This window comes from Hordeum vulgare, chromosome 4H (genome assembly GCF_904849725.1).
Source record: "Hordeum vulgare subsp. vulgare chromosome 4H, MorexV3_pseudomolecules_assembly, whole genome shotgun sequence".
NCBI lineage: Eukaryota > Viridiplantae > Streptophyta > Magnoliopsida > Poales > Poaceae > Hordeum > Hordeum vulgare.
The window spans coordinates 551,160,618-551,232,706 of record NC_058521.1 but is presented as its reverse complement, the minus strand read 5'-3'; positions in this window follow the sequence as shown (position 1 = coordinate 551,232,706).

Sequence of the window (72,089 nt, the reverse complement as noted above, 5' to 3'; positions counted from 1 at the left end):
CACAAGAGCTGAGGTGGTCCGTCGTTGCACGGACGAGCATGGTACTGGGATCGAAGACATGGTGCAAGACTTTGATGATGCTCGGGATTCGGAAGATGAGATGGAGGAATCTGCAAAGGCCTTTTATGAAATGTTGGAGTCTTCAAAACGTCCTCTCCATGAGCACACTGAGCTCTGTTAGCTGGATGCAATTGCACAAGTAATGGCTCTGAAGGCTCAGTTCAACTTGGGAAGAGAATGCTACGACGCGATGATGACACTATTTGGACGCTTCCTACCCAAAGGCCATGTCATGCCTGCAAACCTGTACCAGTTGGACAAAATACTTCGTGTACTTAAGATGCCCTATGAGAAGATAGATGCATGTGAGAAAGGATGTGTCTTGTTTAGGAAGAAGTATGCACACTTGGACTATCGTCTCAATTGCGAGTCTTGCAGGTATCTTGTGGTAGACAACGGTATGGGTGAGAAGGGGCAGACCAAAATCGCAGTTAATGTTCTTCGGTATATGCCAATCGTACCAAGACTTCAACGTCTTTTCATGGTCGAAGAGACAGCCAGACAGATGACAAGGCACAAATTGGGCAAAAGAACCGAACTAGATGCGGATGGGAATAAGAAGATGGTACACACATCGGATGGGGAAGCGTGGAAACATTTCGATGGATTGCATCAGGATAAAGCGGCAGATCCAAGGAATCCTCGAGTCTGCGCCGCCACGGATGATTTTAATCCCTTCGGCATGACGCAGTTGTTGGCCTGTATTTGTCATTCCACTCAATCTCCCCCCCGGGCAGATTATGCAAAGAAAGAACATATTTCTGACGTTGATAATTCCAGGGCCCAATTATCCGGGGAAGAATATAAATGTGTACCTGCAACTGCTTAAGGATGAATTGGAAGAAGCTTGGGATAATGGGGTCAAGACATACGATGCCGCTAGAAAAGAAAACTTCAAAATGCATGTGTGGTACATGTACTCTATGCATGACTTGCCAGCGTATGCGCTATTCTCTGGATGGTGTGTGCATGGAAGGTTCCCGTGCCCCCAATGCAAGGCAGCACTTCAGTTTCATTGGTTGCACGAGGTCGGAAGTATTCTTGCTTTGACTTGCATAGACAGTTCCTGGATCCTGACCATCAGTTCAGAAAAGACAAGAAGAACTTTACCAAAGGTAAAGTTGTCAAAAACTTGGCACCACCTGCGTTCACACGACAACAGATCCTGGATCAGTTAAACGCCCTCGAGCCTGATCCAGGGCGTCCAGGGTATTTCAAGGGGTATAATTCAAAACACGCCTGGACTCACAAGCCATGCTTCTGGGATCTGCCTTACTTCAAAGACCTCCTTTTTCCACACAATATCAACATGATGCACACTGAAAAGAATATCGAAGAGGCTATTTTTGGTACATTGTTCGACATAGATGGGAAGACAAAGGATAATATTAAGGCTAGAGTCGATCAAGAGACACTATGTCATAGACCGTTACAAAACATGCGAGAAGGCAAAGGAAAGCAGAAGTGGTCGAAGCCAAAGGCCTGGTTCAATCTTGGAAGGCCAGCTATGAGGGAAATTATCTTGTGGGTCAAAATGCACTTGATGTTCCCCGATGGGTATGCAACGAATCTAAAGAGGGGAGCAAGTCTTGAAAAATTAAAAATCTTTGGTCTCAAGAGTCATGATTGGCACATATGGCTAGAGCCGGTAATGCCGATGATGTTACGTGGCTTTATTCCTGAGGATGAATGGCTAGTACTGGCGGAGCTGAGCTATTTATTCCGTGTTCTTTGTGCGAAAGAATTGTCGCCTGGCGTGGTAGAAGACATGGAGGAGTTTGCACCGGAGTTGTTGTGCAAGTTAGAGAAGATCTTTCCACTGGGCTTCTTTAATCCAATGTAGCATTTGATTTTACATCTGTCGACCGAGGAAAGATTGGGTGGGCCCGTGCATGATCGTTGGTGCTATGCAACTGAGAGGATGCAGAAGACCCTTCGAGCTAAATGTAAAAATAAGCGTAGAATTGAAGCATCGATGTCCGAGGCATTCATTACTGAGGAGGTGGCAAACTTTGTGACAGCACACTACGAAGCCAAAAATCATCATTTGCATAATCCGAAGCCTCGACACAATGATGCAGACCCTAAAAAAGGTGGGTCCAACCTCAGTCTATTCAAAGGGAAGCTCGCACCAGCCGGTGCTTCGAAACCAATAACGTTGGATGTCGAAGAATGGCGGAACATTTCGTTGTATATCTTCAACAACCTAACAGAAGTGCGGCTGTACATCAAGTGAGTTCTCGGCACATTTTCCCGTAACTTCTAATTCATTTGAACTGCTCTTATTCCCGGATATTTCAAACAGCCGTTACGTCGCCAAATTCTCGGATGGAGCGGTGACCAAAAATGATTCCGTCGAAGAGTATGAGCTTCTGTCAAAGACAGGAGGCGGCTATCCCGGTTTCATCTCTTGGTTCAAACAAACGGTAATTATCAATACTGGACCATTTCATTCTTGGTCTAACTTGCGGCTAATGCAACAACCGTTTCGTATTAAACTTGTAGGCTAATTCAGAGTCTATGGACGCCGAATTGAGACAAGTCGCTAATGGTTTTGACTATAAGCTCCATTCATTTGAGAAATACAACATCAACGGGTGTCTCTTTCGTACCTTTGGAAAAGAGCTATCTATGCCCGACCGGAAATCTACAAATTGTGGTGTCTCTGCTATCGGCGAAGGTGCTATCGAGTATTATGGAAGAGTTGAGGAAATTTATGAACTTCAATTCTATGGTGAAAACCCACCGAATGTCGTAGTCTTCAAATGTTATTGGTTCCAGCCGAAAAAGACTAGAAGGACTCATGAACATATAGGACTAGTCGAAATCAATCCAAACACCCATTTACATGTTCCCGATGTCTATATTACAGCTCAACAGGCGACCCAAGTTTTCTATCTACCGTGGGCATGCCAAACGGATAAGAATCTGGAAGGTTGGTATGTTGTTTATGAAGTGTCGCCACAATGTCAGACCACCTCTCCCAAATGAACATGATTATGAACCTCACATTAACCCAGACACATATGATGGAGAATTCTTCCAAGAAACACGTCTTCCAAGAAACGTTTCAAGAACCACCGTGCTTCACCCAAGAACATGGAAGTAGACAGCGATAATGAATCCGACTCCAACCCTGAGCAGGAACCAGAAGACCTGGAACTCGTAGAGGTTACTGATGCGGATGACCTGTCAATGCTTCAACGATTAAAGGAAGGCCTTTCACAACTTCACGCCGTTGAACCCGACGAGCACGTCATTCATGAAGACATGCGTGATAGTGATGATGATGATGCATTTATTGATGATGATTATTAGTTTGTAAGATTCACAACTTAAATTATATATATTTTAATCTTTATTGTTCATGTACATATTATTATTCATGTCAGTTATTCAATTTTTTTTATGTTGTACTAATTTATTTTAATCTTTATCATGGCAGGTCACGAGGTGTGGAAAGATGGTGGGCGCTGGTCCAGATCACTCGACGGGTTCTTCCCAGGTGCCCCGCACGAGGGGTGGTACTTCCCTTCCACCCCTATCTCTCCGTAGAGCCTTGGCAGACAGTCTATTGACACCACCCGTGGGTTCTTCTTCGTCAGTGGCATTGCCCACTGGGAGAGGTGCTGGTCGGGTAGGGAAGAAGGGGAAGGATACAGGGAGAGGTGGTGGCCGCAGAAGATCCAGGAGGACTGTTGAGCCGTCCTCGCCACCACCACCAGCTCATTCACCCGAGCATAGGACTACTATGGTCGACCCGTTTGCGGAGGAGGCTACGGGGACTCTATTCCAGGAGCCTGTTGTTGACGGGCATTCGTCCCATGAGACTCCGGTCTAGGAGCAGCCTCGGGTCGAGGTGCATTCGACCCAGGAGCAGCCGGAGGAGACTACGGTTCCGGAGGCTTCACCCGACATGGAGAGGCCCGGATGGGAGACCTGGCCGGATCGTACCGAGTTGCCGGATTGGCCCGAGGGTCCGGGTGGCTCAGGGGGCGGGGATGGCGGGGATGAGCTTACGGATAGTGAGGGCGATGTGTAGGTGGACGGGGACATCGTGTACAAGCGTGGTAGTACACGTCTCCCGGTCGCGCCGGCTACCCGCGAGCAGAGGCCGGTGATTAAACCTGAAGGAGATAGGTAAGTACATTTACTCTTTTTTTTAGCTTTTGCCTTCAAGTTTGTTCAAATATCTAATGCGTTGACCTTATCATACTGCAGGGGATGGGTACACCCTCTTGGAGTCCGCAGGCCGAACTCCGTCCTTGGTGTGCTTTGCCGGACAAATTTCCCGGGGTTTGTCACGTTGCCTGGTGAGGGTCAGGTTCCTACACTAGGATTTTCCTGGGAGCACTACCAGGCTGCACAGGCCCCGCCGGAGGAGATTATAGATGGTGTCTTGTGCCACACGAGGGACGAGATGGTGATCAAGATCTTTTGGGTAAATTATCCTTTTACAGAATCTAAAATTAACAATATAGCTAATTATTGTACTAATCGGTGTTTTCACGTTTGATTGCAGACCTTCTATAGGTGTGAGGATGGATATGAGGAGGAGGCGGCCAGGGTTCTCGAGGCCGAGTGTAGGCGGTTACTACAGAACTTGCGCCACGAGGCTCGGCCGCAGGCTATTCGAGATTACTACGCCACGCGTGGTATTAAGAAGCAGAAGAAGGATTGCCGCGGAAAGTTTCTGAAGAAGGAGCAATACATGAAGGTAATTACCTATTCTTAAGTCCTTCTACGTATTTTTCTTGATTTCATTCATAGGTGTAGCGCTGAAAATTCTTTCTAATAACTTACAAGTGCCCCCGAGATGGTGTGCGGATAAGATGGATTGTTGGGAGGCGTTGGTTGATGAGTGGTGCACAGGCAGCTGGCGAGCCATCCACGAGAATGCGAAGGATCGGCGTAGCCAAATGGTTGGTGTGCCACACCATCAAGGCAACGCCAACTTACTTCAGTCTGGACGAAACTGGGTATGTGATTTTCTTCATGATTCATGCAATTCATTCTTGATGCTAATATTTTGTTTCTCTCTTTTAGGCGCATCATAATAAGACGGAGATGCCACACTTGTACGACCTTTATGGCATGGCCCATACTGCCTCGTACAAGAAGGCGAAGGCATTCTCTGAGTATGACCTGGATGATCCCAATAACTTCACCAACATATCATCCCACCAGAAGCTCGTGGCATACAGGGACGTGGGGAAGGCTACGAAAGGGGATCACTTTAACCCTAGCCACGAACCTTTGGATCCAGAGCTGGTGATGATATCTGGTGGCGGGAGGCCCCATGGCTCGATAGCCATTGGAGATGGGATAATACGTTGTTCATTCACTCTTCCGGAGATCAAGGCGCGCCAGTTGAGCAGCTGTCCTCAGATAATGCGTCGTCCACGACCAGTCGAACTTGCCATCGAGGTTAGTTGTACGGACTAAGAACACTTTCATCCATTTCATTATGTGTGTCACCCTAGATCATTACTGTGGTAACGAGGAATGGTGTTTCAGGCTGCTCTTCAGAAAGAGAGATTGGCAAACCAGGCTGCTCTTGAGAAAGAGAGATTAGCAAGCCAGGCTGCTCTTGAGGCTGCTCTTGAGAAAGAGAGATTGGAAAGTCAGGCTGCTCATGATGAGAGGGACCAGACCACGGCACGATTGATTGAGGAGGAGAGGTCTCGGAATAAGGCGGGTCAACGGGCCCTGTACGAGCTTTTTGTGGTAAGTTTTTTTCACATTAGCCAAATCATGTGTGTAATGTCTGTTTCATTACTAACTAATACGATCCACTCTTCAGGGTCTGTGCGAGAAGAGCGGTCAAGTCCCTCCGCCGATGCTCGTCTTCTCTTCGATTGGCACGGTGAGTTTCATTATAAACTAGTATTAATAATTGAGTGTCATCATGCTAACTGAGACATTGCAAAATATCTATTCTACAGAATAACTCCCAAGCGGCATCGCACGACCCTTCTCCAAGTGTTTCTCCTCCTTGATGACCACTACGATAAGTTTCTCTTCTCCTCTTTCATATTCTCCTTGCCTTAATTTCCCCAACAATGACATAGTTAGCCCATTTAGCTCCAAAAAGACATAATTAGCCCATTTAGCTCCAAAATGCTATAATAACCTCAAAATGGCATAAGAACCTTGGTTAGCTCATTAATATTATATACTTAGCTTGTTTTCCTCTAAAATGAGATAATTAGCCCATTTAGCTCCGAAAAGACATAGTTAGCTAATTTAGCTCCAAGAAGAGGAGAAGAAATAGGAAAAATGAAAAGAAAGAAGAAGAAGAAGAAGAGAAGAAGGAGAAGGAGGAGGAGGAGGAGAAGGCCAAGGACCTTCTAGTCCTTCTCCTCCTCCTTCTCCTCCTTCTTCTTGATTTCTTCTTCTTCTCCTCCCCTCCTCTTTATTCTCCTCTTTCATATTATACTTGCTTTAATTTCCCCAACAATGACATAATTATCCCATTTAGCTCCAAAATGCCATAATAACCTCAAAATGGCATAAGAACCTTGGTTAGCTCATGAATATTATATAATTAGCTTGTTTTCCTCTAAAATGGGATAATTAGCCCATTTAGCTCCAAAAAGACATAATTAGGTAATTTAGCTCCAACAAAAGGAGAAGAGGAGAAGAAATAGGAAAAATGAAAAGAAAGAAGAAGAAGAAGGAGAAGAAGAAGAGAAGGAGAAGGAGGAGGAGGAGGAGAAGGCCAAGGACCTTCTAGTCCTTCTCCTCCTCCTCCTTCTCCTCCTTCTCCTCCTTCTTCTTGATTTCTTCTTCAGCTCCTCCTCCTCTTTCTTCTCCTCTTTCATATTATCCTTGCTTTAATTTCCCCAACAATGACATAATTAGCCCATTTAGCTCCAAAATGCCTTAATAAGCTCAAAATGGCATAAGAACCTTGGTTAGCTCATGAATATTATATACTTAGCTTGTTTTCCTCTAAAATGGGATAATTAGCCCATTTAGCTCCAAAAAGACATAATTAGGTAATTTAGCTCCAACAAGAGGAGAATAGGAGAAGAAATAGGAAAAATGAAAAGAAAGAAGAAGAAGAAGAAGAAGAAGAGAAGAAGGAGAAGGAGGAGGAGGAGAAGGCCAAGGACCTTCTAGTCCTTCTCCTCCTCCTCCTTCTCCTCCTTCTCCTCCTTCTTCTTGAATTATTCTTCTTCTCCTCCTCCTCCTCTTTCTTCTCCTCTTTCATATTATCCTTGCTTTAATTTCCCCAACAATGACATAATTAGCCCATTTAGCTCCAAAATACCATAATAAGCTCAAAATGGCATAAGAACCTTGGTTAGCTCATGAATATTATATTCTTAGCTTGTTTTCCGCTAAAAATGACATAATTAGCTCAAAACATCATATTTTGTTCTTCTTCTGACTTTCTTATTCACATTTTTGCAGATTGGATATACTACATGCATGGAAGGTCGCATTCATGGAGTTGAACAATGTCGATGGATGAACTTTATATGTATATCATCTAGTTTTCATTTGAGTTGATGAACAATGTTGAACTATATGTATATGTATATATGGATAAACAGTGCAATACTTTGTATGTTGGTTCTTTCGATATATGGGGATGTACGTTGATTTATATGTATATCATATATGTGTGGTGAATTATATATATGTGTTGGCAAGTATATGTGTGGTGAACTATATATCATATATGTGTGGTGAATTATATAAATGTGATGTATATATATATATATATATATATATATATATATATATGTGTGTGTGTGTGTGTGTGTGTGTGTGTGTGTTGTGTGTTGTGAAATAATATAAAACAAAAAAAACAGGTAGTATATGGGATCTTTGCCGTCTGCCAGCTGATGGCAAAGACCTATGCCATCAGCTGGCAGATAGCAAAGGTGTCACATGGCACCGATGTGTGCATCCTGGGGTGTCTATATAGGCTCTTTGCCGTCTGCCTCCTGGGTTGGCAGACGGCAAAGAAGAGGGCACAGAGGAGGGGGGAGGAGGAGGCAGACGGCAAAGAGTGGAGGGGGGAGGAGGAGGAAGCAGACGACAAACAATAAGTGGGAGGCAGACGACAAAGAATAAGGGGGAGGCAGACGGCAAAGAATAAGGGGGAGGCAGACGGCAAAGCCTGCGTTAACCCTAACGGAGGCAACGCATGTCGGCTGCCGTCTCGAGCACTTTGCCGACTGCTCCTATGGAAAGCTGACGGCAAAGAGCTTTGACGCCCGCTTTGTGGGGACAGACGGCAAAGAAGGTACGATGCCGTCGTAGGCTGACGCAGAAATTTTGCCGACCGTGAGATTCTTTACCGTCTGTGGTATTCTCTTTGCCGTCCGGGATTTAGTCTTTTCCGTCTATGATGGCAGACGGCAAAGAAGTTGATTCCTGTAGTGGTGATTGCATCCACTAAAGTGTGTCTTATCAACTTTCAGGAGAAGGTTGTACCTCGAGTCGAGAAGAGAGAACCAGCCTGTGATATCTGACTATGGGGATATGATACATGCCCAACATCACAATATCCAACCACGATTATACCTTGATTTTTCTCATAGAAAAAACAAAGATATTTGGTGTCTAGAAAGTTATATAAAATGTACTCCACACCAACTGAATGCCTTCTATTGGTGATGCATTATATCTAGCCAAGCAATTCACTACACATAATATACCAGGCCTGCTGGTGCAATTTTCTATCTATATTAGTGCTCAACTTGCGCAACATATGGAAACTGATATCCCGATATCTTTTCATCGCCACCGTTAGGTATAATTGAGTCTTATCTTTATTATAAGAGATCTCACAAGTATAGTTCTTTGATGGATATTATTTATCCATGTTAAGAATTTCAATAATCTTTTGAATAAATGTAGACACTGGTGAGAACATATTCTCGAAGGAATATGCTTAAGTCTTAACTCAAGCAACATTTGGTCTTAACTAAATATTTCATCTCACACTCCGTCTTAAGATGATATGTTTATCTCGTGTATTTTTTTGTAGTCCTTGTGATATTCAAATCATCAAGAAACATACAATTTGTACAAATCTTTTTTTGGGTATTTTGATGAACATACATGGACAATCATCATTGTTTGAGTAATCCTTTTAACAAAGAAACTCACTTAGTCGGTTATATCACATCGATCCCAATTGTTTTAAGCCATATAATGACCTTGATAGCTTTATGCAACACATCACGATTAGTTTTCTAATTCAATATCTTCTGTCCCTTGGGAATTATCATACAAATATTTGAATCAAGTTACGCGTACAACTACGTAGTCATAACATTCATCGATTGGATATAAAAATTCATTATTCACTATAAGTATGAGAACATTAGTCCACTCATAACAGAAGAATATGTTTCATCATAAACAATGACAGGTCTCTACGTGAACCCTTGTGCTACAAGCCTTGCTCCATGTCTCACCACCTCTTGATTTTTTATTCCTCTCAAGAACAAAAACCAATTATGACCCCATGGAGCACATTCAGATGAATGGGTGTTACTGATCAGGTCAATGCCCCCTCTTCTTGAGAGCGAGGGCCTCCTCAATTGTTGCCTTCCTTTGCATGCCGCCTTCCAACACCGCACGTTTGTCCAGAACGCTGTCGACCATGTGCCTTCGCTGGTTATGTCATGGGAGGCCATACAAGAATGCATGGCAACTGTTGGGCATTTCCTTGACCGGATGTGCGTGGTCTCAAGTTGAGACTGGGTCAATTCCATTAAACACCGAGCAACCGAGCCACAAGGACGCCACGCTAAGGAACACCGCCGCCGCGTTGTGGCTTGTGCACCAGATAGCGTTATTGCTGTTGGGGTTTGTGGGTGTGGCCCAACATGTGATTTCCTCACGAGGTGCGCCATGGGGCACGTTGCGGCGAAGAGCCATGGCTTTCAGCGCCGCCAATTCCTATGTTTTGGAAGGCATCATTGTCGTAGGGAAGGGATGTCAGCACATCCGTCGGGTGGAGCGTCGCACCATCGATCTTCTTATTCTCTTTTTGGCGCTGCACTTAACCACCATCTCGTCATTTCTTTCTCTTGCGGTAGAGATTATGTGCTGATAACATGACACGAGCAAGAAAGAGAGACAATCAACAAAGATGTAAATGAATCCAATAACTGTCAATTGCATTGATGATCAATACTTATATACAACAGCAACACAGGTGCAGTCTCACAAAAAAGGATTATCTCATTAGTTACAGTATTAATTAATAAAATGCACGTGGGTTGTTACGGGCTAAGAAAAAATATATGTGGAATTAGTATCGGCCAAATAAACTGGAATTGAACATGTGGACGTTGGATGCTACTTATAATTGTATTGATGATATGAATATGAGTCCTCCTAATACTACCTCGTTTTCGATTTATTAGGCCCATGTGTATCCCAAGATCGATGATTTGATCAACATGATGCAAGATATATTTTTACAAAAAATATACTATTATAAACTTCAGATGTCAAGATTAATATTGTAATTAAACCTTCACAATTCCTTTTCATTTGCGTCATCTTTATAACCAAGAGAGCATGGTCAAGTGCATTAAAAATTGAATCTGTCTAGGGCATATTTAGATGTGTCTTGGTTATTGCAAATCTAACTGATTCAATCAAACAAATAAACAAAAACCACATGAATATCCGTGTAAGTTTAATTACATAGGACTGTAGATGTGCAATCCTTATGATTAAGACCTGTTCGGTTAACCACCAACTTCACAAAATTACAGAATGTGAGGAGCAACGATTTTTCAACTCTACTATTTTAGTCAGCAACTGTGCCAGCTCCGCATAGATGATCCGGAGCAGAGAGACTCCAAACACTTTCCTAAGGCCGCGTTTGGCTTATCGGTGAAATTTTACAAATGTAAATAATTACAACTGTATATTACTAGTGTCTAGTAATATACAACCGATAATATTTTTCGCTTGTAATCTGATCAAATCCATCTCCATCCATCTTCCCTTCCCTACCATCAGGCGTCACTCTCCCGCAGGCAGGAAGCCCCATGTGCTCCCTCTAGGTCACATGCCTGCTCGCCGGTTCTCCTGCCTCCGGTTGCTTGCCTAGCAAGCGGCGGCCACACACCCACACCAGCACACGCACCGCCGCGCAGTTGAGGTCCGAGTGAGCAGCTCCCGCCACCTCGCGCGCGCATGGACCATGGACAAGCCCACGCCCAACGCGACGATGGCGGTGACCAGGAGCACAAGCGCCAACGGGATCCGCCTCCGCGTACCAGATCCGCGGCGCCAACGGGCTCGCCGATGCCGACGCGTCACCCGATGCCGGCTAGCTGCTCGTCGTCTTCGCGGGGCTCGCCTCTGCGTACCAGATCCGCAGCGCCAACGGGCTCGCCGACGCTGACACCAACGCGCCGCCCGATGTCGGCCAGCTACTCGTCGTCTTCGCGGGGCTCGCATCCGCTGACTAGATCCGCAGCACCAACGGCCTCGCCGACGCCGACGCCGACGCGTCGCCCGATGCCGGCCAGCTGCTCGTCGTCTTCGCGGGGCTCGCCTCCGCTGACGAGATCGGCGGCGGCAACGTGCTCGCCGACGCCGATGCGCCGCCCGATGCCGGCCAGCCGCTCGCCGTCTTCGCGGGACTTGCCTCTGCTGACCATATCCACGGCGCCAACTTGATCCAGGTCTCGAGCGAGAGGGAGGTGGGGAAAATGACGAGCAGTGGTCTGTAACGGATACATGCCTGTTACAGGTGTAAATAATAAAATTGATGTAAAATTTACAGTCTAAAAACTACGTACCAGCGTCAATGCGAGGCCCATCCGTTTTTATTTTACAGGTGTATATTTTACATACGGGTTTGCTGAAACTCAGCTAGCTGAGTTTCTGCTGTGGTCATAGTCACGTCTGAGCCGTCAGATCGGTTTTGCATCGCGATTCGTTCTTTTTCTGGCCAGCCAATAGTTTTATGCGGCCTGTTTATTTATCTGCTTGCGGCTCCATTTAGTTTTTCGCGTGTCCTGTGTACAGCCCAGCTCGTCTTTCTTTTTTGTTTATTTTTTCCTTTAGGTTTTCCTGTGTGTGTGGTTGTTGAGTTTGTTTTTCAGTTTCTAGGTTTTGTTTTTGTTCAGAGCTCCTTCCGTGAGTAATGAGAGGATTTTTTTTCCAGTTTATAGTGTTGCTTTTAGAAATCTCTGTGTATATAATGGAATGTAGTGAATTAGTTGTTGGAGAGAGACTGGAATTAGTTGTTTAAGGATGTTTAGATAATGATGAATGTACTTCTTTGAATGGCTGTGTTCTATTTTTTTAATTCTGTAAATAACAGCATAACACTCTATTGCTTTTTTTGGTTGCCAATGTTGGAGGGAGACTGGAATATGTTGGTTGTAGTGGGTTCCATTTTGTGATGGAGGGTCAAAATTTCAGTAGTGTACTTTATTTTTTTTACATAAAGGTTTTTGTTTGCATCATCGGTTGTTTACATAAAGGTTTTTGTTCCAAAATAGTTCCTGATGTTGTAGTTTTAATTTTTTGTCGATTAGTTTATAATGCATAGTGGAATCCCTAAAACCTAGAATATTTTAGGACCAGAGGGATTAGTAAAAATGGTTTTTGAGCATTGTGCCTTTCTTAAGTCCTGGGTCTCCATGTTTTGTACATGTGTTGGTGCAAATGCATGCCTTCCATGTTTTGTGGCAATTGCATGCCTTCCAAGGGTTTGCCGCAATTGCGCGACTTTCAAGGGTTTTTTCCGTAATTACATGCCTACAACGTAGTCACCGCAACTGCATGCCTTTGATGGGGGTTGTCGCAACACCATGCGTTACACAGATTTTGTTGCAACTGCATGCCTTCTGCGGTTTTGGTGTAATTGCATGCCTTTAACAGGGTCGCCGCAACTACACGCCTTCAATTGTGTAACCGCAACTACATGTCTTCGATCGGTTTTGTACGTGTGTTGGTGCAAATGCATGTCTTCCATGTTTTGTGGCAATTGCATATCTTCCAAGGGTTTGCCACAACTGCGCGTCTTCCAAGGTTTTTTGCCGCAATTGCATGCCCCGCAATTGCATGCCTTCGATGGGGTTGTCGCAACACCATGCTTTCCACGGGTTTTGTTGCAACTGCATGCCTACTACGGGTTGGTGTAACTGCATGCCTTCAACAGGGTCGCTGCAAATGCACGCCTTCAATTGTGTTGCCGCAACTACATGTCTTCGATCGGTTTCGTACGTGTGTTGGTGCAAATGCATGCCTTCCATGTGTTTGTTGCAATTGCATGTCTTCCAAGGGTTTGCCGCAATTGCACGCCTTCCAAGGGTTTTGTCATAATTGCATGACTACGACGGAGTCACCGCAACTGCATGCCTTCGATGGGGGGTTGTCGCAACTGCATGTTTTCCACGGGTTTTGTTGCAACTGCATGCCTTCTACGGGTTTGGTGTAATTGCATGCCTTCAACAGGGTTGCTGCAACTGCACGCCTTCAATTGTGTAACCGCAACTACATGCCTTCGATCGTTTTTGTACGTATGTTGGTGCAAATGCATGCCTTCCATGTTTTGTGGCAATTGCATGTCTTCCAAAGGTTTGCTGCAATTGCGCGTCTTGCAAGGGTTTTTGCCGCAATTGCATGCCTACGACGTAGTGACTGCAACTGCATGTCTTCGATGGGGGTTGTCGCAACTGCATGTGTTCCACGGCTTTTGTTGCAATTGCATGCCTACTACGGGTTTGGTGTAATTGCATGCCTTCAACAGGGTCATCACAACTGCACGCCTTCAATTGTGTTGCGCAACTACATGTATTCGATCGGTTTTGTACGTGTGTTGGTGCAAATGCATGCCTTCCATGTTTTGTTGCAATTGCATGCCTTCCAAGGATTTGCCGCAATTGCACGTCTTCCAAGGGTTTTGCCGTAATTGCATGCCTACGACGGAGTCACCGCAACTGCATACATTCGATAGGGGTTGTAGCAACTGCATACGATCCACGGGTTCTGTTGCAATTGCATGCCTTCCATGGGTTTGGTGTAATTGCATGCCTTCAACAGGGCTGCCACAACTGCACGCCTACAATTGTGTTACCGCAACTACATGTCTTTGATCGGTTTTGTACGTGTGTTGGTGCAAATGCATGCCTTCCATGTTTTGTTGCAATTGCATGCCTTCCAAGGGTTTTCCGCAATTGCACGCCTTCCAAGGGTTTTGCCGTAATTGCATGCCTACGACAGAGTCACCGCGACTGCATGCCTTCAATAGGGGTTGTCACAACTGCATGCAATCCACGGGTTTTGTTGCAACTGCATGCCTTCCATAGGTTTGGTGTAATTGCATGCCTTCAAGAGAGTCGCCAATTGAAAGACTTCCAAAGAGGTTTCCTACAACTATAAACATTTTTCCAGGGGAATTTTTTCCCCACCAATTACAAGCCTTCTATGGGTTCATCACAATTACATGCCTCCCAACGAGATTGTTGCAATTGCTTGCCCACAAGAGTTTTTGCTGCAATTAAATGCGTTATATGGGGTTTGTTGCAACCGCATGCGTTCCATGGTTTTTGCTAATACGTTTTTTGAAGTTAATGTTTTCCAAAATTATTTTTTCCCTATGGTATTATATTACCTCAAAACAAGTTCAAATTTCCATTTTTAATTTATTTTATTCCAGTTTTATGTTTTTATTTTTAGAGGAATAGTCATTGTTCCCTGATTTGTTTTTTCTGTTTTGTTAATAAGCATGTGATTAAACATTTTTTGGATTTTTTTGCTTTTCCCTTTTTATATAATTTTTTGCTTCAATAACAAGAAGAACTTTTAGTAATAGACGAGAGAGAGTGTGTGAGAAAGGGACAGAAAGTAGGAGACGTTTTTGGTTTTCCTTGTTGTGTGAAGCATTTTTTTCACCTGGGAGTTTATTATGTACAGCTAGCAGCTATTTCACTGTTTGAAATTGAGATTACCAGAGAATGACATCATGCCACATCAGGTGACTAAGACCATAGACCAAACTTAGCTAGGTGAGCTCCAGGCGCTCCCTTTTACATATGTAATGAGCCTCAAAGCGAGGAACCAAGCGGGGCCTAAACTGTTAAACATTACGAAATGGTTTTGCGCAGACAAGAAAAATTACGAAATGATTTTCGACGAGTGCCCAAAAGTTACTGAACCCCATATGATTGACCATGCGTTGAACGTGCCAGACTGTCAGTGAATGCCATAATTACTCGATACGATCGGATCTTAACGAATTTCAGTTGGTAACTAGGGTGCCGTGCGAACCCTCCCTTCCCCGTATAACTCGGACGGGTGTCGCCCTCCTCCCCCGCCGCCGCCTCTCTTCCACTATATAAAGACGCGGTGCAAGCTCTCTCGTCCAATTCATTCAATCTCCGCTTCGCATTTCCCCAAATCCCAGTAATCCGAAACCCCAGAGCTACCAACCGAAGCTACCCATGGATCCCGGCGGGCCGCGGCCGCCCCGCCCCACGCCCTTCTACGCCGGCGGCCCCTCTGCCCACGGCGGGGAGGCTCCCTCGTCGTCGTCCCCTCGGCCGCCGCCGCCGCCGCAGCAGCAGCAGGGGCACGCGATTCAGCCCGTGCCGCTGCGGCAGGCGAGCCCGCCTTGGGCTTGGGATCTTGGTGCGGGCGCGCTTCCCACCGGATTCCGGCCTCCGGTGCCGATCCCGCCGCTGCACCCGCAGTTTGGGTGGCAGCAGCAGCAGGGACAAGCGATTCAGCCCGTGTGGCTACCGCAGCCGAGCTTGCTTCCCGTCGGCTTCTGGTCACCGGTGCCGGGGCCGAGCCCGCCGCTGCACCCGCAGTTTGGGTGGCAGCAGCACCAGGGACATGCGATTCAGCCCGTGTGGCTGCAGCAGCCGAGCGAATTTCCCGTCGGCTTCGGGCCACAGATGCCGGGGCCGAGCCCGCCGCTGCACCCGCAGTTTGGGTCGCAGCAGCACCCCTACGGACCGTGGAATTACCTCTCCATGGTCGACGCCCGCAAGTTCGAGGTAAACTCCAGACCCATCCCGTCCTACCCCTACCACTCGCCGCTGGGCCCAACGGTGTGGGGGGCGACCTCCAACACCAGCCATTACCGGGACGCCATGGTTGCGCAGCAGATGTCCGCGGCGTCTTCCGGGTCGCAGCAGCCGCAGATCGGGCCGCGGTTCGTGCCGCAGCCATTGCAGGCGCCACCAATTCGCCAAGACTGCAGGCTTGTGGAGGTCAGATCGGAGTTCCTCCGTTCCCCGATAACTAGGCTTAAGCAGCTGGTGATGTCCCCGGACCCGGACTACTTAATCCTGCTCAACCAGCTCAACGTGGGCGACGTAGAGATGCGCAGGACGGTGCTCTACGGGTTCAAGCACTGCGCGCACGAGATCATGGGGAACAGGCAAGGGCATGCGGTGTTCGGAGCGCTCCTGCGCAGCGTCCGGGCCGTCTTAGGCAAGAAGCAGCACGAGGAGCTCAAGATCATCGTGGAAGCCGCCGTCAAGCCAAAGCTCGTCTCGAGGTCCAACGGCGGGTACGCTCACAGATCAACGACTCCCCTCTCCCCCACTTCTACTATTTCAGTACTGCTTTACTAAATTAACATACCCTGCTAGCTGCTGAATCTGTGTTGCATGCCTTCATCTGTATGATGCAGGGTGACTTCTTTGAAGTTGCTCATCACGGCGGTGGCGTCACACCCCGACCTGTCCACCAGGCTCGTCAACTGCTTCTTGCGTGACCACGTGATGGACGGCCTCGGAGGGGAAGAAGTGATTGCCCACTGTTTCATCAAGATGGATTACGAGGTGACCAAGGTAATATATATAGCAGCAATCACTGGGAATTGTATGCATGGATGCATCGTATACAGTATATGTTTGGCCCTACATAGATGCGCGTGTACTGATCTGTTTAGATTCCTTTCAGTCCCTGATCAGGCACGCCATGGTGACCATCGATCGCAAGCTAAACTCCCCGTTCGGGTCGGCGTGCTTGGGTACATGCTTCCGGTACGCGATAGGCGACGAACTCCGTGTTTTCCAGGATACCATCGTTCGACATGCCGTAGCAATTGCCATGGGACGACACAGGTAATTAAGTGGTCGATTGCTACACAATTTCTCGCGTCAACTAGCTTGTTTGTGCTGCTTCTCGGTGATTTTACTTACCCAATTTGCGTCGCCACCACAGCACCATCTTGGTGCCGCACCTCCTGGAACAGTGCGGCAGCATTGAGTTCAGGCGGCGTCTCCTGTCCAGGCTGATGGAGCACGTCGTTGACCTGTCCGGCGACACGTTCGGGAGGTTCGTCCTGCGGCGCTGCTTCGTGACAGAGGAGAACGAGCTACAACCCGTCATGCTCGCGGCTTGCGCTGAGCTGACCCCAGGAGACATCCAAAAGCTGGTGATGCAGTTCCTGCCCCTCCACTGGGTGCTCCAGAGAGGCAACACTGTGAGTAGCTACCCTGCTTTCATTAACGTTTCCCATCTCGATCGACCTCTTATCTTGTTCAAATCTTGTTTAAGTACACAACACATACGTCTCTCCGTTCTGTTTAATATTGACATGCTGTGAGGACGTACGTGCCTCCAGGACTTCCCGGCGACGGCGAGGATGTTGGCGCTGAAGATTCAAGCACTGCCTCTACATATCCGGGAACACGATGAGTTGAAGCTGTTGATGTCGGCCGTTGAGAGCGTCCTCGCCGATAAACGACTGGCCAAGTTGGAGGACGACTAGCTTCTATTGATCAATTGACCTCTACGCATGTCATATGTGTTGTCGTTGCGCCATGCTTGGGAGTTGTTTTCGATCGATTGGATAGATGCATGTTCATGCATGATAACTTGACTTGCATATATGGTTGTGGATGTTGAGCTGGCTAGCTGTCTCGGATGGTTGCATTCTTAGATCACCATGCATGCCTGTAACTGATATTGATATGGCATTTTTGCTCAAACTTTTGCGATCTTATCTGGATTCATCGAGAAACGTTCTCTTCTCGTTTGTGTAGTGTGTATGTGTACCGGATAAAGTCGGTTCATGATCAATATTTGCAGCATGTCAAAGCTAACTCCCTTTTCACCCGCACAAAAAAAAAACTCCCTTTCCATGAATGGTTATCTGATTGCTGAAATGTTGTGTTAACATGTTAAACATTCATAGCTAGTTGTTGGTCCATATTTTGGAAATCCGATCAAACTTTTTTTGAGCCCAGCAAACAACCTTTTTTCATTACAAAGAATGAAAAAATAGCAGTTCCAGAAACATTTAGAAAGGAAAAAAGGAAAGCAGGTTCAAGTATTGTTAGAGGGTCCATGAAACATTCGCTCGCCGCCGAACCGAATGTCGTGGCACCACTCTGTCAACACACAGTTACCACCATAGAGCCTATTACCGAAAAAGGGTTCCCCCGCTTTGTATTACAAAGCAACCAACATCGATACATAGATTGCTGGGGTGAGCAGCACAACAAACCCAAAAGAGAAAAAAGAAGAAACAAATGCCAACAGCGGCATCACGGCAAAGCTTGGATGATCCGCCGCCACTGCGCCCACTAGAAAATAACCACCAAACGAGGCTCCAATCCTCCGCGTACGTACCAAGCAGGACCTCCAAGAAGTAATGCAACACCGACGACGCTGCTGCCCGAACGGGTCCTAGGATTTCCCCCCAGACGAGGAGTGAGGATGGGATGGGTACCACCGACAACCTTAAGGAAGGAACGGTGGCACATGTAGGCGTCACCGCATCGGAGCCGAAGACTGACAAGGATTTCTTTCGTACTCCAAACCCCGCCGCCCAACCGAACCAAACCTGACGAGTCAAACCTCCGCCCACCATCATGCACCATCTCGGTTACGCCACCACCCACGCCGCCGAAGAGGGAACACCACCACGAGGCCAAAAGGATCGACGAGAGGCGCCAAACGATGGAAACAACGACACCGATACCGAGCAAGAGGGAACCACATCCTTCGTCGACGAGCAGGAGGTCCGAGCCCCCGGCATCGCCGCGGTCTCCGTTCGCACGCGGCAGCGGGGCACACCAGGCGAGTGCCCAAAAGTTACTGAACCCCATCCGATTGACCATGCATTGAACGTGCCAGACTGTCAGTGAATGCCATAATTACCCGACCCGATCGGATCTTAACGAACTTCAGTTGGTAACTAGGTTGCCGTGCGAACCCCTCCCTTCCCCGTATAACTCGGACGGGTGTCGCCCTCCTCCCACTCCCACCCCGCCGCCGCCTCTCTTCCACTATATAAACACGCAGTGCAAGCTCTCTCGTCCAATTCATTCAATCTCCGCTTCGCATTTCCCCAAATCCCAGCAATCCGAAACCCCAGAGCTACCAACCGAAGCTTCCAACCCATGGATCCCGGCGGGCCGCCCCGCCCCGCGCCCTTCCACGCCGGCGCCCGCGCTTTCTACCCCGGGGAGCCCTCCTCGTCCTCGTCCCCGCCGCCGCCGCCGCCGCCGCAGCAGGGGTCCGCGATCCAGCCCGTGCCGCAGGCGAGCCTGCCTGCGGATCACGGGGCGGACGCGCTCCCCTTGGACCACGAGTCGCTGGCGCGATGGTTGGGGGATATGCACTTGACGGAGCCGTCACCGCCACCGCAGCAACATCAGCAGCAGCAGGGGCACGCGATTCAGAATCTTGGTGCGGGCACGCGTCCCTTCGTCCCCGGGCTACCGGTGCCGGGGCTGATCCCGCCGCTGCGCCCGCAGTTTGAGTTGCAGCAGCAGCCCTACTGGTCGAGCGGCGGTTACCTCCCCACGGTCGACGCGGGCACGGCCGCCGGCAACTACCCCTACCACTCGCTGGGCCCGGATTTGGGCCCAACGGAGTGGGAGGCGCAGCCGTCACTGCCGCCACATTACCAAGCCTCGAAGCTGGTGGACATCCGATGGTCGCTGTTCCATTTCCCGTTTGCCCTGTTGCACCTGGTGATGTCCCCGGACCCGGAGTACTCGGCAATCATGGTCCACCGGCTCCAGGACGGTGACAAGAAGATGCGCGACCTCGTGCTCGCCGGGTTCATGCTCGACCCGCACCCGATCTTGGGGAACTGGCAGGGGCATGATGTGTTCAAAGCGCTGCTGGACAGCTTCTATAGGCGGCACGAGCAGCTCCGGATCATCGTGGAAGCCGCCGTCATGCCGCCGACCCTCGTCTTGAGGTCCAGGGACGGGTACGTTCGCAGATCAATTACTCCCTGCTAGCTATTTCAGTACGGCCATTGTGATTCGCATGTCCAGATTAACATCTCGATAGCACAAACAGCTAGCTGATCAAACAAACAGTTTGGAACGCAGCACCTGCTGTGATTCTGTATGATCTGTCGTGAGATTGTTATCGTGGGTATACAAGTACAACGAAGTACCGTAGTATGGTACTAGTGCAGAACCCTGTGTGTGGTGAACCCCTGCTAGCTTCTGAATTTATGTTGCCTTCTGTATGATGCAGGTTGACTTCTTTGAAGTTGCTCATCACGGCGGTGGCGTGGCACCCCGGCCTGTCCACCAGGCTGGTCGGCTACGTCTTGAGTGATCGCGTGATGGACGGCCTCGGAGGGAACGAAGTGATTGCCCACTGTTTCATCGAGATGGATTACGAGGTGACCAAGGTAATATATATAGCAGCAACCACTGGGAATTGTATACATGCATGGATGCATCATATACTCCCTCCGTTCCTAAATATAAGACCTTTTAAACATTGCACTATGAACTATGTACATAGACATATTTTAGAGTATAGATTCACTCATTTTACTCCGTATGTAGTCTTCTAATGAAATATCTAAAAGGTCTTATATTTTAGAACGGAGGAGTATATGTTTGGCTCCGTAATTGTACAGTACATGGATGCGCGTGTACTTATCGGTTTAGATTCCTTTCATCAGCCCCTGATCACGCACGCCTTGGAGACCATCGATGACAAGCTGCAATTCTTGTTCGGCTCGGCGTTCTTTAGTACATGCTTAAGGTTTGCGGCACACGAGGAGCTCCTGCTTTTGCAGACTGCCGTCCTTGACAGAGCCGTAGCCATTGCCAGGGGAAAATACGGGTAAGTGGTGGATCGTTACACAATTCTCGCGTCAACTAGCTTGTTTGGCGATTCTCAGTTACTGGAGTAGCTACGTACGTAACTAGTGCTTATCGCGGATTTTACTTACCCAATTTGCATGGATGGGAACAGCTCGCGCTTCTTGCAGCACGTCCTCGACCACGGCAACATTGAGTTCAGGCGGCAGCTCGTGGCCAGGATCATGGAAAACGTCCTTGGCCTGTGCGAAGACCGGTACGGGAAGTTCGTCGTGCAGCACTGCTTCCTGAACAAGAAGATGGAGCTGCTGACTACCGTACTCAGGGGTTGTCTTGACCTGCCCCAACCATACTTCCACCAGCTGGTAACGAAGGCCGTAGTCTCGCGCAACTCCCACATCCTGCCCTTCAACAGGCTGCTCCAGGCAGCCAACGCTGTAAGTCTAAGTACCCTGCTTTCATTAACATCACACATCTCTACCTCGTACCTTAGTTGAAGTACACACCACATACGTCTCGCCGTTGCAGCTTCAGTTGCAACATATACGTACTGTTTGTTAGTACTAACATGTTGTGAGGGCGTACGTACTTACCCTGCAGCCCTTCCCGGCGGAGGCGAGGGAGTTGGCGGACAGGATTGATGCACTGCCCTATCCCAACCGGAATCTCTCTGCGGTGAAGCGCTTGTTGTCGGCCGTCCGGAGGACGAGGGTCCTCACCGAACAAGTTGGATAAGTAGCTTCTATTGATCAAATTAACCTCTACCTACAACTGTGTCGCCGTTGCGCCATGCTTGGGAGTTAATTTTGATCGATTTGGATAGATGTGCATGCATGATAACTTGCCTATATGCATGGTTGTGGATGTTGAGCTGGCTAGCTGTCTCGGATGGTTGCATTCTTAGATCACCATGCATATGTAACTGATATGACATGGCATTTTTGGAATCTTATCTGGCTTCTTTGAGAAACCTTCTCTTTTTTATGTGTGGTGTGTCCGTGTACCGGATAAAGTCGGCTCTTGAAGAATGTTTGCAGCTTATGTCAAAGTATACCACCCTTTGCATGAATGGTTGTCTGACGGCCGAAATGCCGTGCTAACATGTTAAAATGCATGGTTGTTTGGTCCATATTTTCGAAATCGGGATCAAAATGGTCGTCAGTTTTTCCCCTGCTTGTCAACATTTGATTACCTCATGAGAATATCGCTTGCTTCACAGAATCAACGGTGCCACTACGTACTCTTCTAAAGTAAAAAAAGTGCAATAAAGGTCATTTTATCTTTGAGCACCATCTCACTACCTAAAAATGAGAAGTAACTGACAGCTAGATTTTTCATAATGCACTGTGTCGTTCGTCATGAATGAAATGCCGACCCGGACAAGGATGACCAGCTGAAATGACGATACATTCATGACGGCGTGTTATATAACTGTTGGGAACATGTGTCACCATCAAGAAGGTAACACCTTGTCAGTGACAGCCTCTATCCGTGTTGCAAATCATTTTTCACGTTGACAGGACGTATCCAAGAAAAGCTACCGGTTTTTGGCGCCATTTCCTCTCGGGAAGAATAAAAACACAAAATTATTCACTAGAAAGGATTTTGCGTCAGTCAAAGTAAGATCAAGAGAAAACTACTTGTACTTGTCCTTTTGAAACTTTTTTTATAGACATGTACCTTTTTGTTTATTAATGCACCCGCTACCTTTCAAAGATGTATAACTGCTATATTTTGTCATTTTTGTAAAAAGATTGTTGACGTAGTCATGAATGATTTTTTTTCGTTTATGGGACTTCTTTTGATGATTGCTTAAACAACCACTAGTAGAAAAAGGACCTTTCGTTCGGAGCATTAGTCCCGGTTGGATTTTGGACCGGGACTAATGTGACCTCTAGTTCCGGTTCCAACAGCTAGGCTTTAGTCCCGGTTCATTTGTGACCTTTAGTCCTAGTTGGTGTTACCAACCGGGATTAAAGGGGTGGTGGCAGGCTAGCGTTAGGCTGGGACCCCTACTAGCACCTTTAGTCCCGGTTGGTATCATCAACCGGGACTAGCGATACACCTTTAGTCCCGGTTGTTGATACAAACCGGGACTAAAGGGGGTCTAACCTTTAGTCCCGGTTGGAGATACCAACCCGGACTAAAGGGTTTTGTAAGTTTCTTTTCTATTTTTCTATTTGTTTTCTGTTTTTAGTTTCTGTTTCAAATTCCTTATATCTTTCAGGATATTTGATGTTTTTGAGTGATTCTTTTTGCATTAGATTCAAAAATCTGTCTAGTTTCTGCTTGTGGCTTAGTTTTGAACTTTGAATGGTTTAAATTTGATTTTTTTCAAATTTGCTTCAAACCCTAGATTGTGAATAACTTGAGTTTAAAAATAGTCTTTAATTTAATTCTTCTTGCTCATAGTCACATGTTAGATTGTTGTCACAGTAAGATTTATTTGGTTATTTTTAGAATAATTTAAATTAGGATTTTAATTAAAACAGTAGTGTTTTTCTTATATAGTTGTTTTAATCATTTAATTGTTGTTTTTAATTGTTGTCACTACAAATGAATTGTGAAAAGTTTGAAACTTGACATGGTGTCATCATTTCGACCACATAGCATGTAATAAAAAGTTGAGAGGGTTACATCAAAAATTGAATGCACTTTGTGTACAAAATGGACCATCTCCTTTGAAGTATGAGGGTTTCACACGAAAACTCATCTGTTACAAAGGCATTTCATTTTGTTAACTTATTTCAACTCCAAACTTTTCGTGCATTCACTATGCCCCATTCCAAGCCACATCTTCCAATTTCAACCCTTTCTAACTTCATTTTCTACTTTTCATGCATTTAATGATTTTTTTGAGCTAAATGACCCTGAAATTAAAAAGCAATACAAATGAACACTAACAATGTTGAAACTTGGCATGGTATATCATCATTTCGACCACATAACATGTGATAAAAAGTTGAGAGGGTTACAACAAAAACTGGATGCACTTCGTGTATAAACTCGACCATCTCCTTCGAAGTATGGCGGTTTAGATGAAAACTCAACTGTTACAAAGGCATTTTATTTTTTTAACTTATTTGAAGTCCACACTTTGTGTGCACTCACTATGCACCATTTTAAGCCACATCTTCAAATTTCAACCCTTTCTAACTTCATTTGCTACTTTCATGTATTTAATGATTTTTTGAGCTAAATTACCCTGAAATTAAAAAGCAATACAAATGAACACTCAAAAGGTTGAAACCTGGCATGGTATCATCAGTTTGACCACATAGCATGTGCTAAAAAGTTGAGAGGGTTACAACAAAAACTTGATGCACTTAGTGTACAAACTGGATCATCTCCTTCGAAGTATGAGGGTTTCACACGAAAACTCATTTGTTACAAAGACATTTCATTTTTTAAACTCATTTCAACTCTAGGCTTTTTGTGCATTCACTATGCACCATTCTAAGCCACATCTTCAAATTTCAACCCTTTCTAACTTCATTTGCTACTTTTCATGCATTTAATGGTTTTTTTGAGCTAAATGATCCTGAAATTAAAAAGCAATACAAATGGACACTAAAGAGGTTGAAACTTGGCATGGTCTCATAATTTCGACCACATAGCATGTACTAAAAAGTTGAGAGGCTTACAGCAAAAACTGGATGCACTTCGTGTGCAAACTGGACCATCTCCTTCGAAGTATGAGGGTTTCGGACGAAAACTCATCTGTTACAAAGACATTTCATTTTTAACTCATTTCAACTCCAGGCTTTTTGTGCATTCAATATGCACCATTCTAAGCCCCATCTTCAAATTTCAACCCTTTCTAACTTCATTTGCTACTTTTCATGCATTTAACGGTTTTTTGAGCTAAGTTTTTTTTAAGAAGGAACTTAGCCCCCGTCCTGTGCATTAATCGATGCATGCAACCATCCAAAATGAACACCGAAAAGGTCGAAAGTTGGCAGTTTAGTTGGTAGAAATATTTTGCTATATAAAAGTAATTCTTTTTGCCACTTTAATATAATTAACTTTTGTTTCTGTTGTTTGACAATATATTTTTTCTATTTAGTTAATATTGTTTTAGTTTAATGTTAGTTGTTTCTAATTTTATTTAGAAAAAAGCTGTCATATTTGGATTTCTCACATTTTGGTGATAATAATGGATATATTATTTGTCAAATTTCGATTTATGGATTTAAAGATATTAATTATGCCATATTAAATGAATAAATGGCAAAAAATGAATAAAATAATATTCTTACTTATTTGATTTTCATTGAAATTCAATATTATTATTATTACTTATTTTGTTTTGAACTTTAGTTATTTTGTATTTTTTGTTTTTTTATGCTTTTAAAAAATTATTTTATTTTATTGAATTTTTTGAAGTTTTTAAATTAATTATTATTGTTTATTTGAATAATTGGTTGGAATACAAAAAAATTTAATCATGTGACATCAGGGCCTAAGGATTAATAGAATTGGTAGCTTACTATTGTTAAGAAAACAACAAGTGGAGACTTGGAAACTAGTGGAGATAGAACCGGAAAGTTAAGCGTGCTTGGGCTAGATTAGTGAGAGGTTGGGTGATCGGCTGGGAAGTTAGATGATTTGAAAAGTGTGGAGTGAGTGGCTCGCCGAGAAGTTAGACGATTTAAAATGAGTGCTCCATGCTCGAGCAGTGAGTAGGGTTGATTAGAGATTAAATTGTCAAATAATTCAAAGATTTAAAAATTGTTAAAAGTTTAAAATAAATTTATTTTTTTAAATAAAAAAATAAAAAAAATCTTTTAGTCCTGGTTGGTAACACCAATCGGGACAAAAGGTCCTTGAGCCCGAGCAGCCACGTGGAGGGCCTTTAGTCCAGGGGGGGTCTTTAGTCCCAAGTTAATCGTCCCGGTTGGAGAACCGGGACTATAGTTCCTTACCAACCGGGACTATAGCCCCGTTTTCTACTTGTGAACCTTGATCAAATTTTATAGAGATGTGAAGAAATTAATCTTGTATTGAATTGGGTGAAGTGCCACTTTATGGTGAATGAAGGTATAGTATATGGGCATAAAATTTCTGGACGAGGCATTGAGGTAGATAAACCTAAAGTTGATGCAATTAAGAAAATGTCATGTCCTAAAGATGTTAAAGGTATAAGAAGTTTTCTTGGTCATGCTGGTTTCTATAGAAGATTCATTAAAGATTTCTCATAGTTTTCTAGGACACTAACTAATATGGTTTAAAATATGTTCCATTTGTTTTGGATGATAATTGTGTAGAAGCCATTTAAATACTCAAGACAACCTTAATTTCTACACATATTATTCAACCACCTGATTGGAACTTACCATCTGAAATCATGGGTGATGCTAGTGATTATGTCGTTGGTGTTGTTCTAAGGCAAAGAGTTGATAAACAATTAAAAGTTATTCATTATGCTAGTAAAACTCCACATAGTGTTCAAAAGAATTTTGCTACTACCAAGAAAGAATTTTTATCAATTGTGTTTGTGATATTTGTAAACTTTGTTGGGCTTTTCCCTGAAGAGGAGGGAGTGATGCAGCACAATAGAGGTAAGTATTTTCCTCATTGAGAACCAAGGTTATCGGACCAACACAAGAGCCACACAATTTCCCGTCTTCAACGCATGCACACAAAAAAGCACACACTTGCACCCAACGCAGGCAAGAGGGTTGTCAATACCTTGAACTCATTACTTGGAAGCGATAAGTAGTGATAGATAGATAATTTGATAAATATAAAAATAAAATAAAAGGAAAGTAAATAATAAAATAGAGATAATTTGTTTTTGGAATTTAATTTGTAGAGACCCGGGGGCCATAGTTTTTGCTAGAGGCTTGTCTCTCATAGAAAGCATATTTTTCTCGGGATTTTTGGGGCTCTGGAAATTTGGGTAAAAGTCCCTGCAAAAAAGACATCAACAGACAGAAACTGGCACTGGGTGCACTGAGTTAGTAGGTTAGTCCAAATATGTGTAAAAAGATATAGAAGTGTAGCAAAACATATAACAATGTCACCCAAAAGATCATGGAACAAGCAGGAATTATAGATACGTTTGGGACGTATCAGCGTGTTCCTGTCCCGGAGCGCCTTCATTTTTTGTGACTTTTTCTTAACTTCTTCTGTAGCGCAAGTCTCCTTGAAATTTTCGAAGTCCTCTTCGAGTAGTGTCGGACTGTCAGCATGAATCTTGGACTACGGTTCATCTTCGCGATCGCTTTTTTCACCCTTACATTCGAGGCGGACAAGGCGTTGGTGGACGTTAACATTGCCTTGTTGTTTATCTTTATCATGGGTTCGTCATTCCACGGAAGTTTGCTTTCAGTCCGCCCGAGGAACAAGAACCTATTGTGGAACTTCGTTAGGAGCATGTGCTCCATATGTGGTATCTTCCTTAACTTTTCATCCTTTATGTTGGTGGTTTCCTTGAGGATGCATCCTAGTTGATTGCAGTAGCACGCGCGCACTTCCTTCTACGTCGTCGGCTCTAATTTCTTTGGGTGCATCGCCGTGACCATAATTTTTTTGATGCCGAGCTCGTTTGGTTTTGTTGCCCTCTTCGGCTTCGGTCATTCACCGGCTATGTCAGCAACGTTGCCGGTCTTGGGGGTGGTGTCGGTGCCCGTGCCACTGTCGGTGCCGGTGCGAGTGTCGGTGTTGGGGTTGGTTTCACTGCCACCCTGCACCCGCAACTGGTGTTCGTCGAGGTAATCAAAATAATGATTTGGTTCATCAAAGCAGTCTTTTCGAGGCGACCAGAACCCCGGCTTCGTCTGGCTAGACATATTTCCTATGAGTATTTAAGTATGCTAGTTTAATTCTAGGCCAAATAAAATGAATAATAAAAAGGGGCCCATATTTGGTCCGAATGTTGACTCATTCCCCTTTCGGCAAATCTCGGGCACTCGATATGTCCTAGTTTCTAGCACAAGTCATGTCGAAATTCGCGGAAATTTTTGGCATGACCTTTGCTAAAAAGTGTACATACGGAGCGCCTAAAATTTACCGGAACAGAAATGAGTCATCATTTCGACAAAACATACAGTAGTAGAAAAAGGGCCTATAGCCTCGGTTCGGTTGGCCCATTAGTTTCGGTTCACGAACCGGGACTAATGCTAGCCCCGGTTCGGCCCTGAACCGAGCTAATGACCTTCCACATGGCGGGGCTGGGAGCGAGGGGGGGGGGGTATTAGTCCCGGTTCGTATTACGAACCGGGGCTATTTCTTTGCTTCTTTTTTGTTTGAGCACTTTTTAGGGTTTAGGGTTTTGCACTAAATTGGATAGGGCTATTTTGCTGCCCCCTATTTTCCCATTTATTTGTTTTGGGCACTTTTTTATTCTTGTTTTGCACTAAATTGGATGGTACATACACAACAATAAAGGAACAACTATATTGCGTATCATCGTCACGGATATATTACACCATCTCATCCGTCGTGCTTTGTCGAACATATTACAAAATGTAGACACGAGTTAGATGCATATATATATGCATCTTTTTTACACTATATCATTTCATATCAATTGCATCGACGGGCAATAGTATTCTCCCTTGACATCTAGGACATGTGCATCTAAGAATCCGGCAATTTCCTCTTGAATTGCTCGTACACGTTCCTGTGGTACAAGACCGTCCCGCAACCGTTCGATCTAATTTAAAGAAGGGGTCAATATATATATCAATGAAAACGAACACAATTCACGGTAACAAAATAAAGTTGTGAGTATTGTTTATCATACTTCAATTTTTTTATGTCCCGGTTTTTGCCCATCTCATGGATCGTCTGGCGAATGAACTCGCAAACATAGTATCCACATAAATTGTTCCCCTTTTCCTGCCTCAAGCAATTTACGAGAACAAAGTTCAATCAAAAACATAATCAAGAATTATAATGGTATTGAAACTAGAATAAAGAGATGCGTGGATATAGCTAGTAGTTACTCACATCTATTTGTTTAAATGTAAGCTCTGACTTCCAAACACCCCGAGCCTTGGCGGTGAACCGTTACCAGGCCCTGGCAAGAAAAGGAAATGAATAAAGGAGTTCTATATTAATTCCTTGCTATCAGGAAATGAACGAGAAGTTGCCGATATAATGCCATAATGATTGAAATTACCTCTCGAGGCATTCCTGCATCTTTGCCCATTCAGCGAGGGGTGTGCGTTTCGGGTCCATGACTATTACTTGTCCCTCGTCAGGTACAATGATTAACAAAATAAAGTGGAACATGCGCATGCATAACGAGTCAATTATACACTTATAATAACATCGAGTAAGCGAAAATAGAATGTGTGTAGTAACACTCACTTGAAGTTGTAAGGAAATAGTATTTCCCTTTTGGTACCGGAAAACCTTAACCCTTGTATCAAGTTATTCTCTGTCTCGCAAGGATTCGTTACGAGACTTTGATGATGAATGTAATATGGGTCAATGAACCCAATGTCATAGATTTGTCCTCTTTTGCATTCGAGAATCTTCATTCTACAAATATAGTGATGAGTAAGATTGTACATGCAAGAACGAGCTGAGTGAGACTTAATGACATAAATTAATAATACTTACACACAATAGGCAGTGATGATAGATTTTTCGAGGGTGTCTTGTTGGTATAACTGAAATAATTCGTCGAATTCAATCATTAGCACACCTTGTCTAGTCCCGAAATGCTCGTCTTTATAGGCAAGGTAGATCCATTTTTGTTGTTCAGCACATGCTTGCATGTACCAATCATGCAATCTTCGCATTTTTGTTGGTAGCTCGTTGACTAACTCAGGTTTGATGAGAGGAGCCCCGTACCATAACACGTATGTTATGTCAGCGAATTCCTACAAATGGTTTAAGTACTCATCAATAGACATGCCTTGAGACTTGGCCGCTTCTCTGTATATTGCAACAAACTCCGGATTGATACCAGCTGTTTCATCATTCCTCTGCTCGACCGCAGCTCCGCTCGAGCACACCTTTGTATCGGAATACACTTTGAGAGGGGGGCACGCTTGGTTTTCTGTTGTCTGAGCTAGGCAATTCATTTCCCGCTGGACGTACTACTCTTCAACTGCTGCTTTTTTGCCTGAGCCGACTTGAGAATAGAGCGTTCGTAGTCTGCTGGCAACGGTGGCACGGGATCTGCAAGGTTTTTCAGCATTTTCATGCATGCGGCGTGATCTTCTCGGGTGACCGGGAACTCTGGCTCTTTCGGCTTCTTCTTGTTAGCCGTGTCAATCTTCCAGTGTTGATGCTGGGCGTCTGCCCTCTTAATATTGTCCTCTCCAGTATAGTCCCAAAGTCTCTTCTCCATATCCTTATGATGTACTTTTTGGAGGGTCGACAACTTACATTTCGGTGATCGGAACCCCTTTCTGCCGCCACTATTAGCGGTGGTACGTTTCCGCTTATTGCTCTGATCTTGAGTGGATGGAGACGGCTGACGGGGCGGTGGAGATGGCTGACGGGGCAGTGGAGATGGCTGATGTGGCAGTGGAGACGGTTGCACTCTAGACTGGTGACGCGGCGAAGACGACGGTTGTGCTGGAGACTGGTGAGGTGGAGGCGAAGAAGGATTGTTTCTATGAGGAGGAGGTGGCCTTGGCGTCCAATTTGGAAGCAAGATGTCCTCCTTTTGCCATACAACGGTTTGTTTCTTGACTTCTCCAAGTTGAGTCAAATTCCTATCTTCACCAGCAGGGTGGTCGAGCTTCAGCTCCTCATAATCTTTCATCACTTCATCCACCGCAACGACAGCGTACCCTTCTGGAACCGGAGAGCAATGCCAAGTTGGATAATGGCCAATTGGTATGGCCAGGCCGACTGCCACCGTCAACCTTAAGTTAGAAACTTTCACCTTTAGATCACAAGGTGTGCTCTGTGTGATATCATCCACTGGGTAGCGACGAGGAGTATCCGTAGTCGGTGCATCATCACCGTCATCCTGGAGCTGCGTGGAAGTGACACTGCTTTTCCGATTCGATGCAGCTTCTATCATGATCCGCTGAGATTGGCCGCTACCTTGCTGTCTGTCGATTTGATCCTACTGCAGCCGCTTTACTTCTTCTTCTAGATTATGTAGCCAGTCTGCCTCAGTAGCTTTATCACGTGCCTCCTTTTCCTTTCTCCTCTGATGGCTTCTATCGGGAAATCTCTTCCTTTCCTCGGAAAATGCAAGCATCCACAGCGGGGAGCCTAGTAAGCCTCGTGCTCGCCCTTTGTGTTCATCATTCCCAAGGGCGCGTCTGAGCTCGTCGGTCTGTCTATCAGGAACGAACCGTCCCTCTTCAGCATCCTGTACTGAACGTCTAATGTCCTCGATGGTAGGGGATTATCTTTGTGTCTTTGGTTATATATTGCCTTCCCTTCTTCGTCCAACAAGCCCCCATGCCTGTAAAGCAGTTACTTCCCCGTTCGAGCCATCTTAAGGGCTTTGGAGTGATATTTTTTTCCAGAAATGATGCCTCAAGTTCTTCCAACTTAGCCATGTTACCGCCGTAGCCACCAGGCCCCATAATATGGTGGTACTTCTTCTTACCTGCATTCTTCTTATTTGTTGTAGTCCTTTTCAAGGCGTCCTCCGATTTCTTGTATGCCACAAGTTTGGCCCAGTAGTCTTTTATCTTCTCATAGCCGTGATCGAAATGTGGAGTCTTATCTTTCAAGATAAATTCCTGGTGCAATCTTTTTTTCCAACCCTTGAATAGATCGGCCATGTTCTTAAGAGCCCACTCCTTGACTTTTTTCTCTAAGGCCTCTTTTCGCCTCTTCATTTCCTCCTCATTTGGCTCCTCCTCATCTGGATCCACCTCTGGCGCTGACAGGGTGAATCGAAGCATGAGCTTTCTCCAAAGGTTTTCTTTGGCTGTTGTGCCAACATATGAGACTCTTTCCTCCCTTGGCTTAATCCATTCTCGAGTGGTGATAGGGATGTGGTCCCTAACAACAATTCTGCATGCCTTCACAAACTTGTGATTTACATCTGTGGGAGCAATTGGTTGCCCGACATTTGAGACTGTTTCGATCCTGTATCTCTCACCGTCATCCAGCTTCTTGGTTCGGCCTCGTTTCGTTCGTACTGAAGTTTTGCTCGATCCGGAGGGCTAAAAGAAAGAGCGTTAATATATGTATATAGTAGAGGATTAATTGATTAATATATATATGCACCTCGATGGAGCGGTGGCTTCTTCCTCATCGGCTTCTTCCTCATTGGAGCCGCCGATTCCTCCCTCGCCCGAGGCGTGGGCGTCTACCTCACCGGACCTTCTACCTCGTGTGTTGAGAGACTCATCTCCCTCACCAGACTCGTTCATAAACTGATTGGTGACATCGACATCGCCAACTAAAATATCATCCCCGTGGATGACACCATGCATCACGTCTTCCTGATATTCGTCTCTTTCGTGTATTAAATCCAGAGTATCTACAGATTAATTAAACATAAAAAATTAAATTAACTAAGAACTAAAACTCCCGCTTATATACATCAAATAATCCACTTAATTAATGCATCATCGAATAATCCACTTAATATTATCGAATATATAATCTGGAATACATAAATAATACATCTCTCGAGTACAGTAATACATCGAATAATATATAATTGATCAACAAACAAAGAGTTGTCGCTGTACTGAGGCGCGGGCGCGTGGACACCCAAAGAGCAGGGACCATCACCGGATCATTGTTCGGGTGAGATCCGTGAAGAACCTGCCAGGTACTAGAGAACCTGGCATCCAACGCCTCCATGTAGCGACGGACATGCTCGTCCTCCTCCCTGACACGGCGACGTACCTCCTCCTCGGCGGCCGGCAACCTAGGCACCGAAAGTGGCCCGCGCGACCGCCACCAAAGAATCTCCGGCTCGAGGACGGGAGCCCGGCTCCTCACCAAGCTGCGCGCCTTGGAAGGTAACTCCTCCCAGTGCCCGTCCGGCGGAGCCCAGTCCTCCACATGCTGGCGCCTATCAAGCAGGTGGTTGCCACCGAGTCGACGACGAGGATGCGGGCCGTGCATCGTATGTCCTACTATTTAGATTCCTACTATTTAATAAACTTTTCTAAACTTGTGCTCCCTCCGTTCCAAAATATAAGACCTTTTAAAGATTTCATCAGAAAACTACATACAGAGCAAAATGAGTGAATCTATACTCTAAAATATGTCTAACAGATTCTCTTAACCTTTAAGGGATTTAACAAAATGGCGACATTCTGGATGTGTAGAAAATGGTCCATATTTTTCTTGATCTCATCTACCCTTCTATATGTCACATTGTCTACTATCAAAGGATTCAAGAAAACCATGACTTCATCATTACCTAGTAGTAATAGGCGCATGATGCTATGAAGCTTTACAAAGATGTTTTGTAATGGAATCCCCAATAAGATAATTAGCTTTTTGGTACGCATTTCAAAAAGAGTCATCCAAATATCGCTATTTGGAAGGACTTTGCTGAACTTCGTATCGAAAAACGAATTATTCTATCAGGAACTCCGTTCCAAAACAACTTTCGAGAGCTTGATAGCGCATGCGTCTTTTACTAACAGGTAATGATGAAGCCATGAATTTCTGGAATACTTTGACAGACAACAACGTGACATATATAATCTAGCTATCTAGGTTACATAGATGAGACCAAAAAAAAATTGAATCAACTTGTGCACATACATAATGTGGCATTCTTTATAAATCCATTATTAACACTAACAATGTTGTTTCCTCTAGCTTAACCTACACCTAAAAGAAAAATTCACGAAATATTTTACAACTAACACTTAAGCATATACAAAAACCATTTTCATCAAAATGTTTATCATCAGATTGGCCTTTTTCACTTTTCTTTTTTTTCTTTTCAAATACATGTCTATTTAGCTCATATATATGGTATCTTTTTTGGAGATATAAGGAACATTTTTTAGGTTTTTTTTTCCAATTCCATGAACATTTTATTACATTGTTTTATCTTTTTCAAATTCCACAAATATATTTTTTGAATCATCTGCATATTTGGAAATATCACTTAAGCATATACACTACAAATATTCTACAATCTACAAGAAAATTCACCAATGTACAATCTACAATCGACAAATATTCTACAACCTACAAATATCACTTAAACATGCATATTTGACGATCCATCGAGAGGAGAGGAGAGAGGCTCACCAGCGGTAGGGAGGAGGAAGCCGGAGGCGGGAAGGAGCATGGCACCAGCGATCGACGGGGAGAAGGGCGCGCGAGGGAGAGGAGCGCGTGGCACCGACGACAGGGAGGAGGGCACGTGCAGGGAACGCGGCACCGGCGAGAGGGAGGAGGGCACCGGCGAGGAGGAGCGTGGCGACGGTGACAGGGAGGAGCGCGGCGACTGCGTCAGGGCGTTCGTCCGTTGCGCAGCCTCGCGGCGTCGAGGCGTTAGTCCGTCGCGGGGAGGAAGAAAGATCGAAATGCGGCAATTTGGGTTGGACATTTCCAACTCCCGCTTATATAGGTGGAGCTTTACTCCTGGGTCGGGGCTCGAACCGGTACTAAACACCCCCTTTAGTCCCGGATGGAGCCACGACCCGGGACTAAAGACCCTTTTTCGGCAGCCCAAATGGCGGGAAGCACGGGCCTTTATTCCGAGGTCGTGGCTCCACCCGGGACTAAAGGGGGTCTTTAGTCCCGGTTCAAGCCCTGACCCAGGACTAAAGACCTAGGCTGGCTCCGGCGCGGCACAGGGCAATATTTAGTCCCACCTCGCCGAGCGAGGAGCGCTGGTAGTGCTTTATAAGCACTGTCGCGCCAGCTCATTTGAGCTCCTCTCTATTGAAGGCCTATGGGCCTAACTCTCCTCTCGTTGCGTGTTGAGCCTATTCGGCCCGCGGGCCTGCATCGTGGCCCACTTGTCGGGTAGGGTTTCTAGTCGTATGCACGCCGTGATGGCCCAATAGGCGGCATTTTTGTACTTTAATAATTTTTAGTCCCAGTTTATATTTTAATTCTTTGCTATTAAAGATTTTTTTTTCTCTTTTATTTTAGTTTTCTATTTAAGATATTAACAAAAAACTTTATGAAGATTCATTTGAGTTGATATTTTTTGTTTCTTTTTAGTTAATGTTTTACTTGATTCTTTTAAACAAATAAAACATGTTGATAATTTTAGCTCACTCTTTTTAGTTAATGTTTTAGTTGACATCATAAATTTTCAACAATTTCTGACCTCATTTCATATTTTTCGTGCATTTACTTATTTTTTGAGCTAACTGACCCTGAAATTGAAAAGCACAACAAATGAAATCTCAAAATGTTGAAAGTTGGCATGGTATCATCATTTCACCCACATAGCATGTGCCAAAAAGTTGAGAGGGTTACGACAAAAACTGGATGTACTTCGTGTAGAAAACGGACAATCTCTTTTGAAGTATCAGGTTTTCGAACGAGAACTCATCTGTTATAAAGGGATTTCAGTTTTTTGAACTTATTTGAACGCCATACTTTTTGTGTGTTCAAAATGCACCATTCCAAGGCACATCACAAATTTTCAATAATTTCTGACTTCATTTGGTATTTTTCGTGCATTTACTTATTTGTTTTTGAGCTAATTGACCCTGAAATTGAAAAGCACTACAAATGAACTCTGAAAATGTTGAAAGTTGGCATGATATCATCATTTAACCCACATACCATGTGGTAAAAAGTTGAGAGGGTTACGACAAAAACTAGATGCACTTCATGTACAAAACGGACAATCTCTTTCGAAGTATTAGGTTTCGAACGAGAACTCATTTGTTACAAATGGGTTTCATTTTTTTCAACTTATTTGAGCTCCATACTTTTTGTGTGTTCAAAACGCACCATTCAAATGCACATCATAATTTTTCAACAATTTCTGACTTCATTTGATATTTTTCGTGCATTTACTTATTTTTTGAGCTAATTGACCCTGAAATTGAAAAGCACTACAAATGAACTCTAAAAATGTTAAAAGTTGGCATGGTATCATCATTTCACCCACATAGGATGTGCTATAAAGTTTAGAGGGTCACGACAAAAACTAGATGCACTTCGTGTACAAAACGGACAATCTCTTTCGAAGTATCAGAGTTTAGAACAAGAACTCATCTGTTATCAAGGGATTTTATTTTTTTGAACTTATTTGAACTCCATAATTTTTGTGTGTTCAAAATGCACCATTCAAAGGCACATAACAAATTTTCAACAATTTATGACTTCATTTGGTATTTTTTGTGCATTTACATATTTGTTTTTGAGTTAATTAACCCTGAAATTGAAAAGCACTACAAATGAACTCTGAAATTGTTGAAAGTTTGCAGGGTATCATCATTTGACGCACATAGCATGTGCTAAAAAGTTAAGAGGGTTACGACAAAAACTGGATGCACTTCGTGTACAAAACGGACAATCTCTTTTGAAGTATCACAGTTTTGAACGAGAACTCATCTGGTATAAAGGAATTTCATTTTTTTGAACTTATTTGAACTCTATACTTTTTGTATGTTCAAAATGCACCAATCAAAGGCACATCACAAATTTTCAACAATTTCTGACTTCATTTGGTATTTTTCGTGCATTTACTTTTTTTAAGCTATTTGACCCTGAAATTGAAAACCAATACAAATAAACTCTGAAAATGTTGAAAGTTGGCATGGTATCATCCACATAGCATGTGCTAAAAAGTTGAGAGGTTTACGACAAAAATTGGATGCACTTCGTGTACAAAACAGACAATCTCTTTCGAAGTATGTGGGTTTTAAACGAGAATTCATCTGTTACAAAGGGATTTCAATTTTCTGAACTTATTTTAACTCCATACTTTTTGTGTGTTCAAAATGCACCATTAAAATGCACATCACAAATTTTAAACAATTTCTGACTTCATTTGGTATTTTTCATGCATTTACTTTTTTTTTTTGAGCTAATTGACCCTGAAATTGAAAAGCACTACAAATGAACTCTAAAAATGTTGAAAGTTGGCATGGTATCATCATTTCACCCACATAGTATGTGTTAAAAAGTTGAGAGGGTTACGAAAATAACTGGATGCACTTCGTGTACAAAACGGACAATCTCTTTCGAAGTATGAGGGTTTCGAACGAGAACTCATCTGTTACAAACGGATTTCATTTTTTTGAACTTAGTTGAACTCCATACTTTTTGTGTGTTCAAAATGCACCATTCAAAGGTACATCATAAATTTTCAACAATTTCTGTCTTCATTTGGTCTTTTTTGTGCATTTACTTATTTTTTTGAGCTAATTAACCCTGAAATTGAAAAGCACTACAAATGAACTCTGAAAATGTTGAAAGTTGGCATGGTATCATCATTTCACCCACATAGCATGTGCTAAAATGTTGAGAGGGTTACGACAAAAACTGGATGCACTTCGTGTACAAAACGGACAATTTCTTTCGAAGTATCATTAGTACACATCACCTAAAGTTTAATACATTAGTACACATCACCTAAAGTTGAATACATTACATAGATTTATATTTTGATCCCTTGCCTATGATCGATTTGGCCATAACCATGGAGCATCTTCATTATTTAACGAGATGCTTGCGTCAATTCTTAGTATGAAGGGCGGAATTTCATCAAACTTATTATAATGTGCTGACATGTGTGTCTTGTCCTCGATCCCGATGATGTTTCTTTTCCCTGAAAGAACTATGTGACGCTTTGGCTCATCGTCCGATGTATTCATTTTCTTATTATTTTTTTCTTTTTTCGGTCTGGAGGACATGTCTTTCACGTAGAAAACCTAAGCCACATCATTGGCTAGGACGAATGGCTCATCTCTGTAACCAAGATTCACGAGATCAAGTGTTGTCATTCCGTACAACTGGTCTACCTTTACCCGTTATCCATTCATGTTCACCCAACTACACCGAAACAAAGGGACCTTAAAAGTAGGTCCATAGTCAAGTTCCCATATCTCCTCTATGTAACCATAGTATGTGTCCTTTTTCCCATTCTCGTCAGTCGCATCATAGCGGACACCACTGTTTTGGTTGGTGCTCTTTTTATCTTGGGCGGTCGTGTAAAATGTATTCCCGTTTATCTCGTACCCTTGGAAATGTAATACAGTCGAAGAAGGTGACATGGCCAACAAGTAGTGTTGATCTCCAACAGTGTTGTCATTCATGAGACGTGCTCGCAACCAACTGCCGAAAGTATCCATGTGTTTTTCTTCAATCCAGGAGATAGCCTTCCCCGGGAACTCGGAGCGTACAAAATTCTTGTTCTCCTCGATATACGAAGCCACGAAGGTGGAACTTTTTAGAACTATGTAGTGTGCTTGAGTGAAAGAATGCCCATCCCTACATATCACAACTTTCTTTCCTAGTGTGCCTTTTCCACTCAGTCTCTCCTCATGCCGCGATTCAGGAACACCAATCCGCTTAAGGTCAGGAAGAAAGTTTACACAGGACCCAATTACCTCCTCTGTTCCATAGCCCTTGGAGATGCTTCCTTCTGGCCTAGAACGGCTATGAACATATTTCTTTAAGACTCCCATGAACCTCTCGAAGGGAAAATATTGTGTAGAAATCAGGACCGAGAATGGAAATCTCGTCGACTAGGTGAACCAGGCGAAGCGTCATAATATTGAAGAAGGACGGGGGGAACACCAACTCAAAAACTGACAAGACATTGGACCACATCCTTCTGTAGCCTTTCCAAACATTCTCGATCAATTACCTTCTGATATATTGCATTGAGGAATGCACATAGCTTCACAATGGGTAATCAAACATTTTCCGCTAGAAGCCCCCTCAATGCAACCGAAAGCAACTGCGTCATAATCACGTGGCAATCATGAGACTTCAGGTTCTGGAATTTTTTCCCTGCCATATTTATTATTCCCATTATATTAGACGAGAAGCCAGCGGGGACCTTCATACTACTCAGGCATTCAAAAAATATTTCCTTCTCTGCTTTGGTAAGAGTGTAGTTTCTTAAGTATTTACGCCCTTTACCAGTCTTCTTGTCGTATTGGTCTTTCATATGTTGTTGCTCCTCCCGTGCTTTCGTTGTATCTTCTGTCTTCTCATACACGCCCAGGAAGCCTAGCAGGTTCATGCAAAGATTCTTCGTCACGTGCATCACGTTGATTGAAGACCAGACCTCTAGGTGTTTCCAATAGGGTAGCTCCCAAAATAAAGATTTCTTTTTCCACATGGGAACGTGTCCGGTAACGTCGTCTTTCGGAACAGATTGACCACTAGGACCCTTTCCAAGGATTACTATTTGATCCAAATCCTTGACCATAGCCAATAACGCATCACTAGTAGGGAGGTTAGGCTTCTTCCGGTGATCTCCCTCACCATTAAAATGCCCGCCTTTCTTTCTTACGGGATGATTGGTCGGAAGAAATTGACGACACCCCAGGTAGACAACCTTCTTAGATTTTTCCAAATATGTACCTTTAGTCTTATCTAAACAGTGCGTGCATGCATTGTATCCCTTGTTTGACTGTCCTAAAATGTTACTAAGAGCAGGCCAATCATCAATGGTTACAAACAACAATGCTCGTAGGTCAAATTCCTGTTGTTTGTGCTCATCCCACAAACGTACACCTAGTTTCGCCCACAACTGCAAATGTTCATCAACTAATGGCCTTAGGTACACATCAATGTCGTTGCCGGGTTGCTTCGGTCCTTGGATGAACACTGGCATCATAATGAACTTCCGCTTCATGCACAACCAAGGAGGAAGGTTGTAGATACATAGAGTCACGGGCCAGGTGTTGTGACTGCAGCTCTGCTCCCCAAAAGGATTCATGTCGTCTATACTTAGACCAAGCCATAAGTTCCTTGGGTCATCTGCAAAGTCCGGCCACTCCCTCTCGATTTTCCTCCAGTGCGACCCATCTGCGAGGTGTCTCATCTTTTTCCCGTATTTCTTACGCTCATCTTTGTACCATCGCATCAACTTGGCATGCTTATTGTTTCTGAACAGATGTTTCAACCATGGTCTTATAGGAGCATACCACATAACCTTAGCAGGAACCTTCTTCCTCGGGGGCTCATCCTCACCCTCAACATCACCAGGGTCATCTTGTCTGATCTTGTACCGACATGCAGTGCATACCGGGCATTTATCCATATTCTCGTACTTCTCATCGCGGTACAGGATGCAGTCATTAATTCATGCATGTATCTTCTGCACATCTTGTTGGAAATATGCCCTAGAGGCAATGATAAATAGTTATTATTATATTTCCTGTTTAAAGATAATCGTTTATTATCTATGCTATAATTGTATTGAATGAAAACATAGATACATGTGTGGATACATAGACAAAACAATGTCCCTAGCAAGCCTCTCGTTGGCGAGCCAGTTGATGAAGGATAGTCAAGGTTTTCTGGCTATGTGCAAGTGTTTTCACTTGATAACTGGATCACATCATTAGGAGAATCATGTGATGGACTAGACCCAAACTATGAACATAGCATCTTGATCGTGTCATTTTATTGCTATTGTTTTCTGCGTGTCAAGTATTTATTCCTATGACCATGAGATCATATAACTCACTAGCACCGGAGGAATACCTTGTGTGCATCAAACGTCACAACGTAACTGGGTGACTATAAAGGTGCTCTACAGGTATCTCCGAAGGTGTGACGGAGAGGTATCTCGGGGCCCACTCGGTAATACAACATCACACACAAGCCTTGCAAGCAATGTGACTAAGTGTAAGTCACGGGATCTTGTATTACAGAACGAGTAAAGGGACTTGCCGGTAAGGAGATTGAAATAGGTATGCGGATACCGACGATCGAATATCGGGCAAGTAACATACCGAAGGACAAAGGGAATGCCATACATGATTATATGAATCCTTGACACTGAGGTTCAACCGATAAGATCTTCGGAGAATATGTAGGCAATATGGGCATCCAGGTCCCGCTATTGGATATTGACTGAGGAGTGGCTCGGGGCATGTCTACATAGTTCTCAAACCCGCACGGTCTGCACACTTAAGGTTCGGCGATGTTTTAGTATAGTTGAGTTATATGTGTGGTTACCGAATGTTGTTCGGAGTCCCGAATGAGATCACGGACGTCACGAGGGTTTCCGGAATGGTCCGGAAGCAAAGATTGATATATAGGACTGTTTCATTTGGTTACCGGAAAGTTTTGTGCAATTCCGACAGTGTACCGGGAGTGACGAATGGGTTCCGAGAGTTCACCGGGAGGGGCCCACCCACCCGGGAGTGAGCCCAAGGGCATAGGGTGGTGCCACAAGTCCCTAATTGGCTGGTGGAGTCAGCCCAAGGGGCCTATGGCGCCACTTATAGAAATATCAAAAAGAAAAGAAAAAGAAAAGTAAAAAGGGGAGGTGGGAAGGAAGGGGATGACTCCTCCTTCCCCAAACCGAATTGGAGGAGGAGTCCTCCTCCTCCTTTGCCGACGCACCCTTGAGGGCTTGGCCCTCAAGGCAAGCCTCCTCCCCCCTCCCTCCTATATATAGTGGTCTTTTAGGGTTGATTTGAGACAACTTTTTCCACGTGCAACTCAACCCTAAACCACATAGTTCCACCTCTAGATCGGATTTATGCGGAGCTCGGGCGGAGCCCTGCAGGAGTAGATCATCACCAAAACCGGAGCGCCGTCCCGCTGCCGGAGAACTCATCTACTTCTCTGTATTGCTTGCTGGATCAAGAAGGCCGAGATCATCATCGAGCTGTACATGGAGGTACCGTCCGTTCGGCACTAGATCGGAAAGGATCGTGGGAGGGATCGCGGGACGGTTCATGGGGCAGATCGAGGGACGTGAAGACGTTCCACTACATCAACCGCGTTTCTTAACGCTTCCCGCTGTGCGATCTATAAGGGTACGTAGATCCAAATCTCCTCTCGTAGATGGACATCACCATGATAGGTCTTCGTGTGCGTAGGAAAATTTTCGTTTCTCATGCAACGTTCCCCAACACATCTAATCCAAGAGGGCAGATAGCCTTCTTTGCTTCGTACGTAGTCTCGGGCAATTCGTTATCCTTTGGAATCTTCGGCTTCAATATTTTTAGTAACTTATCAAATCCCTTGTCAGATAAACCAGTTTCTGCCTTCCATTTCAACAGTTTCAGTGTGGTACCGAGCTTTGTGCTGTCATCTTCACAATTTGGGTACAACAACTTTTTATGATCCTTTATCATGGCCTCCAACTTCAGTTTGTCCTTTTCTGTATCGCATTGTCTCTTTGCATCAGAAAGGACCCGACCAATACCATCAGCGGTCTCATACGATGCCGGTTGTTCTTCACCTCCTTCTTCTTCATTTTCTTCCATTGTATTATCACCGTATTCTTCAGTGAACATAGGATAGTTGTCATCATCATCTTCTTCTTCTTCATTGTCTTCCATCCTAACCCCTCTTTCTCCGTGCATGGTCCAACAATAATATGTGGGCATGAAACCTCTCTGAAGCAAGTGGAGATGAATGGTTTTCGAGCTAGAGTACTCCTTCACGTTTCGACAGCCAACACGTGGACAAGGCTTAAAATTATCCACTTTGTTTGCCTCAGCCACATCGATAAATTTATGCGAGCCTGCAATAAATCCAGAACCACGTCGTTCGCCGTACATCCATCGCTTCCGTGCATCGGTCTGGCATCATACATGAATAGTGAAATGACCACCGATACATTAACACATGCAATATTTTTGTATCAATTACAGATGAAAAGGATAAGGTTGCTAACCTCGGTTGAGGATACCATTTTGTGTGAACTTAAGTGTGACTCGGTCATTAGTCACCATACATCCATTAGCGGTTTATCTGTATTATTAAATTAAGTATATCAAAAATAAATTGCAGAACATCATGAATAGAGAAATGACCAAATTAATACAAGTTCATCATCACATTAAAACCAAAGCACAGTAGTGATCAAATGTTATTATTGCAAAAATAAATACATAAAGTTCTCTCATAAAACAACGTACAACTATGTAAAACATTTAAATGCAACAGCAAATGCGATCAAAATCGCAACTAAGGTAACAATTGACCCAACAACATGATGATACCAAGCCTCTTTATCAATGGCATATTTTTTAATATTCCTAATCTTCAAGCGCATTTCATCCATCTTCAAGCGCATTGCATCCATCTTCAACCGCATCGCATCCATCTTCATCTTGTGATGATCGACGACATCGGCTACATGCAATTCCGGTTCCATATTCTTCTCCATAATTATTTTCAATTTTTTCTTCAAGTAATTGTTTTCTTTTTCAACAAAATTTAACTTCTCGACCAGAATTTCTATGTGGGTTGGAATTTCCGGTTCACATACCTCCTAGATTAAAAAATATATGTCACGTTGGTCGTCATAATTTTCATAAACACTAAATAAAACAAATAGTTATAAAATATAATATACACCACATCCAAATCATAGACAGGACGAGGGCCGACGGAGGCGGATACCAAAATCATCGCATTATATAATAACAAAAAATAATGAAAGTAAGTAATTTATACAAGTATCTTTCTAAATCATACAAGTAAGAAATTTTTTCTTTTAAAAAGAAGACGAGAACAAGAGGCTCACCACGGTGGTGCTCGCGATGAGATCGGCTCGGGCGATCGACAACGGTGAGGACGGGCACTGGACGGCACCCTACACATGTGCAGAATCTAAGAAGTTAATTTGAGCTCAAATTTTGCATCTAAAACAAAATAACTCCCACATACACTCCTACACTAAAACCCACAAACCACTCTACTTCTAGAGCATTTGAAATGACCTAACTAGCAATGAGAGATGAAATGATGAAGTAGATAACTTTTTAGAACACTTGTGTAGTCGGTGCACGGCCAAACCTAGACAAATATTGAGGAAAATGGAGCTTGAAGGTCGAGCTTGGTGAGGAGAAAGCTTAAGTAGTGTGGTTCGGGCATTTCATCGAACACCCCATGAGCATGAACTAGAAGGGTGACAAGAGCATGGCATGCACACCTCAATAGCCAAAAATCAGAGGAGATGATGACAGGGGCGAGGGTATATATAGGCAGCACTTTAGTCCCGATTTTTGTCTAAAACTAGGACTAATAGCCAACCATTTAGTCTCGATTCTGACCACAAATCGGGACTAATGCTCCGCGGCATGGCACGTGGCAGTCGCTGGATCTTTAGTCCCGGTTTTTGCCCCGAACCGAGACTAATGAAACAAAATGAACCGGGACCAATGCCCTGGCAAATTGAACCGGGACCAATGTCTGGCATTGGTCCCGGTTTTACTTTGATCCGGGGCTAATGGTCTTTTGTGCTCCGGCCGAAAGATCCATTTTCCACTAGTGATAGGCCACTCGAATATAGCAACAATGAACAGAGAAAAGTGAAACCCGATCGGTGTTTGAGCTCACATGGATCCAAGAAGTCAGCGGTGAATATCCTTCCAAAATAAATAGAGCCACACAATAGTTTTGTCCATGCATACATAACAACATATTTGCAGTCCAAAAAATAATATCCATCATAGACACATGTAACAGGAACAGGATAAGAACACACACCTCGAGAAGACAAGACCAGGTGCAAGAAGAATCCTTCTCCTCCTTTACTAGTAGTACGTGAGCTGATGATACACGATAATTTAGATCAATGGTGGCTGCTGTGGCTCTCCTCTACAAGTAGTACATGAGATAATGATACACGAGAATTAGTTAAGTAATCAAGCACTCCATAGTTTAAGGCTGGCCATAGTGGAAGTAACTAACGTAGTATCATGTACTTTGAACTAGCAAACATGCTGATGTGATAGACAATTAAAGAAGAGAGAGAGGGTTAGCGTAACATAGGTAGATACCATAACATGTTAAATGCTATGCTACTATGTGTCATGCATGTCAATAAATAAGGTCATCTATGATACTACTTTATGATATTATGCACTATGAAGGTAGTATCATAGAATAGTATCATATGCATGATACTACTATATGATACTCCTCATTATGACCAGCCTAAGTAGAGCCGTGTAAATATTGTAGGGGCACCAAACTATCATCCCCTTTGACTTCGGATCTAGACTGCAGTTGGACAGATTCTCGAGATCCCCTTTGACTTCGGATCCATGTTAAATTGAGAAACTAGGATATAGATACATATGGTAATAAGTTGGTAGTTATGTCCACATTCGTTTCTTATCATACTAGGATTTACTCAGCAAAATAATACTAATGAAAGGGGCCACATGAAAAAATATTTTCAGCTGACTCTAGAGGCAAAAATGACAAGCACCATGTGCCCAACACCGGCAGACAAATCCAAGAAACAACCTATCTCATAATGCCAATTTGATCCAAATCCAAGCCAAACTGAATCTACCATGCATGACAACATCGAGATGACTCGAATGTTTTCGGCTATGGCAAGCACGGCAGCAGACGTCCTCTAATTTCAGGAGCCCTAAGGTCTTAAAAGATACTACTACAAAATTATTGCTTTAAAGCTTCAACTAATCTGAAGTACATGAACTGCCGAACTAAGTAAGGGAACAAATCAACCTCCAGGCTTTACACGCACACACACACATATACACATGGTTCACATCAGCTTCAGGATTAACACACACACACAACCGCAAGAACTAGTGAGGGGCGCAAATCCGTACCAGAGGACTGGAAGGGAGGTTGGAGAACACGGAGGCGGCGAGGCGAATGGGTGGAGGAGGGGCAGGCCAGTGGGGTGAAGAGGCGGAGATACAAGGGCGAAGAGGCGATAACGGCGACGCGAATGGGTGGAGGAGGAGGGGCAGGCTAGTGGGGCAAAGAGGCGGAAAGACGAGGGCAAAGAGGCGACAGAGAGGGAATGTGGTAGGGTGTGTGCTGCCTCAGGAGGCCTGCAAGGATAAGCTTCGGCAGGAGCCCCCAAGCGGGGGGGGGGGGGGGGGCGGCTGCCCAAAGCTGTAAGCAAGGTAGAACGTTAGGGTTCGAAGTGAGTGTGACGGAAACAACTGAAGGATGCATAAATGAAAGTGGCGGCTGGGGAGTGCACTGAACTCCTGGAGGCCACATGGACCTGTGGTCGTCCTCGGATAGAGTGAGCCAAAAAGTTACGTGGGAGCAGCCAACAAAAAGTCACGTGGCGCCCATGCAGCTAAAGGGCCGAGGACGCCGTCGTCGCCTGATCTCCTGCTTCCACGATCGCGACCCTCACGGGTCCGCCGTCTCCCGAGGCTTAGGACCTTTGCTTGGCCCGAGCATCTCCTCCTCTTCCTCACCACGTCCCAGCAGGCAAGGCATGAGCATGGCGTGCTGGAGCCGCCGGTAGGTAGAAGTCGCATTCCCCAGCCCGAAGGGCATGAGGGTGCTGGTGCCCGGGCACACTCACCAATGGTTAGTTCGCGCGGGCTAGAAGGGGCCTTGAGTCGCAGCTCTGTCGATTGGGAGCGGGTTGATGCAGATGCGGGGCCGATCGACCATGCCGACGACAACGACTGTGATTGGTGATGCAGGGCAGTCCCCGCCTCGCACGGCATGGGCCTCTCGATGTTCTTGGATGGCTCTAATGACGAACTCACGGGAGCTGGGCCGACGCGCGCCGGAGTGCGCCCTCGGGTTGTGCTCGAGCGCCACCCTCGCCTCACTGGTCAGGCCGGGAACCTCCCCGGTGGAAGCCCCTAGGCCTGACCCAAGGGGGGTGCCGAGCGCGCCTTCCTATGCGATGGGAGGCATGACCTCGTCCCCGGGCACTGAGCCCGAATTCCCAAGGCGCTCAATGGGGAGGAGTTGCTTAGTCTTCTTGCGTGGGTCCTCGCGAGGTGGCTCATCTTCTTCGTCGTCCTAGCGTTCTACCACTGCAGCGCGGTAGGCACGCTCGAGTGTACAGACGACATCCTTCTTGTCTCAGGCGATGGTGATGACGCCGCCGCTCCCTGGCATCTTGAGGACGTTGTAGCCCTGCTGTGTCACTTCCATGAACTTGGCGAGAGTCGGGTACCCAAGGACCGCGTTGTACGGCAGGTGGATGTGCGCGATGTCGAAGACGATAATCTCAGTGTGGTAGTTCTTGCGCTCGTGGAAGGTGACTGGCAGCCGCACCTGCTCGATGGGCACAATGGATCCTTCCCTGACTCCTGAGAAGGGCTTGGTCAACATAAGTTGTTCGTACGACAGCTGGAGTGTCTCGAAGGTCTCGACCGAGAAGACGTTGAGCCCCGCTCCACTATCGATAAGGGTCTTGGTTACGAGGAAGTTGTTGATGGTCGGGGTGCACATCATGGGGAGCTTGCCGGCCATGAACGAGAACCTCAGCTAATCACTTGGGTCAAAGGTGATGGTGGTCTGGGACCAGTTGAGGGGGCGCATTGCTTCAGGCTTCGGGAGAGCGACATTCACCTCCTGGGTTAACTGCTTGAAGGCGCGGTTAGAGGACGGGGTCTAGGTGCCACCCAGGATGGAGTCCACCGCCCTGACCTCCTGGAAGCCCCCAACCCCATAATTCTGCCTGTCTTCATCCCTCCTTTTGGGTGGCGGAGGTAGTGGAGGCAGCCTAGCCTCATGAGGGCGAGCCTCACGAGGCTGACCGCGTCGTTGCCCCTCCTGAAGGTCGTCACGCATGCGGTCATCTCGAGCCTGGTCGCGCCAGCGGTCCTCCTAAGGCTGGCCGCGGCAACGGTCTTCATGAGGGTGTTCATGCCACCCCTGACACGGCTCCCGGTCATCCCAATAGCCTCCCCTACGACCACGGCTGCGTGCGGGGCCCCTGTCTCCCCGTCCGGGGCGCCTGCTAAAGTGCTCGGCACGGACCAGTCGGAGCTCGTGGCACTCGGAGGTATCATGGCCGCTGGTGCCGTGGAAGATGCACGTTGGCCCCCTCGTGATGGACGCACTCCCCCTCGGCCGTGCTTCTCATCAGGCTCAGCTACGAGCACTGCCGGAGCCTTGCATTTCTTCTCCTTCTCCTTGGTCTTCTTCTCTTCTAGTTCCGCCGCTTAGGGCCCGAGGAGCGACATGCGACCTTCGTCAGCCCTGGCGCACTTGTTTGCCAGGTTGAACATCTCCATTGCAGTGCTCATTTGATCACTCATGGCGAGCTCCTCCTTCATCTTGGGGTCGGTGACTTCGTTGGAGAAGGTCGAGATAACAGCCTAGTCCGACGCCTTGGGGATCTTGAGGTCGCGGGTGCCCCGGAAGTTGGCGATGAAGCGTTTGCGTAGATCATCCTAGGAGGTGATGGACTCCCTTGGGAGGCTGAGGAGCCAAGAGAGCGTGCCGCTCTTGAGCGCCACGGGGAACCAACACGGCATGACCTTTTCGCCCCCTCCTGCCGCCGTGATACTCAGTGTGTAGAGTTGCAGGAACTCGGCTGGGTCCAGGGTGCCATCGTAGCGCGGGGGTAGGTCGGGCTTGAACTTGCAGGGCCACGCAGTTGGGTAGAGCTCAGGGGCGATGTCGAGGCACCCCACCAGCCTGACAGGTGTAGCGCGCGCGAGGGCGACCTGGTCCTGTTGGTCCAATGGGTCTTCTTCGAGTGGGTCACGCTCGCGGCGCGGGATTTGCAGCACCGGGAGAGCGCGCGCGTCGGTGCGTGGCCGAGGAACCACCTGACAGCTTGCTTCATCTCCTGGCCTCGCCCTGGGTTCACGAGGCCGGTCGCAGGGACGCGCTTCCTGCATGGGCTCGGGGTGCGCGCCATGCTGCTAAGGTGGGGGTGGCGCGTCTTGCTCCTCGTCATTCGCCATGGACGGTTGGGGTCGAGACGAGCAGGAGAACGTTGCGGAATCACTGGCAGCGGCGACGAGCTCCTTATTGCGCTGGAGCCAGTTGCTGTGGCGGTCAGGGGCGTGCCGATAGCGGAGCATCTCAGCGGCCATGGCAAGCGCGCGCCGTCCATGCGGCGTCTCCGACCGGGCACGCGAGGCCGACCCGGAAGCCCGGAGGAGCGACGGAGTAGCAGTGTGGCCGTTGGGCTGCTCGGTAGCCGACTGGGAGGAACGTTGTTGTTCTTGAGCGTCGGGCCTGTGGCGGCGTTCACCATGGGCGATGGTGACCGGTGGGGCCCAGGGGCGCCGTATGAGGAAAGCGGGTGGTGCGGCGCTCGGCGCTAGCCCGACGAGCATCAGCCATCGGAGCGGCGACGCTTGGTGAAGGTGAGGCCTCGAGAAAACCTTGACACACCCCCTATCTAGAGCACCAAATGTCGGATTTCGGGATCCGCAAAACCCTAAAGATTCAAACTCAGGGGCGTGTACGAAGATCTCTCGCGTGCTCGCCTCACCTAACTCGCTACTCGCGGGGGATGGCCGTAAACTCACTTGATGGTGAGGAAGACATAGAACACGACAGTTTACCCAGGTTCGGGCCGCTGAGAAGCATAATACCCTACTCCTACTTTGGTGGATTGCCTCTCGTGGAGGTTGGTGGATGAACTAGTACAATGTTCGAGGGCCTCCGAAGGTTGGGTGGCCTTTGTGTGGTGCCAGTGGGCGAGCGAATGAATCCCCCCTCTATGAAGTAACCTACTCTCTCTATTTATAGTGGCGGCCGCGGTCCTCTTCCCTTATCGTTTCGTTGGGAAGGGATCCCACAACGGCCAATTTTGAAGGGGAACACGGGAACATGCTCCCCTGCCCAAAGGTAGTCTCCGCCTGAAAAGTGGCTGCCAGCGCTGCAGCGACGGGTCCACGGATGACGTCTGTCCTGCTGGTGGGCGGCGATGGCCTTGTTGCACCAGAAAGGAAACCTTTGTAAGATGCCTTGGGAACTCCGGTTCGTCCTAGCCCCCTTTGCACTAAAGGCGAAACTGCTCCAGCCTGATGTCTGTTGCTCGCATGTCCTTCATCCGCGTCATCCTTGAATCTTGAGGCCGGGTCTCGCCGCAGAATATCCGATGCTCCGGAGGTTCTTGACGAGGCCCCTTGCGGGTCTTGATGTCGTTCCTCCTCACGAGGCTTGGCACCTCGCGAGGACCTTGCCTTGAGTGGTGCCGCGCCCGATTGTGCTTGCTTGATGAAGTGGGCCAACCCTGGGCCACAGACAGGCAAGTCTGGGTACCCCCATTCCCAGAACACCGACAGTGGCGCCTGGAATTTTCAAGCTGAACGTCATCATCGTGTAGCAGTAGGCTCCGAAGGGCATGATGAAGGAGGTCTTGAGCCGGTCGGTCGGGTCCAGGTTAATCTTGTGGTAGCCGGAATAGGCATCCAGAAAAGACAACAAATCGTAGCCGACCGTGGAGTCAATCACTTGATCTATCCGTGGTAGAGCGAAATGGTCCTTTGGACAAGACTTCTTCAGGCTTCTGTAGACGATGCACATGCGCCATGTTTTGTTTTTCTTCAGCATCATGACTGGGTTGGCCAGCCTGTCCGCGTGGAAAACTTCTCTGATTGTGCGCCGCTTCCCCTCAGCAAAATGGCGCAAAGGTTGTTTGACCGGCTTTGCATTTGGCCGCACATGAAGCTTGTGCTCGGCGTACATCCTCGGGACTCCTAGCATGTCCTTGGGGAACCATGCAAAGATATCCCGATTCTCACGGAGGAAGTCGACGAGCTCGCCTTCCTATTTGGGGCTGAGGTTGGCGCCGATGGTGACGCACTACTTGGGGTTGCCCGGGTCGAGTGGCACCTATTTGTTGTCCTTGGACGGCTCGAACATGGCCTCACTAGCCGACTGGGACGGAGGAGTCGGCTCAGCCGGCTGCTCGGTGGCTTGAGCCATGAGCCGGTCGAGCTGCCTCTTCTCCTCCGCAATCACCAGCGCCTCGGCCAGCTGGCTGTTGTCGCGTGCGCACTCGACCGAGTTCTTGTAGTCGTCGGCAACGGTGATAATGCCCTTGGGCCCAAGCATCTTCATCTTGAGGTAGGAGTAATGAGGGACCGCCATGAACTTGGCGAGTGCCGGCCTGCCCAACAATGCGTGGTAGGGGTTGTCGAGGTTCACCACCTCGAACCAGATTGGCTCATGGCGGAAATGGACCTTATCGCCAAAGAGGACGTCCAATTGGATATTGCCGATGGGCGAACAAGACTCTCCCGGCACAATGCCCTGGAAGACAGTCCTCATTGGCTGCAGGCCCTTCTCCTTGAGCCCCAGCTTGAGCAGGGTGTCGTGGTAGAGGATGTTGATGCTGCTACCACCATCGACCAGCACCTGCAAGAACTGGCAGGTGAGTCTCTTGGACGCAATGGTGGGGTCGAGGACGAGCGCGTAGGTATCGGGGTTCGGCATCACCGCCGGATGGTCAGCCTGGCTCCATGTGACTGGCTTTTCAGACCAGTGCATGTATTGGGGAACCGAGGGGACAGTGGCATTCACCTCATGCCGGCGCTGACGTTGGTTGTGCTAGTCGTTGCCCTCGCTGGTGAAGACGACGTAGGCCCCATCCTGGTCAGGGAATTGATCATGGATGCGGCCGTCATTGGGGGGCGACGGAGCTAGAGTCGGAGCCAGCACATGAGCCGAAGCTCGAGGAGACGACACCGGAGGAGCCGGCAGGCCCTCGCCCTGCATGCGCCGCGAGAAGCTGCACTGCCGGAGCATGTGGGTAGGCGGCTTCGCCCCGGTGTGCATTTTTGCAGGGTGCATCGAGCATCTGCTTGAAGGTGAGCTTGGGCTGACAGGCGGCCTTGCCGGCTCGCTGGCATTGAGCGCCGGCTTGCGCAGCCGGCTGCTACTCCTCGATGGTCGTTACCTGCTTGCTCTCGGGCTGTGGGTCCAGCTGATCAACCTTGCGCTAGTTGCTCTGCCCACCACGGTAGTCGCAAGCCGGCCGCTTTGTAGCAGGTGGTGGGATGGGCTTGTCTGTTGTGCTGACCTTAATCCGCATCGCAGAGTCGGCGGTCGCGTACTTGTCCACCTTGGCCATGAGTGTCGCTAGAGAGGTGGGTTCGGAGCACATAAGCTTGTGCTTGATAATGGTGTCGTCTCGGCAGCCTTCGATGAAGTACTAAATGGCCTGCATCTCATGCACTACTTCGCAGGAGTTGCTCAGCTCGGTCCAACGAATGACATAGTCGCGGAGGGGCTCGTTGGGCTTCTGGACGCACATGGCCAGCTCGTTGGGGCGGCCAGGGCATTTGTAGGTGCCGGTGAAGTTGCGGATGAAGGCCTCCTCGAAGTTGACCCAGGTGTTGACACTGCCGGCTGGCAGGCTGTTAAGCCAGGTCCGGGCCGAGCTGGTTAGTATGAGCGGCACGTAGCGGACAGCTACGCGTTTGTTGCTCCTCGTGATGCCGACTACGGTGGTGTAGTCGATCATCCAGTCCTCTGGCTTGGTGGAGCCGTTGTACTTTGGAGTATCACGGGGAAGGTTGAAGCCAGAAGGAAATGGCTCCCCGCGGATCCGCGGGCCGAAGCACGCCGGACCGATGGGACCCTCCTCCTCCAGGAGGGCCGATTGCACCAACCGGTCGAGGCGGGTGCGAGCGTCGTTCTCGCTGCAGGGGAAGCGTGGACTGAGCTGAGCCGCGAGCTCGGACCGGACGGGAGGCACAAGCGTGCGGTCCTTCTCGTGCTGCACAGTCAAGGGGACGTCGCGGATTGACTGGCCATCATCTCCACCCAGCTCATGGAGGTGGCTGGAAACCGCCGGATGTTCGCTCCAGCGCTCGGAGGGCCGGCCGCGACTCTCCTCGGCCCTCCGACCGGAGCTGCGAAGCGATGAAGAGTGTTGAGACGGCTGACAGCCACTAGGTACCTGGTAACCCTCGTAGTCAAAATGAGGGGATTCAGAGAAAGCGTGGTCTGGGTCAAGGCGACCCTGTTGTTCGTTGGCGGCAGCGAGGAGCTCCTGAACGTGTTTTTCCTTCTGCACACACTCATCGCCCTCCAAGGTGACCATCATATCAAGGGCCACCTGGGCGGCCCGCATGTTGACTACACGGGTATCGTAGACGGGAAACTTGCCGCCTAGGTTGTCGGCAACAACCCGACCGCAACCACGAACATCACCACGTCGGCTGGGTCCATCAGCGGCCGGAGTGAAGCCGTAAGCGGAGTTGTACTCGCGCTGCGCGACGTTCATACTACGCTTGGCGGCTGCGAGGGCAGAGCCCTCTGCGAACAGCTGTTTGTGAGCCTCCTCCAGCTGAGATCTAGCGGACGCCGTATTGGCAGTCGACGCGATGGGGGTTCTCAGCCCCGTGAGGGTGGCGTGAAGTGGGTCGGAAGGGCCGGACGGACCGCGGCCGCATCCGCCGCGGCCTTGGCACGTCCCAAGATAGTGTTGGAGCCTCCGACTAGCACCTACATGAGGACAGAGGAGACGGCAGCGTCGCACGGGGCGAAAGACCCCACGAACGCTGGTGGGTCGCTGCAGTCGAGTACATCGCTAGGGTACTCATCGGGCGCAAGCACATCCTCAAGACGGAGCTTGCTCAGGAGCGCGCAGAGGGTGTCGATGTCGACGTCCCCGCCAAGGTGGCGAGGTGCATCATCAAGGCGCAGGTTGTCGAAGAGGGCGCAGAGGTGATCGGTGTCAGGAACGATGTTGTTGCAGCGCGGCTCACGGAGGGGCTTGACGGCGGAACCTGCGAGGCAAGTGGAGCTGATGATCAACGTCGCGGAAGCCTCCGCCGGAGAAGGCTCCACGGGCGCGCTGATCGGTTCGGACGCAAGGTGTCCGGTAGGGTTGCCGAGGGGTCCCACCCGGAGTGTAACTTTGACCGGTGCGGTGGACGGCCCCATGATGGACGCCAACTGTCATCGTTTTCTCACGACAGATGCCATGGGTAGGCTTATCGAGAGTGATTGGGACCGAAAGGACACTGGCGGGCTTCGGGAACGGGATTGGTAATTAGCGATGCAAGACACATGATGTACCCAGGTTTTGGGCCCTCCGTGGGAGGTAACAACCCTAGTCCTCCGCCGGTTAATGAACCAATGGAACTACATGCGCTCCTTGAGCTGTTCGACGGAGGAGGAAGATATGGCACCCGGCTTGTAGTCTACCTCTCCTATATTAGTGTGTGTGTGTGTATGTGCATAAGGATGGTCGACCCTCTGCATGGAGGAGTACCAGGGGGTTTTATAGACGAACCCCTTGGCCTACAAGATGGATATAAGGTACAACAAGGGGGCCGACAGGCAGCCTCTCCGGCTAGTCAGAGGGCCGACCGCTAATCTGTCTTGTCGCTGGCGGGGGCCGCCGTCTGCAGGGTCCCATCAGGATCCGGGACCCGCCGGCTGGCCCATGGGATTGGTGCATGCTCCTCATTTGGGGCACGAGTGGTACGGTGTCCGTCATCTTGCGGGACCCGGCGCCGGTCAGCGGTACGGTCGTCTCCATTGTAGCCATGCTCGGCCAGGTAATGGAGTGGGTGGTGGCATGCGGGCACTGTACATGGTTCAAGGGTTGTAGTCGGCACTGGTCAGCGGTATGGACTCCACCACTGTAACCACACGTATCCCACTCCATCATACCCAAGCTGATGTACTTTTGCCTTTAATCAAAGGCCTCCGTCACATCAAAGGTGTTGAAGCGACGGGTGCTTGCTACGGCAACAAAAGTCCTTCCCCGGCAATGCCAGGAATTCTTCTTGCTACTTCTCTTATTCGCGTCGGTTTTTCCCTTGAAGAGGAAAGGGTGATGCAGCACAGGAGCAGTAAGTATTTCCCTCAGTTTGAGAACCAAGTTATCTATCCAGTAGGAGGGTCTCGTAAAGTCCAGAGTACATGCGCAAACACAAACGAGCTTGCACCCAACGCTTCAAAGGGGTTGTCAATCCCTCCAAGATTGTTTGCAAAGTGAGATCTGAAGGCGGAAAGTGCAACGAAGTAAAAAGTGTAAGGCTGAAAATATGGTGTGGAGTAGACCCGGGGGCCATAGTGTTCACTAGAGGCTTCTCTCAAAATAGCAAATATCACGGTGGGTGAACAAATTACTGTTGAGCAATTGATAGAACCGCGCAAAGTCATGACGATATCTAAGGCAATGATCATACATATAGGCATCACGTCCTAGACAAGTAGACTGATACTTTCTGCATCTACTACTATTACTCCACACATCTACCGCTATCCAGCATGCATCTAGTGTATTGAGTTCATGACGAACAGAGTAACGCCTTAAGAAAGATGACATGATGTAGAGGGATAATCTCAAACCAATGACGAAAACCCCATCTTTTTACTCTTGATGGCAACAACACGATGCGTGCCTCGCTACCTCTTCTGTCACTGGGTGAGGTCACCGCATGGTATGAACCCAAAACCAAGCACTTCTCCCATTGCAAGAATCATAGATCTAGTTGGCCAAAGAAAACCCACAACTCGAAGAGAATTACAAGGATATGAAATCATGCATAAGAGAGATAAGAAGAAACTCAAATAAGATTCATAGATAAACTGATCATAAATCCACAATTCATTGGATCTCGACAAACACACCGCAAAAGAATATTACATCGGATAGATCTCCATGAAGATCATGGAGAACTTTGTATTGAAGATCCAAGAGAGAGAAGAAGCAATCTAGTTAGTAGCTATGGACCCGTAGGTCTATGGTGAACTACTCACGCATCATCGGAGAGGTGATGGTGTTGATGAAGAATCCCTCCGTATCCGAATCCCCCCTCCGACAGGGCACCAGAATGTGCCCGAGATGGGATCTTGCAGAGACAGAAGCTTGCGGTGGCGGAAAAGTACTTTCGATGATCTCCTGATTTTTTGTCGATTTTTTGGGGATATATAGGCGCAAAACCTAGGGCAAAGGACGTCTAGGGGGCCCACAAGCCTGTGGGCCGCGACCTCCCCCTGGCCCCGGGGTGGGGGCTTGTGGGGCCCCCGGCCCCCCCTGCCTTGGCTCTCAAGTCTCCTGATCTTCTTCCATTACGGAAAAAATGTTTTCGGGGATTTTATTCCGTTTGGACTCCGTTTCAAAATCTCCTCTGAAAGGGGTCAAAAACATGGAAAAAAACAGGAACTGACACTTGGCACTGAGTTAATAAGTTAGTTCCAAAAAAAAAATATAAAGGCATGCAAAACATCCAAAGTTTGACAAGATAATAGCATGAAACCATCAAAAATTATAGATACGTTGGAGACGTATCAAGCATCCCCAAGCTTAACTCCTGCTCGTCCTCGAGTAGGGAAGTGATAAAGAATGAATTTTTGATGTGGAATGCTACCTAGCATAGTTGTCCTTTGCAACTTCTTTCACGTGACATGAATGTTCAGATCCGTAAGATTCAAAACAATAGTTTTCTATTGACATGAAAACAATAATACTTCAAGCAAACTAGCAAGGTAATCATGAACTTTCAAAATAACAAAGCAAAGGAAAGTTATCCCTACAAAATCATATAGTCTAGCTATGCTCCATCATCCTCACACAACTAATGTAAATCATGCACAACCCCGATATTGGCCAAGTAATTGTTTTCGCACTCTTACTTTCTCAAACTTTTTATAACTATCATGCAGTACATGAGCGTGAGCCATGGATATAGCACTATAGGTGGAATAGAGTGTGGTGGTGGTTGTGAGACAAAAAGGAGGAGATGGTCACATTGACTCGGCGTATCAAAGGGCTATGGAGATGCCCATTAATAGATATCAATGTGAATGAGTAGGGATTGCCATACAAGGGATGCACTAGAGCTATAAGTATGTGAAAGCTCAAAAGGAGAACTAGTGGGTGTGCATCCAATTTGCTTGCTCACGAAGACCTAGGGCAATTTGAGGAAGCCCATCATTGGAATATACAAGCCAAGTTATATAATGAAGATTCCCACTAGCATATGGTAGTGACAAAGCAAGAGGCTCTCAATCATGAAGAACATGGTGCTATTATGAAGCACAAGTGTGGAAAAAGATAGTAGCATTGTCCCTTCTCACTTTTTCTCTTTTTTTCATTTGGGCTCTTAGGCCTCTCTTTTTTTGGGCTCTTTGGCCTCTTTTTTTTATTTCCTAACATGGGACAATGCTCTAATAATGATGATCATCACACTTTTATTTACTCACAGCTTCAAAGCTCGAAATGATGATGACTCTATAGGAAATGCCTCCGGCAGTGTACCAGGATGTGCAACGATCTAGCATGGCGTATGACGTTGAAACATCTCGCTAGCTATCTTACGATCATGCAATGGCAATCTGAGAGTGACGGCACAAGTCATTAGACGGAACGGTGGGAGTTGCATGGCAATATATCTTGGAATGGCTATGAAAATGCCATACTAGGTAGGTATGGTGGCTGTTTTGAGGAAAGCATATGGTGGGTTTATGCACCGGCGAGAATTGCGGGACACTAAAGAAGCTAGCAATGGTGGAAGGTGAAAGTGCATCTATACCATGGACTCACATTAGTCATGAAGAACTCACATACTTGTTGTCGAATTTTTTATTAGTAATAAAAAAAAAGTGCTAAACGCATACTCCTAGGGGAAGGGTTGGTAGGTGTTAACCATCGCGCGATCCCGACCTCAACACAAAGGATGAAAAATCAATAGATCAATTATGCTCCGACGGCTTCCTAACATAGGGGTTCACCATACGTGCATGCTAAGGGAATCACTAACTTCAACACAAGTATTTCTAGATTCACAACACCCTACTAACATAGCTCTTAATATTACCAAATCCACGTCTCAAAACTAATTGAGAGGAATCAAGACTTCTCTTTCTACTCAATGCACATGAAGATGGAGGTTTTTGCATCCTCTTTGGGTACCTGTCACCTTTGGGACTACTTTCATAGCATAAGCCAACTACCAAGTCACGCACCGCCGTGCTCTAAAAGATATAAGTGAAGCACATAGAGCAAAAGTATCTAGCTCAAAAGATATAAGTGAAGCACTATGAGCATTCTAGCAAAATCACGATGAGTGCATGTCTCTCTCTCAAAAAGGTGTGCAGCAAGGATGATTGTGACACAACAAAAAGAAAAGACTCCTACGATACAAGACGCTCCAAGGAAAACATATATCATGTGGTGAATAAAAATATAGCTCCAAGTAATGTTACCAATGGATTGAAGACGAAAGAGGGGATGCCTTCCCGGGGCATCCCCAAGCTTAGGCTTTTTGGTGTCCTTGAATTTGGCTTGGGATGCCATGGGCATCCCCAAGCTTGAGCTCTTTCCACTCCTTATCTCTTTGTCCATGAGAACATCACCCAAAACATGAAAACTTCACAACACAAAACTGAAACAGAAACTCGTGATAACATTAGTACAAGAAAACAAACTACCACTTCTTTTGGTACTGTAGCAAACTTGAATTCCATCTATATTGGTGTTGGGCTACTATATTCTCACTTTTCCATGGCTAGTACCCCTCGATACTAACCATAGTTTCATCAAAACAAGCAACCAACTCAACAAAAACAGAATCTGTCAAAAACAGACCAATCTGTAGCAATCTGTATACTTCATATACTTTTGGGACCTCACAAAATCTGAAAAATTACGAATGCCTGGGAAAAAGGCATATCAACCAGAAGCAAAAACAATCAACTCAAAATATCTTCCTGAATAAAAATGAAAAATCATCTCATGAGCGAAAAGTTTCTATCTTTTTCCAGCAGGATCAAACAACCATTACCAAGACTAGTCATAAAGGTTTTGCTTGGCTCTAACACAAAAAGAAACACAATCACAACAGAATTGTGATGGTGTGGACGCAACAAAACACAAAGAAAAAGATAAATTCATTCGGTTGCCTCCCAACAAGCGCTATTGTTTAACGCCCTTAGCTAGGCATAAAAGCGATAGAATCACGTATCATCGTCTTTGGTGGTCAAACCATAAGTGGCCCTCATCATGGATTTGTAAGGCAATCTTATTTTATTTCTGGGAAAGTGTTCCATGCCCTTCCTTAAAGGAGTTTGAAATCTAATATTCCCTTCCTTCATATCGACGATAGCACCGATTATCCTTAGGAAAGGTCTTCCAAGAATAATAGGGCATGCAGGATTACACTCAATGTCAAGCACAATGAAATCCATAGGTACATAGTTCCTATTTGCAATAACAAGAACATCATTGATCCTTCCCATGGGTTTCTTGACAGTAGAATTAGCAAGATGCAAATTAAGAGAACACTCTTCAATCTCATTAAAACCCAGAACATCACATAGAGACTTTGGAATCGCAGAAACACTAGCACCCAAATCACACAAAGCATTACATTCATAGTTTTTAATTTTGATTTTGATGGTAGGTTCCCACTCATCATGAAGCTTTCTAGGGATAGAGACTTCCAATTCAAGATTCTCTTCAAGATATTTTATCATAGCTTCGACGATATGATCGGTAAAGGCCTTGTTTTGGCTATAAGCGTGTGGAGAGTTTAACATGGATTGCATCAAAGAAATGCATTCAATCAAGGAGCAACTATCATAATTGAATTCCTTGAAATCCACGGTAGTGATTTCATTACTACTCAAAGTTTTAACATCTTCTACTCCACTTTCAATGATTTTAGCATCAAGATAGATGGACTTCGAATTATTGGGGCACTTTTCAACCAAAGTGGATTCATATCCAGCCCCATAATAATTAGGTTTGACACAAGAAAACAAATATTCAATCGGAGTCACACCAAGCACTCTAAGATATTCGTGATTCTCATCACGAGTTTCAGGTTTAGCAACCATTTTATTGACTAAAGTTGCCTGCTTATCGGAAATCTGGCCTACCAACTTTTCAAGACGAGCAAACTGAGAATTTAGCGCAAGGAATTCTTTGGCCATATCGTCAACTTCTCTACTCATAAAAGACAGAAATGAATATTGCTCCTTCAGCTCTCTACGGAAGTAACTGTTGTATTCAAACTGTGTAGACATAAAGCCTTTAACACTAGTTTCAATCTCTTCTAACTTCGCATAGTGAGCATCAAAATCCCTTGGTTGGGCCATTCGGGTTTTAGCAGGCAGGCAAGCGGGCAAAGAGCAAGCGAGAAAAAGGCGAACGAAAAGGCAAATGAAAAGGGCAAATGAAAAAGGCAAATTGGTGAAGTGGGGGAGAGGAAAACAAGAGGCAACTGGCAAACAAAGTAAATGCAAGAGATGAGTTTGCGACACCTACTTGGATGAGTTCTTGACTTAATCTTCCTCCCTGGCAACGGCGCCAGAAATTCTTCTGCTATGGCAACAAAAGTCCTTCCCCGGCAATGCCAGGAATTCTTATTTCTACTTCTCTTGTTCGCGTCGCTTTTTCCCTTGAAGAGGAAAGGGTGATGTAGCACAGGAGCAGTAAGTATTTCCCTCAGTTTGAGAACCAAGGTATAGATCCAGTAGGAGGGTCTCATCAAGTCTAGAGTACGTGCGCAAACACAAACGAGCTTGCACCCAACGCTTCAAAGGGGTTGTCAATCCCTCCAAGATTGTTTGCAAAGTGAGATCTGAAGGGGGAAAGTGCAATGAAGTAAAAAGTGTAAGGCTGAAAATACGGTGTGGAGTAGACCCGGGGGCCATAGTGTTCACTAGAGGCTTCTCTCAAAATAGCAAATATCACGGTGGGTGAACAAATTACTGTCGAGCAATTAATAGAACCGCACAAAGTCATGACGATATCTAAGGGAATGATCATACATATAGGCATCACGTCCGAGACAAGTAGACCGATACTTTCTGCATATACTACTATTACTCCACACATCGACCGCTATCCAGCATGCATCTAGTGTATTGAGTTCATGACGAACAGAGTAACGCCTTAAGCAAGATGACATGATGTAGAGGGATAATCTCAAACCAATGATGAAAACCCCATCTTTTAACCCTTGATGGCAACAACATGATGCGTGCCTCGCTACCTCTTCTGTCACTCGGTAAGGTCAACGCACGGTATGAACCCAAAACAAAGCACTTCTCCCATTGCAAGAATCATAGATGTAGTTGGCCAAACAAAACCCACAACTCGAAAAGAATTACAAGGATATGAAATCATGCATAAGAGAGATCAGAAGAAACTCAAATAAGATTCATAGATAATCTGATCATAAATCCACAATTCATCGGATCTCGACAAACACACCGCAAAAGAAGATTACATCAGATAGATATCCATGAAGATATGGAGAACTTTGTATTGAAGATCCAAGAGAGAGAAGAAGCCATCTAGTTACTAGCTATGGACCCGTAGGTCTATGGTGAACTACTCACGCATTATCGGAGAGGTCATGGTGTTGATGAAGAAGCCCTCCGTATCCGAATCCCCCCTCCGGCAGGGCACCAGAACGTGCCCCGGATGGGATTTTGCGGAGACAGAAGCTTGCGGCGGCGGAAAAGTACTTTCGATGATCTCCTGATTTTTTGTGGAATTTTTGGGGATATATAGGCGCAAAACCTAGGGGGAAGGATGTCCAGGGGGCCCACAAGCCTGTGGGCCGCGGCCTCCCCCCTGGACGCGGAGTGGAGGCTTGTGGGGCCCCTGGGGCCCCCTGCCTTGGCTCTCAAGTCTCCTGATCTTCTTCCGTTACAGAAAGAATCTTTTCAGGGATTTTATTCCGTTTGGACTCTATTTAAAAATCTCCTCTGAAAGGGGTCAAAAATATGGAAAAAACAGGAACTGGCACTTGGCACTGAGTTAATAAGTTAGTCCCGAAAAATATATAAAAGGCATGCAAAACATCCAAAGTTTGACAAGATAATAGCATGAAACCATCAAAAATTACAGATACGTTGCAGGCGTATGAGTGCCCCCCAGCCGGCTGGCGGCTAGCCATCTGGCCAGAGAGTAGACCGCGACGCTCCTAACCGGCACGTGCCACGTAGCCGGCCAGGAGGAGCCAACATATGAGGAGGCTTTCGCTCCACTCTATGCCGAAACGTGATGGAGTAGGCTTGGTGAGCGTACACCGGGGTTATCCCCCCATTACTTCCTTCGAGGAAATGGCCTCCTCCAACTCATGCAAATCATTTGGAACAATGTTGAGGTCATTCTAGTTGAAGTTCTTATTACCGTGACTCCCTTTTTTCCATTGCATTTTAGAAGTACTCGTGGACGAATGACTCCTTCGACATGCTCCGTCACCCAACCAGAACCCGATGTTGCAGCAAACAAATTCTGAGTAACCAATTTGTATTAACTTCCAAGTGGTCTTGTATATTTTTTGAGTATTTTTGAAAATCGGGATGAAAATGGCCATCAAGTTTTTCCTAGTGCTAGCGAAAAATTGGTTTGCAACATTGTAAAGTCCTAACATGATTCACCTTGTGTTGCCTAAGGATTTGTTTGGTTACTCCCTGTTCGAAGGGGATTGGAGGGGATTTGGGGGGATTTGACTTGCATGGGATTCAATTCCCTTCATTCCCTGCCAAACCCTCTCCAAATCCCTGTCAACCGAACGCAACCTAATGGGAAAAACGGTGCAAGTGGGCTAGGTTGGTTTGACCACATTGCGTTTTACTTTTTGAATTTATCTGTATTGAACGACCTAAAAAATTGATTTTCTTGAACCTGTGGGTACTCGAGTAATGTCAGGATGCTTTATTGCTTCCCGGTTTAACTCATACCCTACTAAACTATAGAGGTATCCGTCAAAATAGTTTCCATAGCGAAGCTTATGGTGACAACAAAGAGGACTAACTTCTCTTTACAATATGCAACGGATATGGCAAGCATATTCTCTATGTATCATCTGGATTGTACTAAACATACTACAAAGCCCGTAGCACATGTTGCATCCAAGATAGTTTTCCAAAATGTCTTGTATTTGACAAACTTGGCATACTCGCCTTGGTCATCGAGACATTGGGTTGAAACCAAAACTATCGGCAATTACAATAGTTGATGATTATTATGATGCTAAATTCCAACAACATTTGGATTTTATGTGCACTACAAGTGATACAGGGAAGCTAATTTTAAGGTTCGCACACCTTAAAGTCTACGATGAACAACTCAGTGGCTCTTCCCATCCGTTGACTACACTATTCATGTGAACGAATGCATCAAATTGAGGTAAGTGGCTCTTCCCATCCATTGACTACACTATTCACGTATTCCATGGTTCTAAAAGACACATCTTTCTGATGGTCCCCAGTGTGATTTATTCACATGAAACCATTGGCTCATTATCCTGATATCAATTTCAAGCAAATCAAATGGATAACATTGTAGAATTATCCTTGAGTGTCTTCTCTATGGTCCTCGGATTGAAGTTTAGCAATTTGTCCTAACGTCTAGACTCAAAATGGTTTGGCTGAAACCTATCCAAAGAATTAAGATCATTGCATGATCTTTACTTTGAAATTGCAACTTACCAACTTTACATTCGGGTCATGCAATTTTACACGCTCATGACAAAATTGCATAATGTTATTCCCCTCTATCTTTGGTACGTGGAAATCTTCCAAGTATTTCCCATATCGGCAATTCGGCTGCATACCGATATCACCACCCCGACATACATCATTGGCCCCTCAAATATTTTGGGATCTATGTGAGGAATAACTGTATTTCCGTCAATAACTCAAGCCCCTCGCATGGGGAGTTATTGAAGGTCAGTATGCTCATTCATGAGGAATATGTCCATGAATTAGGGGGAGATTTCAAGTACCGTAGAGAATGCCAAGAAATTAGTGGAATGCTCAAGACATTTCTGCCTTAAATCCACGTACTCAAAGAGTTGGACCATGCGTTCAAAAGGTTTGCAACATATTGCAAATAACCTGCCAAATTCATTTACTAAATATAAAGGTGTCACACGGTCCTTCAATCCAGCAAAATAAAATATACATCGGAAAGAGTGGAGGTACCAACTAAAACCACTCAACTCCTCGTTCAAAGCAACTGGGGGAGAAGTACGACGATGGTATATCACGATTCAGCTTCTCGCAAGCAACGATATCAAGGCCTCTGAATCAGTAAATGCAAGTCAACTTCACGTTGACACACTCCTAATGGGTAGTATACACCCAGTGGATGGGAAACCTCCACAAACCCAGGTAATAGTGCACACAATGAGTGGGACATCGGAATTGGGAAATCACGAGAAGTCACCATGGGTAACAGTATTTCCATCAACTATATATTGATATATAGACTCTGGAGAAACATATGACTGGAATTCTACAATTGTCGAGATACATTTCTCAACTAGATTTCAAAAACCTTTCAAGTGATTTACATCCAAAGACCATGGCCATGGCAAAGCGTGAACAACACTCGCACTGAACTCAAGCAAAGGGTATAATCTTGGTAGAAATGATGTTTCTCAAGAATGGGCAGGTATTCATAAGCAATACCTACACTAGTTTTATTCTAGAAACAGAATTGAGAAGAACGAGGTGGTGAAGCAAATAGCAAGTATTGTAGCACAAGGGTGCACGGAGATACTCGACTATTCTCTAGAGGTGGGATCTCTTTCCAATAACTTATATCATTGGCAGTACAAAATCATCTATCTATGTAGTGGATAAATGTAGTGTTAGGGCATATTTATCCCTAAGTGGTTTTGGTGATTGATGACAATACTTGTGTGGACTTATCGTGTGCATTGAGCATTTCATATAATCCATGTCTAGGCACAAGACGATTCAGTGCCCCTCGAAGTCTATCGAGGACGGTTGTTTTCTATGTTTCTTTTCGGTGGATTTGAGTCGTAGGAAAGCCGTACTATTAAGAAGGGATCCGCTTCGGAAAGGTGTGGGTGGAATCAACATGTACACATCTGTTCCTTTGCACCACCTTTCCTTTGCTTCAATGGAGCTCCAGTTCATTCCCCCTTGTCTGTGCAAAGTGAAAGCAACAAGATGCTTGTTTTCAGTGCCCAGTGGTAGTTCCGCTCAAGGAGCGGTAGTACCACAGGTGCCAGCAGTAGTACCGTTGTCACCAGCCTCTATTACGAGCATCTACGATAGTATGAGCGGGCGTAGTTTTTTTACTACCGCCCACAGGCGGTAGTACCGCAACTATGTCCGGTACTACCGTGCCAACAGACTTTTGCACATGCGTAGCCTCAACGGAGGTAGACACGAAAGTAATTTTTTTACTTCCGTGGGAGTTGGGGACTACCCTGCGGTAGTACCGCTCTGACAGTTCTACTGCTCGTTGCCCCGTGCAGTAGTTCCTCCCTCTCCCACCATCGTGTGTGCGGTAGTACTGCACGAGGCAGTGGTCCTACCACACCACGCAGCTGTAGTACAGCACCAGGCAACGGTAGTACCATTGCGCTCGGGCTCATGGTGGGGGTAACGGTTAGATTCTTTCCTCCACTATATGAAGGGGGTCTTCTTCCCCAAGAAGATCACCTCTTCCCTCCCCAACTCCATTGTTGCTCCAAAGCTCATTTTCACCCAATCTCTCTCCGTAGCCAACCAAACTTGTTGATTTCCTAGGGATCGGTTGAGAAGGCCTCGATCTACACTTCCACCAAGAGATATTTGATCCCCCCCACTAATCCCTTACTGATCTTGTTACTCTTGGGTGTTTGAGCACCCTAGACAGTTAAGGTCACCTCGGAGCCACATTCCATTGTGGTGAAGCTCTGTGGTCTTGTTGGGGGCCTCCATGCTTTCTGTGGAGATAGCCCCAACCCTGTTTGCAAAGGTCCGGTCGCTGCCTTCAAGGGCACCACTAGTGGAATCACGACATCTCGCATTTTGTGAGGGCATGAGGAGAATACTGTGGCCCTAGTGGCTTCTTGGTGAGCATTGTGCCTCCAGACCGTTCCAACGGAGATGTACTTCCCTGCAAAAGGAAGGAACTTTGATAACCCATCCTCGTCTCCATCGGTTCCACTTGTGGTTATCTCTTACCTTTATTTTGTGCTTACTATTGTTCTGTGGTATTCCTTGACTGCACTAGTTGTTGTTATTGTTAGCGTCATATAGGTTGCTCACCTAGTTGTTCATCTAGAGAGCATTTTGTTGCTAACCCTATTTTGTTAAGAAAAGCTAAAATTTGGTAGTTGCCTATTCACCCCCCCTCTAGTCAACCATATCAATCCTTTCAATTGGTATCGGAGCCTCGTCTCTTTATTAAGGGTTTCACCACCCGAGGAGTATGGTTGACGATGGTGGCAGTGGGAATGAAGTGCCCGAGGCCGTGGAGTTGAGTTTGATCACACATGATGACCTGAATGAGGCTATAGCCTCACTCACGACGCCCATGACGATCGAAGTCAAGTCCATGCTTAAAGAATTACTTGAGGGGTTGAAGAATTCCCCCGAACCGTTGCTTGTGGCTAAACCCACCACATCGGAGTCGGAGGCCAATTCCAAAAAGGAAGCGACTAGAGTTACTCGAACTTATTTCCCTCTTGACAAGAATGGGATGGGAACTTTTGCCTCGGTTCCTCCTCCCATGGTCTATGGAGGACCGGTCCCTACACCGCATATTAATAAGCTTGGTCCTCCTCCAAACTTGTTAAAGGTGATTTTCCTAATTGGGTTTTTTTGTATCAAGTCTCATTTCAATCACAGCTCAACAAATCATTGGAGAATCATCGATCAAGGCTTCTACCCACATGATCCAAACAATTTCACTCCAAGAGAAGAGGCGGCCAATCAATACAATCATTCCGCATTGTTCATTCTTCAATCCACGGTTCCTCCCGAAGATCTATCTCACTAGAGCCCCTTCACTCGTGCCAAGGATTGTTGGGAGCACATCATGGTGTTGTACAAGGGCAGCTCAAGCATTTAACGATCCAAATTTTAAGTGGTACTTGATGAGGTCGATGAGTTTGTGATGCTAGAAGATGAGGATCCCTGGGATCTCTACCGAAGGGTGACTTCTCTTGCCGTTGCTCTCCAAAATCATGGGAGCAAGGATACGAATGACACTTGGACCAAGCACAAGTTTCTGAAGGCCATCATGCCATTTAACAAAGCCATGTCCTCCGTAATTTGTCAAAGGCCAGATTTCCACACCTTGACTTCAAGTGAAGTGTTGGAACAGTTCATTGCCATGACTATCATGAACAAGACCGCCGACAATGCTCTTGCTCATGTCCGGTCAAAGAAAGCCTCACCCAACCTTGCCTTGAGATCCAAGGTCATTTCAGATGAAGAAGAGAAAGAGGAAGAAGAGGGCTGCCCTGAAGACACAAAGTATGCTCATCACGAGCACATAGATCTTGCATCAAGGGAATTTTGGGGCAACAAGAGAAACTCAAGGCCTAACTTCTCCAAGAACAACTCTAGTGGGTCCAATAACAAGCGACGAGTGAGTACATGCTACAATTGCGGAATGTGAGTCACTTTGTGGTGGATTGTCCTTACGAGAAGAGGGAAGACAACGGGGGCAAGGTCATTCGCAAAGACAAAGTTGAGTCTTTCCCAAGCAAGAACAACTTCACCAAGAAGACTCCTCCAAAGGGTTTGGTGGCCCTTGAATAGTACACCTCCGATTATGACGAGGATGATACAAGCTGTGAGGGGATGGGAACGGCTATAGTGGCTATTGCCACCTCCTCCCCAAGGTGTCTATCTTTGGCGCCACCAACGAGAACTGTTGGAATTATGCCCTAGAGGCAATAATAAATATAGTTATTATTATAATTCTTGTATCAAGATAATCGTTTGTTATCCATGCTATAATTGTATTGAATAAAGACTTATATACATGTGTGGATACATAGACAAAACACTGTCCCTAGCAAGCCTCTAGTTGGCTAGCCAGTTGATCAAAGATAGTGAGTGTCTTCTGATTATGAACAAGGTGTTGTTGCTTGATAACTGGATCACGTCATTAGGAGAATCACGTGATGGACTAGACCCAAACTAATAGACGTAGCATGTTGATTGTGTCATTTTATTGCTACTGTTTTCTGCGTGTCAAGTATTTGTTCCTATGATCATGAGATCATATAACTCACTAACACCGGAGGAATACTTTGTGTGTATCAAACGTCGCAACGTAACTGGGTGACTATAAAGATGCTCTACAGGTATCTCCGAAGGTGTTCGTTAAGTTAGTATGGATCAAGACTAGGATTTGTCACTCCGTGTGACGGAGAGGTATCTCGGGGCCCACTCGGTAATACAACATCACACACAAGTCTTGCAAGCAATGTGACTTAGTGTAAGTTGCGGGATCTTGTATTACGGAACGAGTAAAGAGACTTGTCGGTAAACGAGATTGAAATAGGTATGCGGATACTGACGATCGAATCTCGGACAAGTAACATACCGAAGGACAAAGGGAATGACATACGGGATTATATGAATCCTTGGCACTGAGGTTCAAACGATAAGATCTTCGTAGAATATGTAGGATCCAATATGGGCATCCAAGTCCCGCTATTGGATATTGACCGAGGAGTCTCTCGGGTCATGTCTACATAGTTCTCGAACCCGCAGGGTCTGCACACTTAAGGTTCGACGTTGTTTTATGCGTATTTGAGTTATATGGTTGGTTACCGAATGTTGTTCGGAGTCCCGGATGAGATCACGGACGTCACGAGGGTTTCCGGAATGGTCCAGAAACGAAGATTGATATATAGGATGACCTCATTTGATTACCGGAAGGTTTTCGGAGTTACCGGGAATGTACCGGGAATGACGAATGGGTTCCGGGAGTTCACCGGGGGGGCAACCCACCCCGGGGAAGCCCATAGGCATTGGGGGTGCCGCACCAGCCCTTAGTGGGCTGGTGGGATAGCCCAAAAGAGCCCTTTGTGCATTGGAAGAAAAATCAAAGAGAAAAATAAAAAAAGGAGGAGGTGGGAAAGGGAAGAAGGACTCCACCTTCCAAACCAAGTAGGACTCGGTTTGGGGGGGGGGGAGACTTTCCCCCTTGGCTCGGCCAAAGCCCTTAGGGGTCCTTGGACCACAAGGCAAGGCTCCCCCTCTCCCTCCTATATATAGTGGGGTTTTAGGGCGGATTTGAGAAAAACTTTGCCACGGCAGCCCGACCACATATCTCCACGGTTTTACCTCTAGATCGCGTTTCTGCGGAGCTCGGGCGGAGCCCTGCTGAGACGAGATCATCACCAACCTCCGGAGCGCCGTCACGCTGCCGGAGAACTCTTCTACCTCTCCGTCTCTCTTGCTGGATCAAGAAGGCCGAGATCATCGTCGAGCTGTACGTGTGCTGAACGCGGAGGTGCCGTCCGTTCGGCACTAGATTGTGGGACTGATCGCAGGATAGTTCGCGGGGCGGATCGAGGGACGTGAGGACGTTCCACTACATCAACCGCGTTCACTGACGCTTCTGCTGTACGGTCTACAAGGGTACGTAGACCACACATCCCCTCTCATAGATGGACATCACCATGATAGGTCTTCGTGCGCGTAGGAAATTTTTTGTTTCCCATGCGACGTTCCCCAACAGTGGCATCATGAGCTAGGTTCATGCGTAGATGTCTTCTCGAGTAGAACACAAAAGTTTTTGTGGGCGGTGATGTGCGTTTTGCTGCCCTCCTTAGTCTTTTCTTGATTCCGTGGTATTGTTGGATCGAAGTGGCTCGGACCGACATTACTCGTACGCTTACGAGAGACTGGTTTCATCGCTACGAGTAACTCCGTTGCCCAAAGATGACTGGCGGGTGTCAGTTTCTCCAACTTTAGTTGAATCGGAATTGACCGAGGAGGTCCTTGGATGAGGTTAAATAGCAACTCATATATCTCCGTTGTGGTGTTTGCGTAAGTAAGATGCGATCCTACTAGATACCCATGGTCACCACGTAAAACATGCAACAACAAAATTAGAGGACGTCTAACTTGTTTTTGCAGGGTATGCTTGTGATGTGATATGGCCAACGATATGAAGTAATATATTGGATGTATGAGATGATCATGTTGTAATAGATAATATCGACTTGCACGTCGATGGTGCGGTAATCGGAAGGAGCCATAGGGTTGTCTTTATAACTAACGTTTGTGCTTGTAGATGCGTTTACTATTTTGCTAGGATGTAGCTTTAGTAGTAATAGCATGAGTAGCACGACAACCCCGATGGTGACACGTTGATGGAGACCATGGTGTGGCGCCGGTGACAAGAAGATCGTGCCGGTGCTTTGGTGATGGAGATCAAGGAGCACGTGATGATGGCCATATCATGTCACTTATGAATTGCATGTGATGTTAATCCTTTTATGCACCTTATTTTGCTTAGAACGACGGTAGCATTATGAGGTGATCTCTCACTAAAATTTCAAGACGAAATTGTGTTCTCCCTGACTGTGCACCGTTGCTACAGTTCGTCGTTTCGAGACACCACGTGATGATCGGGTGTGATAGACTCAACGTTCACATACAACGGGTGCAAAACAGTTGCGCACGCGGAACACTCGGGTTAAGCTTGACGAGCCTAGCATGTGCAGACATGGCCTCGGAACACATGAGACCGAAAGGTCGATCATGAATCATATAGATGATATGATTAGCATGGGGATGCTTACGACTGAAACTATACTCAACTCACGTGATGATCGGACTTGAGCTAGTGTAAGTGGATCATGAACCACTCAAATGACTAGAGAGATGTACTTTTTGAGTGGGAGTTTAGCGAGTAATTTGATTAAGTTAAACTCTAATTATCTTGAACATAGTCTAAGTCCACTTTGAATATATTTGTGTTGTAGATCATGGCTCAGGCGATAGTCACCCTGAATTTTAATACGTTCCTAGAGAAAGCTAAGTTGAAAGATGATGGAAGCAACTTTGTAGACTGGGCTCGTAATCTTAAGCTAATCTTACAAGATGGGAAGAAGGATTATGTCCTTAATGCTGCGCTAGGAGATGAACCACCCGCTACGGCTGATCAGGATGTAAGAACGCTTGGTTAGCACGTAAGGAGGACTACTCAGTAGTTCAATGTGCAGTATTGTATGGCTTAGAACCGGGACTTCAACATCGCTTTGAGCGTCATGGAGCATTTGAGATGTTCCAGGAGTTGAAGTTTATCTTTCAGAAGAACGCCTGGATCGAGAGGTATGAGACCTCCGATAAATTCTATGCTTGCAAGATGGAGGAGAACTCGTCTGTCAGTGAACATGTGCTCAAAATGTCTGGGTACTCAAACCGTCTAGCTGAGCTGGGGATTGAACTCCCGCAAGAAGCTATCACTGACAGAATCCTTCAATCACTGCCGCCAAGCTATAAAGGCTTTGTGTTGAACTACAACATGCAAGGGATGAACAAGTCTCCCGGTGAGTTGTTTGCGATGCTGAAAGTCGCAGAGTCTGAACTCCGTAAAGAGCATCAAGTGTTGATGGTGAATAAGACCACTAGTTTCAAGAGAAACGACAAAGGCAAGAAGGGTAATTCAAAGAAGAGCGACAAGCCTGTTGCCAATCCGATGAAGAAACCCAAAGCTGGACCTAAGCCTGCAACAGAGTGTTACTATTGCAAGGGTATGGGTCACCGGAAGCGCAATTGCCCCAAGTATCTGGCTGATAAGAAGGCGGCCAAAGAAAAATCAGGTATATTTGATATACATGTTATTGATGTGTACTTAACCGGATCTCGTAGTAGTGCCTGGGTATTCGATACCGGTTCTGTTGCTCATATTTGCAACTCGAAGCAGGAACTGCGGAATAGACGAAGGCTGGTGAAAGATGAAGTGACAATGCGTGTAGGAAATGGTTCCAAGGTTGATGCAATCGCCGTCGGCACAGTTTCACTTTAGTTACCATCAGGATTAGTTATGAACTTAAATCATTGTTATTTAGTGCCTGCGTTGAGCATGAACATTATATCTGGATCTTGTTTATTGCGAGACGGTTACTCTTTTAAGTCAGAGAATAATGGTTGTTCTATTTCTATGAGTAAAATCTTTTATGGTCATGCACCCAATGTGAGAGGATTGTTGATATTGAATCTTGATAGTGATACACACATACATAACATTGAGACCAAAAGAGTTAGAGTTAACAATGATAGCGCCATATTTTTGTGGCACTGCCGCTTAGGTCATATTGGTGTAAAGCGCATGAAGAAACTCCATGCCGATGGACTTTTGGAGTCACTTGACTTTGATTCACTTGACACGTGCGAACCATGCCTCATGGGCAAGATGACTAAAACTCTGTTCTCCGAAACAATGGAGCGTGCAAGTGACTTGTTGGAAATCATACATACCGATGTGTGTGGTCCGATGAGCGTAGAGGCACGCGGCGGATATCATTATTTTCTCAC